Raw genomic sequence first — 72,089 nt, 5'->3', positions numbered from 1 at the left:
AAAATGAATAAATGGAATGAATGATCATTTTCTCCACAAAATATCTGTTAATGAGCTAATAATTAGAAAAATCTATACATAGTAACGTAGAAATTTTGATAAATCAATCTCCTCTAATAGATATTTTTGTTTCTTCCAACTCTAATGTCTCTTACCAATATGAGAGATATTCTGTGATGCTATTAATAGGTTTCAACTAATGTACTCATTTTTAATGCTTCATTTTCATTCTATTTCTGGTGCTTTCAAGGCCTCTAAGCAGTGTGTTTGTATACATTTGTGTTTTCATGCAGGTGTAACCTGCCTGATACTGTTTCCACAGTTGCCTTGAACTTAACAGAAGCACTAGTTCACTACCATTAATTTAGAACTCCAATAAAAAATTTCATGTTACTATGTATTTGAAGTCATTCTTTTTCATTGATAAAGTCCTTGAGAATATTTTTACATTGAAAGCACCCCAGAATTATAATGTTTTCTGCTTAACATAAAATGTGATTGCATTTTTCTCTGTATTTACTGTCTTTGTTTCTCCCCTGTATTGTTTGGTTATCTCCAAATATTTTCTGAATGGTTGGCCTCTGGGAAATGAATAAAACTCAAGTGATTTTTGGAATTGTCTGACATTGACATGAGTCTTTAAGATGACCCATTAATATGAATCAAATAAATCATGTAGTATTCATTAACAATGATAATTTCATGCTCATTGTAATAGATTCTGGCCACAAATTATTTCATAATTATTGAAAGGTGAGGTCTAATTCTCTTACCTATTATTCGATCCTTAGTGCTTTGCTTAAGCAATCATAAATGATTGGAGGGAATTCCAGAACTTCCAAGGCTAGGTCACATGGAAACATGAAGCTACTGTCTGGACCTCTAGAAAACTCCATTTTGGAGCTGTAAGAAACCATGTAAGTTCAACTAACCTGATGGGGATACTACATGGTGAATTCCTGAGATGACGTGATACGGAAAGGTGCCTAAGTGGAGTCCAAACTTCCAGTTAAACCTGCCAAAGTACCTGGTAGGTGAGTGATGTGGTTTTAGACCCTACAGGCATTCTTTAGCTAAAGAATTAGCCAGCCAATTTCTGCCTGAATCCCTTGCCAATAAATGTGGGTAATATAATAAAATGTTTTTGTTCTGTGACAATTGGTTACACAGCAGTAAATGACCTTAATACCCTTTCTATACTTGATAGAAGCTATCTTGTTATCAATATTTAAATCCTTATACTCTCTCAAATATTAGCACATTAATCTTTTTATTGATATCATCACTTAAAATTGAAATATTTTACTTATTTTTCTAGAGCTTACATCTACTGCTAAACACATTCTGTCACAGAATCAGGGCAAGTCATTTGGGAACTGAACCAAACTCCTATATTTATGCATTCTTGGAATTATCCTAAATAATCTGATTTCATTTTGCCTCACGGAAATTCATTCTTCAGACAAGCATGAAGGGAGGAATTTTTATGCTTTTTGGGGGGGTATGTGTCAATTGAAATTAAATAATTCAATTATTGTCTTTTTCAGATACTTAATGTTCACTTTATAACAATACCATAAGAGTTCTGATCTATTGCTTCGGAGCTCCAAAGCTGATTTTCACCTTCTAAGATTCATCTATACATATATATACACATATATATTCATATGTACACATACATGCAATACACACATACTTCCCAAGTATACTTGAACTCCAAATTGTATAATTAAAATTTTATGAAGAATATGAGCAATTCTTCCAAATTAACAAGTAACAAATGATATTTATATATTAACAGGGTAAAGTGAAACATAGAGATAGGACTAGTAAAAGGTTATGTATATAGTTGACACTGAAATGGGAATGGAAACAAAATTACTAGTGTGCTAATTTAAGATCACCATAGGGAAGAGGAAATACCAAAAATTGTATAATCTATCAAGAGTCACACTTAAAGATATACACTCACATGTCCTAATATCGACAAGTTTGAGCAGCTAGATCTTCCTAGTGATGTTTTCCTAAAAGGATTTTTATACAGTGTTTCACAGACCATCAAATGGAGAAAGAAATGAATACTGCTGAAGATGTGGAGCTATAATGGATAGAACAGGTTCTAAGGAAAGACATAAAATTAACTAGAATCCTAGCTATGACCAAATTGATATATAATATGCTATATAATTTATTACTTTCTTTATATGTCTTCTTTTTTTGGACATATAATTTTATACCAGACTTATTCAGTAATTACAAGGTTTAAATATTTGTAAAATTGTCTCCTTGATATTTATTGATAAAATTTGAATTGATTAGTAATTTCTACCGTGTGCCTGGCATGGGAAACAGGAAACCAGAAAGGCATGGTTCCTGTCCCCAAACTGCCTAATCCATGTTTATGTGTCATAAGAATTAATGTTAGTTCATTCCCAGTCTTGAGTCTTTATAATCATTTATTCAAATCAAACGAGTTATACAATTACATCCCATTTACTCTTCAAACAACAACGTAGGATTTTACTTATTTTATAAAAGTTATTGTAAGTCAGTCAATACCACTGCATTTTTTTACAGGATAGATAAAGGGTATTTTCATAGAGTAGATCTAGAGTCAAAATAATTTTTGAAAGTCCAGGATGTTCATGAGTGTATTTTGCTTCTATTCATATTTAAATTTCAAAGCAGGCGCTCATGACAAAGGGCACTTTTTGGTTTCTGAAGGTTTTTCTTGCCATATTTGATTTAGCATATGTGACTCAATTTTATGGCAGCCCAATGTGGAGTAGAAATCACTTTCAAAGTCATATGTAACTTATCCTAACTAATTCTGTCATTCATCATCATTTTAAGACTCTCTTGAGTAAACTACAATTTATAGCAAATTGTACAATATGATTTAGGGGATTTACGGTATTGTCTAGAGGAGGCTAAAACCCAGTCTATCAAGCTCTTTTCAATTAGGATTTTGTGTAGGATGTGAGTTACAGTAAAACTCATAAAATAGAATCTGCAGTTGACTTGAGATAAGAAGAATTACTGGCTCAGCAGTTTCCCTGATAGGCTGAGTCTTGCTTGCATACTTTCATCCAAAAATATAAAATTCACCTGAAATTCTGATATTCTAAGTTTATTTAATATTATAGTTTTTATCTAGAGTAAAAGTAGAAAAAATTCTGATACTAGAATTAATCATTTGATGAATGAGTTCATCAAAATGCCTCATATGGATTTTAAATTATTTATTTACTTTTTTGTACCATGTATCAGAGTTAATGTGGACTTGTTATTTTTATTCATTTTTTGTTTTAAATTATAGATACTAGATATGTAACACTGCTCCTTCTAGTTTAGCGAAGAAGTCAGATTCCCTTTTCTGATTAAGATAAAAGAATGCAGAGAAAATTATTGCCACCACTAAACTACTAGAAGAACTGGGTGAATAATGAAAAATATCATGTGTATTCAAACAATAAAGAGCTTTATAAGGATCAAGGCCTAGAAATGTTAAGGGCAGACAGAAGAGATACTCCAAAGTTAAAGCAGATACTTTTCCCTATGGGTCTTTGTGAATCTGTGCTTGTACAGGGGCTGAAATGTATACTTGGTTTCAATAGAGGACTTTTATTGAAGAAGAGAGAACTTATGGTAGTCTCATTAAATAGCAGTGACAAAACTGGACCTTTTATGTGCCTAAGTACTTGGCCAAACCCTCACCCTGTGCTCACCTCAAGGATTTGTCAACTTATGAAACTATGCAGAGTAGAAGTCTGAAAATTTAAGCACTAATATAAGTACTAAAGGGAGTATTTCAGTTTGGAAATAGAAAGTATCATTTTATAATGTTCAAATGATCAACCCAACAGGAAGATATGACACTCTAAATTCTCTGTATATTCAATAATATAGTTTCAAAATATTTAAATAAAATTGAACACAATTAAAAGGAGATATAGACAAATTCATAATCAAATAGGAATACACTAACAGACTTCTCCCAACAACTGAGAAAATGAGACAACAGCATCAGTGACCAACCTGATTATCAAATTGAACAGATTTATATATTATATATGTATACATACACACACAATATGGTCTATACATAATAATGAAATAATTCACATTCTTTTAAAAGTATATATGGAAAAACTATCAAAACATCAAAATTTACTGTGTACTGGGCCTTTAAAAAATTGCAGTAAAATATCAATAGTGTTTTCTTTGACTTCATTGAAATTAAGGTAGTAAACAAAACCAAATTCTGCAAATTAAAAAACAATATACTTCTGTAAGTATTATAAGCTAAACTAGATCCTCTCTAAATTTATATGTTGAGCTTACTTGGAAATAAAACCTTTAATGAGGTCATTAAAATAAAATGAGGTCATGTGGGTGGACCTGAAATCATGTGACTATCTGGAGATAGGTAAGGCCTCCAAAGAAAATGAGGGCAATAGGGTCAAGCCCTAATCCAATATGACTGGCATCTTTACAGGAAGAGAGAGAGAGACTTCAAGGGCAAGCATGTATAGAGCAACAACCATGTGGAGAGGGACCAAAAGGGCAGCCATTTGTAAGCCAAGGAAAGAGAAGCCTGGAACAGATTCTTCCATTGTGGCCCTCAAAGGAAACCAACCCTACCAGCAGTTTGACCTTGGACTTCTAATCTCCAGAAGTGTGAGGAAATAAATTTCCAGTCTTTAAGTCACCCAATCCGGCCAATCCCCCAACTTGCTCCTACCTCAAGGATTTGTGTAGTTCTGAAAGTGTGCAAGAATAGGAGTCTAAAAATTTTGGTCTTTAGCTATGGCAGTCCTAGCAAACTAAGAAAGCATTCCAAGAAGAAATACCAACAAAACAAAACTTTTTTTTCAAATTAATGATAAGAAAGTTACAACATAGTAAAGATGACAGGATGAAGCTAAAATAGGTATTAAAGGAAAATTCATTAAAAAAGTGCATTTATTAGGAAAAAATAAAGTTGGATATCAATAAATCAAAACCACAATGAAATACCACGTCACCTGTTCTAGGACACCTATTTTTGAAATAAGTGGAAGTTTAGAATCTTTGTGTATTGCTGTTGGGAATGTAAAATCATGCAGCTTCTGTGAAAAATGTTATAGTGGTTCCTCAAATAATTAAACATAGAATTACTATATGATCCAGCATTTTCACTTCTGGGAATACACCCAAAAGAGTTGAAAATAGGGATTTGAACAGATATTTGTATATCCATATTTATAGCAGCATTATTTACAATATCTTAAAGTTAAAGTAACCCAAGAGTCCATCAACACGTAAATGAATAAACAAAATGTTAGGTGTACATACGATGAATTATTTTTAAGGATTAAAAAAGAAGGAAATTTTGGCATATACTACAACATTGATAAACCTTGAAGATATCATGCTAAGTGAAATAAGCCAGTCACAAAAGGACAAATACTGTATGCTTACACATTCATGAGGTACATAGTGTCATCAAACTGATAGAGACAGAAAATAAAATGTTGATTTCCAGGGGCTGGAGGGAGAATGAATGCAGAGATAGTATTTAATGGGTACAGAATTTTAGTTGCAGAAGATGGAAAAGTTCTGAAGATGGTTGGTGATGGTTGCACAATTTCAATAATGTATATAAATGGTGAAAGTGCTAAGTTTTATGTTGTATATATTTAATCACAGTAAAATAAAACAGAGCAATGAGATAGTAAACATATAATACACACACACGTACACACACACACACACACACACACAATGACTTTTCTTTGCTCTCAAACTCCAAACTCCTTGTGACATTAAAGAGTCATACATTATGTGGTCCTTGCCTACCTCTGTAAGCTGACTTCACAATTCTTTCTCTTTTTGATCCTATCTTTGTTCTAGTACTTGGGAATTTTTTTCTGTCTCATGGTATCAAAATCCCTATTTTTTTTCCATCAAGCACTATTTTTGGGGGTCTTTTTTAGTTGCTTCATTTTCAATCTTTTAGTCTCAGCTGAAATATCATTTACACAGAGAGATCATACTGATAAATCCTCACTCAACTCACACACACACACACCATTTTCTCATCTCACATACAATAAAATATCAGTATCTGTAATTTATTGCCTAGTATATTTCCTCTACAGTGTTTGTCTCAATACAAACTGGTTTTCATTTATTTTCTTCTCATTTATTCTTTTCTTCTCTAAACTGAATATATACATATACATATATACATATATATATCATTGAGCCCTGGAATACTGTTTATCTCATTTAATACAATTTCCTTACACTTAAAACTAGACTGTCACCTAAGCATATTTCAGAAAATATATGTTAAATAAATAATAGCATTATTTGCTATAGGTTTTTATTATGTATGAAATCCACATTTGTTTGTTTTAATAAAGTCTTTGTCTCATTTCTCTATTCTTGAAAATAAAAGATAATCCAATTAATGTGTTCTTTAAAATGGAAGCAATTTGGCAATTCTGATATCAGGATTGGGGTCACAGCTCATGTGCCTCAGGGATCACGTATATTTCTTAAACCTATGCTTATAGAGTAGAGCAAATAAAGACAACAGTACTTATGGGCCTGTGAAGAACTGAAGAGTACATAATTTATGTAAAATTATTTCTGTTTATTACAAGTACTCTGCTTACCTAATAAAACATGTCTCTAATATAGTCTCACTATGATTAAATGTTTGTATCCCTCAAAATTCGTCTGTTAAAATATTAACTCCCAAAGTGATTATATTTGGAGCTGGGCCTCTTGTGTATGATGTTAATGGCCGAGCCCTCATGAATGGGATTAATGCCCTTATAAAGGAGGCCTCAGAGAGTTGCTTTGTCCCTGTATCATGTAAAGACACAGAGAGAAGGCATCATCTACGAGCAAGTAGTTCTATGAGCAAGTGAGCCCTCATCAGGCACCAAATGCGCTAGCACCTTGATCTTGGACTTCCCATCCTCCAGAAGTGGGAGAAATAATTTTCTGTTGCTTATAAGCTACCCAGTCTATGATATTTTCTTACAAAAGCTAGAATGGACTAAGAAAATCATATTATGTATATCATGTATGGCATCTATCTATATATTATATAGATATAATATGTATATACTAGGTTAATAGAAAAATTAGCAGGTCTACTACATAGTCTGTTACATGGTAAATGCTTATTAAATTGTAAGTATCAATTAATACTGTGAATGGTAAAACTCACATTGGAAAAGTAAATACATTTCAAAATTTGTTTCAAGCAATCAATAAAGTTTATTTTAAACTCATAATAGCCACCACTGTTGGGGTCCACAGCCTAAACTCTGCAGAGCGATTGGTTACCAGGCGGCTCCCTCCCCTGGTCCGCAGACCCCCACTAGGAGCTCCGCCTTTGTGTGAACACTGAGTGCTTCCCCAGTCGCGAGAGAGTGGAACATGGACCTTGCGGACATTGGGGCGGGGCGGACCATTGCCCAAAGGAACTGCAGCGGCTGGGGCGCTGAGCGAAGGAGGGCGCCACCCCCTCCCCCTATCCACTGTCTTCGGGCAGAGAGAGATGGAAACCACCTTGGAAGAGGAAGAGGAGCAGCACCCCCAGCTGAGGTAGCAAAATCCTGAACAACACGGGAAGAGCTCCCCCTAGAGACAGAGGAGACAGCTTCCTTGGCGTGCACGGTGTACCTCTATCCAGACTAAAGCTGAAAGAAGGGATCTTAACGATTCATCCAGATGGGAAGGGCTCAGCAAAAGAACTCTGGGAGTATAAAGAATCAAGCTGAAACCTTGCCCTCAAAGAGGATTACTAGTTCTCCACCAACTGACACAAACTAGATTCAAAATAGCAACATGTCGCAGGAAGAATTTCAAACATGGATCATAAATAAGCTGAACATTATGCAAGAAAAAATGGATAACCAACACAAAGAAACCACAAAAAAGATCCGGACTTGGAAGAAAAATTCACCAAAGAAATTGAAATATTGAAGAAAAATCAAACTGAACTCCTGGAAATGAAGAATTTCTTCAGGGAGCTACAAAACACAGTGGAAAGTCTCAAGAGCAGGGTAGATCAAACAGAAGAAAGAATCTCAGAGATCAAAGATAACATTTTCCAATTAAATAAGTCAGTCACCGAGATAGAGCAAAGAAACAACAGAAAAGACCAGAGCCTACAAGAAATGTGGGATTATTGAAGAAGCCTAACGTGAGAGTTATTGGCATTCCTGAGGGTGAAGAAGACAATAAGCAAGGGTTGGATAAACTATTTGAAGATATAATTGAGTAAAATTTCCCAGGCCTTGCCAAATCTCTAGATATACAGGTTCAAGAAGCTCAAAGAAGCCCTGGGAGATTCATACCAAATAGGAAGACACCACGTCATGTAGTCATCAGACTGACCAAAATATCCACTAAAGAGGCCCTTCTTCGAGCTGTAAGGAGAAAGAAACAAGTAACATACAAAGGAAAGTCCATCTGAATCATGCCAGATTTCTCAACTGAAACCTTACAAGCAAGAAGAGATTGGGGCCCCATTCTCACTCTTCTGAAATAGAATAATGCCCAGCCTAGAATCCTGTACCCAGCTAAGCTCAGTTTTATATATGAAGGAGAAATTAAGACATTCTCAGATAAACAAAAACTCAGAGAATTCACCAAGACAAGACCAGCTCTCCAAGAAGTTCTCAAATCAGAGTTACACATGGTCCAGCACAAGAAGAACCCACGAATGCAAACCTAATCAAGAGATAAAGATAAAAACCCAGTTATCATAATGGCTCAAGAGAGAAAACAGATCAATGAAATTCAATCCAACATGAGGAACAGCAATCTGTCTCACTTATCAGTTCTCTCATTAAATGTGAATGGATTGAATTCCCCACTCAAGAGACATAGACTGGCCCAATGGATAAAAAAATATAAGCCAAGTATCTGCTGTCTTCAGGAAACTCATCTAACCTGCAAGGATGCTTTTAGACTGAAAATAAAAGGGTGGAAATCAATATGTCAAGCAAATGGAACCCAAAAGAAAGCTGGCATGGTGGTTTTAATCTCCCATAACTTAGTTTTTAAATCGACAAAAGTAATAAAAGACAAAGATGGTTACTATATACTGGTGAAGGGTTCAATTCAACAAGAAGACATAACTATACTTAATATATATGCACTCAACCTAGGTGCACCCAGATTCATAAAGCAAACCCTACTTGATCTGAACCAAATGATAGATAACAACACTTTAGTAGCCAGAGATTTTAATACGCTGCTGACAGTACAGGACAGATCCTCCAAACAAAAAATAAACAAAGAAATAAAGAACTTAAATAGAATGCTAGAAAAAATGGGCCTGACTGACATCTACAGGACATTCTACCCAAAAACCACTGAATATACTTTCTTCTCATCAGCTAATGGGACATTCTCCAGGATTGACCATATCCTAGCACATAAAGCATGTCTTAAAAAATTTAAAAATATAGAAATTATACCATGCATCTTCTCAGATCACAGTGGAATAAAAGTAACAATGAACCCTAACAGAAATCCTCATTTCTACTCAAAGTCATAGAAGCTAAATAACCTTCTCCTGAACAATCATTTTATAAATGAAGAAATCTAGTTGGAAATCAAAAGATTCTTTGAATTAAATGACAAAGGAGATACAACATATCAAAATCTGTGGGACACAGCTAAAGCAGTCCTGAGAGGAAAATTTATTTCCATAAATGCCTATACCAAAAAGACAGAAAACTTACAAATAGACAATCAAATGAATAGACTCAAAGAGCTGGAGAAGGAAGAACAGACCGACTCCAAATCCAGCAGAAGGAGAGAAATTATTAAGATTAAATCAGAACTAAATGAAAAGGACAACAATCAAGCCATAAGGGACATTAATAAACAAAAAGTTGGTTCTTTGAAAAAATAAACAAAATAGACACACCTCTGGCTAGACAAACCAAGAGCAGAAAAGAAAAAACTCTTATAACCTCCATCAGGAACGTGAAAGGAGAAATCACGACTGATGCCACAGAGATACATGATATCATCTATGAATTCTACAAAAATCTTTATGCACACAAATTAGAAAACCTGGAGGAAATGGACAAATTCTTAGAATCACACAACCTTCCCAGGCTCAACCAGGAAGAAATAGAATTCCTGAATAGAATGATATCTAGATCTGAAATCGAAACAGCAATAAAAAATCTTCCCAAAAAGAAAAGCCCTGGACCAGATGGGTTCACACCTGAATTTTAGTATACCTACAAGGAAGAATTAGTGCCCATCATACATAAACTATTCTCCAATATAGAGAAGGATGGGATTCTCCCCAACACTTTTTACCAAGCCAACATAATCCTGATACCAAAACCAGGAAAGGATGCAACTAAAACAGAGAAATACAGGCCAATTTCTCTTATGAATATAGATGCAAAAATTCTCAATAAAATTCTGTCAAATCGAATCCAAGTGCTTATCAAAAAAATAATCCATCACGACCAAGTGGGCTTCATCCTAGAGATTCAGGGATGGTTTAACATACGCAAATCTATAAATATAATTAACCACATAAATAGAAGCAAAAATAAAGATCATACGATCCTCTAAATAGATGCAGAAAAAGCATTTGACAAAATTCAACACTCTTTTATGATAAGAACACTTAACAAAGTAGGCATAGATGTGGCCTATCTAAAAACGATACAAGCTATATATGACAAACCCACAGCCAACATCATACTGAATGGGGAAAAACTGAAAGCATTCCCACTTCGAACTAGAACCAGACAAGGCTGCCTACTGTCCCCATTACTTTTCAACATAGTATTGGAAGTCCTTGCAAGAGCTATCAGGCAAGAGAGCAGAATCAAGGGAGTCCAAATAGGGACAGAAGAGATCAAACTCTCACTTTTTGCTGATGATATGATGTTATATCTAGAAAACCCCAAGGTTTCAACCAAGAGACACCTGGAATTGATCAATGAATTCAGTAAAGTCTCAGGATACAAAATCAATACACACAAATCAGAGGCATTCATATATGCCAATAACAGTCAAACGGAGAACCAAATTAAGGACTCAGTACCCTTCAAAATAGCAACAAAGAAAATAAAATACCTAGGAATATATTTAACTAAGGAGGTAAAGGACCTCTACAGGGAGAACTATGAAACATTGAGGAAGGAAATCGCAGAACATGTAAATAAGTGGAAAACCATACCATGCTCATGGATCGGTAGAATCAACATTGTTAAAATGTCTATATTGCCCAAAGTTATCTACAGATTCAATGCAATCCCTATTAAATTACCAACGTCTTTTTTCACAGATATAGGAAGAATAATTTTACGCTTTGTATGGAACCAGAGAAGACCCTGTTTAGCAAAAGCAATCTTAAGCAACAAAAACAAAATGGGAGGTATTAATTTGCCAGACTTCAAACTATACTACAAGGCTACGGTTCTTAAAACTGCCTGGTATTGGCACAAGTGCAGGGACACAGACCAGTGGAACAGAACAGAAAATCTAAATATAAAACCATCCTCATATAGCCATCTAATCTCTGACAAAGCAGACAAAAACATACTCTGGGGAAAAGATTCCTAATTTAATAAATGGTGCTGGGAAAACTGGATAGCCACATGTAGAAGACTAAAACAGGACCCACAGCTTTCACCTCTCACAAAAATCAAATTACGGTGGATAACAGACTTAAACCTTAGGTCAGAAACTATTAGAATTCTAGAAGAAAATGTAGGAAAGACTCTTACAGACATTGGCCTAGGCAAAGAATTTATGAAGAAGACCCCTAAGGCAATCACAGCAACAGCAAAAATAAATACATGGGACCTGATCAAATTAAAAAGCTTCTGCACAGCCAAAGAAACAGTCACAAGAGTAAACAGACAACCTACAGAATGGGAAAAAATTTTTGCATACTACACATCAGATAAAGGACTGATAACAAGAATCTATTTACAACTCAGGTAAATCAGTAAGAAAAAAAATCGAACAACCCTATCAAAAAGTGGGCAAAGGACATGAATAGAAATTTTTCAAAAGAAGATATAAAAATGGCTAGCAAGCATATGAAAAAGTGTTCAACATCTCTAATCATTAGGGAAATGCAAATCAAAACCACAATGAGATATCACTTAACTCCAGTGAGAATGGCCTTTATCAAAAAGTCCCAAAACAATACATGTTGGCGTGGATGTGGAGAGACAGGTACACTCACACACTGCTGGTGGGACTGTAAACTAGTGCAACCCCTGTGGAAAGCAATGTGGAGATACCTTAAACAGATTCAAGTAGACCTACCATTCGATCCAGCAATCCCATTATTGGGCATCTATCCAGAAGAACAAATGTCATTCTATAAAAAAGACACCTGTACCCGAATGTTTATAGCAGCACAATTCACAATTGCAAAGATGTGGAAACAACCCAAATGCCCATCAATTCATGAATGGATTAGCAAAATGTGGTATATGTATACCATGGAATATTACTCAGCTATTAGAAATAATGGTGATATGGCATCTCTTTTGTTCTCCTGGAGAGAGTTGGAACCCATTCTATTAAGTGAAGTATCCCAAGAATGGAAAAATAAGCACCACATGTACTCACCAGCAAACTGGTTTCCCTGAGTGCACATTTGGGAATAACACCAATTGGGTATCAGACAGAGGTCGGGGCTGGGTGGAAGGAATGGGTGTATACCTACTTGATGAGTGCGATGAGCACTGCCTGGGGAATGGTCACACTTGAAGTTCTGACTGGGGGGAATGGGTGGGGGGAGGGAATGGGTGCACACCTACATGATGAGTGTAATGTACACTATCTAGGGAATGGACACAATTGAAACTCAGACTCTTCGGGATGGGGAGGCATGGGCAATGTATATAGCCTGAACTTTTGTACCCCCATAATGAGCTGAAAAACAATAAAATAAAATAAAATATATTTAAAAAAACAGAAAAAAAATTAAAAAAATAAACTCATTATATATAAATAAAGTGCTAAAATAAGTATGTTTATACCTGTCATTCTAATGTCTTTGCCTAACTTTATATTAATTTTGTTAACATAATTACTTAAATAGTAAATATAAAAATAAAAATGATTACAGCAAATTACTTTCTTAATACACAAACAGCACATGGATATTACAGCATATTGTCATTCTTAAGAAATATTATTAAATAAAGGTTTTGTTATGAATGAGATTTTTATGAGTCAATTCTCCAAATTTAAACCATGTTAAAGTATATAACTGAGATGTCCTTTATCATTTTTCTTTAATACTTCTCACTTTTGTTCTAAAAATATTTCAAGAGAAATCAAACTTTGCCTGTTTATTCTGCCAAATTATTGAAGTTTATCAAGACTCCAACTGCATGCGATAGGTGAAATTACGTTAAATACTAAAAATGAAATTTTAACACTACTTCTTTTCTCTTATAGATATTCACTACAATAGTGTCACTTTAAGAAGACATCTTCTGGTTTTCCTTCTTACAAAAAAATAAAAACCCCTTCATAATTCTTTCTTATTGATCTATGTAAGATTTATAAAGCAGCTGCCTATCATGTCTGGCAGACCAGATAAAGGCTTAAATATCTCTTCTGCTGATACATTAAAGGCTCAAGCAGTGATGGGATTCATTGAGATTCTAATGAGTACTGTGATTTTCAAAAGAGAGTAACGCAAACTCATAACTAAAAAAGACTTGTGAACATTCCTGTCCTGAATTTTAAAAAATATAATATTTAACAAATGGAAAGCACAGCACAAGAACAGTTCCTATCTCACGTGCATCACTCACTAAACATGAGATATATTCAAAAATAAGAACACTAAATTAAGATTGAAGAGTCAATATTGCATTTAAAAATATATATATATATATTCACACACATCCATATATTATGTTTACGTTACATTATGAAAAGACTCAATTAGTATTTTATAATTTAAAAATTTAAGCTGTTGACCATCAACCAGAAGGTTCAAAATCAAACAAAGCAAATAAATATGATCTAGAGATCAGACAGGAATAGAAATTTTGGAGAAAGCATTTGGTTCCTATAGATGTGAGTGTAAGGATATTGTTATCCACTTTGTCTCAAGCCTATTGAAATGACATTCATGGGATCACTAAAAGCTTGGAGCATTCACCTTGCCATTGGAGAATGCCACAGAATGTCATGCTTAAGACAATGATGGGAATAGTCGTTTGGGGTTCAGTCTGCACACTCAGAGGGCTTGGGGACATACTTGATGGGCCATGAAGGATAGAAAGTCATTTCAGGGACATTTTAAAATGAGCCCAGGAGAACCACAGGGAAAAGTGAGAGGACTTCAAGATTGGGAGTCTGTGTGCAGGTGGTCATAGCAATGTGAGGGATGGGTGACAAGTGCATCAGTTATATCACAAAAATTGTAATGGGGATGGAGGACAGCATAAAAGTCTCTGAAGAGAATCTCAAAAAGTCCATGAACTTGCCAGTTTTGCACATCTACCTCTGTAGAGATCAGGAAGTTTCTTATATAACTACTAGCACGTACTGAGAAGGAACATTTCTGATCCCCTAATTAACTTTACGTCCACCTTTAACACCAGCTGTGCAGCAAAATAATACATGGTTGTCTACTCACTTCAAGTGGCAAGCCCTATTCTTGATTTAAGGATAAAAAGTTTCCAGTCAAAATTATTAATTCTTGTTTTAATCACCAATTCAAAATTAAGACTTCTTTCTTTATAGTTTCTCAGGCCACTGCCATCAGGGTAGCAGACAAAATTATCATCTCTTGCTTTTCTCCATCTTCTAGCTGCAGTTTGAGCCACCTTCTGTGCCAGGCTGCAGCTGAGGGTAAATCCTAGTCAATTTTACAGCTGCGTATCTTTAGCGGTTAATAGTCTCCAAAACCAGGGGATTGAATGTGCATACAACGAATTGGGGATTTAGCAGAACATAAGAATTCACTACACAAGCGATTCTGCATTAGAATCCCTCTAGGGCTTTTTAAACACAAATTGCTGGACCTCAGAGAATCTAATTCAGTAAGGCCATGGTAGGGCAGGTAAATTTGCAATCCCATGTAATGCAGATGCTGATAGCCTGGCTATTACATTAGCATCACTGCACTCATGGAGACATAGATAAGGTAAATGATTTACCCACATTTTCACAAGTAATAAATCCATGAGACAAGAATCAAATGAAGCTTCCTAACCCAATCCCACGCTTATGACTTTATAACTAATTGCTTGCCAATAATGTGTACTTATGTACATTCTTGATTACAAATAAAGTGGATTCTGGGAGAAAAAATCCTACACTATGCTACAGGTTTTTATAATTATATTTTTTTTGCAATTTCATCACAAATTAAGTTTTGATAAAGTATTCTTTTCACATGTAATATAAAATGTCATGGCAAAAACAGCTCTAAAATTATGGTACACCCACTAGCATTCTTTTTTTTTCATATACCTGTATTCATATGTATATATTTGTGTGTATTATACACATATTTGCATTAATATTAGACATATATCATTACTTTTTGTTAACTTATAAGATATCATTTTCTGAAAATTTCCTTACGAGACTGGTAAACACACCCACATCAGCCATATCAGTGTACCCTCAATAGTGTCTACCAAGACAAAAGCATTCTTTTATTCAGAATAATTCAGTTGAAAATTCAGGGCTACAAAATTAAAATTGTTAGGGGTTAGATCTAAAAGTGAAGCATACACCTTGACAAATCACATTACACATATTACCTTTACACTTTTTATGGCTGACGATTTTTATTTGATGAAGAGAATATATTATAGGATTCTACAATTAGAATTGAAATATTTGATAAAGTGAAAATATGTTATGGAATCCTAACCCCTCAAACCCTAAGCAATGATCATTAAATAACCCATGAAAAATGGTCTTGTCAGGTTTTGTAATTGTCTTTCAATGACTCTCTCAGCTTTTTGGGAAGTGCCTTTTATTAAATACAGTGAATATTAATAAAACATGAATTTGTTAAAATGTCATTAAAATTATTTGTGCGCTTTATCATCAATAACCACAACTACCTGGAAAAACGATACAGTTATTAGCAGAAAATAACAAGGCCCATTTGTTCACCTGAATACCAGACTGCCTACAGGTAATACCAAAAATCAGGAACTAAGCCCAGTTATGCTACCAGGAACAATGGACCCTACTATTAGAACAGTATTAGGCATGGGTGATGTTAGGGTGGAAAACTTACTAGGTGCTCACAGCATGGGTGGAGAAAAATTTCTCATGCAGAAATTAGGATATGGAAGTATAAAATTTATTTCATCTTTTTAGAAGGAGGGGGGAGAGAGACAAGGGGGATATGGGAAAAAGAGAGAGGGGAGTTGCACGATGACACACTCAAAAAGAGAAAGGAGGTACCTGCACACAAGCCAAGAGGCTGGTTGGTTCTTATGGGGACAAAGAGAAAAAAAAATAGTGATTGCTGTGAGAAACTACTGCATCTGCTCCTTTCCTTCTTCTCAGGGACAAGATGATAACAGAAGCGGTGACAGGATGTCAAAGTCGAGAGCTGGCTCTCCTTCCTTGCCTTGGAGAAGGGATTATCTCAGGAGACGTGACTCTGACCTGGAGATATGGCCGAGGCCTGAAAAACTCAGACTCTGCTATTCACTCAGGAACTCTGTAAAAACAGATCCTCAACAGTGATTTTAAAAGAGAAAGATTTACAGCTCTTTTCTGCCTGTTCAACTCTTTTCAGAAGTTGTACAAAACAGAACTCCTGTGGGGTGCCTGTTAGTGAGAGAACTCATAGGATGGATCTTTAACTGTTACTAGAAAATTGTGGGATTAGATATTTTCCCATTAATTTTTGCAGGGTTGCCCCGTTCAGGTGACCAATGCCAAACTCAGGCAGCAGCCCATATAACAACTGGATTGAAAATTCTTCCAGAAGCAGTACCTTAAATACTCCAACCTACACCCAGAGTACTCAAACCTACTGCCAAAAAAATAAATAAATAGCATCTTTTGAATGCCATCATATTTACTAGTATTATAATATCTCATCATTTACATCCAAACAAATACAAGTTCTTAACGCCATCTTACTTTTATTTTGGAATATTAGGTATTAGAATACAATAGTCAGGGCTTCAATGTCCTGAAGTAATTATAAGTCTAGGAATGTTATTCCAAGTCAGAACAACTTTTAAATATGAAGATGAGAAAGAGGAAAGCAACACCTGATATCCAGAGACTGAGAGCTAGGTGTTGGTGCTGTCAGAAGCTGCCCTGGCCTTCATAACTAGGTCTTGTTTTTGTCCTTTGAACATAACCACACAGAACATCAGCATTAGCCAAATTCCCTAATGAAAGCCTGTGCATATTCTTTATATACACACATTAGGAGATAAGCATGCTTTTTCAATTTAGAAATAGGAGACTTCTTAATAAATACTCTTGTTTGAACTGAATTGAGCATGCATTTAGCAAATAAAAATTAAATTAGATTCTTAATTTGACTTTATCAAAATCAAATAGATTATGATAAATGTAAAATATAACAAAAATAATAACAAGACAAATATTTGAGAAGAAAGAATGCATTATAAGCAAGATAAAATATCATAATATTTTCATTTATGTTTGAAGGTGTGGATGCTCATTTCTTGCTTTATAGGACTCAGACTAGTCCTTATTCATTTAATGTACATGGGCATATTTTCTGTACGTACGGAATTGAAGGTTCAATTGACATAGGGTACAAACTCGTTGACATGTATTGTTTTGTTAAATAAAAATAAATAATTTTTTATTTTAAATAAAGATCATCATGAGTCTTGCTAGGATTGCTTCAGTCATTCCTAGCAAATTTTTGTGATATGTAATTCTATGCCCAGAGTTAACCACAAAATAAAATTTTTGTGTATTTGTTGACAATTTTATTTCTAGGAAAAGTTATCAAGAAATTATGTTGATAATTTTATTAAGTAGCACCTCTACTGTAAATGTGCTGTCTGCCATGGAATGCTCTCTTTACCCGTGTGCAAATCTCAATTGTACTATACTTAATTCCATAAATACTACATAGCTTTCTGAGAAATTAAAAAAAATTATCCTATACAGAGTTTTTTTTGAAAATCTTTCTTCTAGTCATATTCTCTCTGTATAGGCTCCAAGTCATGTCAGTTGTGGGTAGCACAGTGGGTAACATTTATATTTCAAGTAACAGCCTATTCAAAGCAAACTATTAGTAGGATTTTTATATCATAGTCCTCAGAACTCTTCTGGCCCCTGTCTATTGCCAATTCCAAAATTATTCCCACATCTTAAGGTGTTTGTTACAGCTGTAACCCATTCCCAGTATGAAAATATGTGTTACTTTTAATTGCTACACTAATAATTTATTATTATAATAAACTTTGTGACTTAAACAATACAAATTTATTATTTACAATTCCAGAGGTCAGAAGTCCAAAATTCATCTCACTATACCAAAATGAAGATATCAAGTTCTTTTTGAGGACTCTGAGGGAGAATCCATTTCCTTGACTTTTCTAGCTTCTAGAGTTCTCTCCTGTTCCTTGGTGGGTGGCTCCTTTCTGAACCTCGAAGACAGTAATTGTGTATCAAGTATTTCCCATATCAAATCATCTTTACAAACTCCCTTCTGCTTTCTTCTTCCACTTTTAGATTCCTTCTGATTACATTGGGCAAACCCAGATCATCCAGTATAAACTCCCTATCTTCACCTAGATTAGTAGCCACCTTGATTCCATATAAAACTTAATTCTACTTTGTCATGTAACCTATAATATTCAAAAATTCCAGGGATTAGGGCATGGACATCTTTGGGGGGGGGGGATGGCATTATTTTGCCCACCATGACAGGAATTACTGATTATCCAGATTCTAACATGCTTTTCCTTATCGTTGACATTTCACAAGCCTGATGAAGTGTCCTACAAGATAGGTTTTTTAAAAAATGCCTGAGAATGTCTCTGGAAGGCTTTAACTACTCTGCTAGTCATCCACGCATCCTGCTGTCAAGACTCATGCTGGAACCACAGTAATTTCATTGTTCGTACTTGGTTGCTTAACTCATTGAAATTGAACCCAAATTTATATCCCATTGTGACAGACAGAATAATGGACAGAATAATGGCCCCCTCAACAATGTCCACATCCTAATCCGCAAGAAGCTGTTAATCTGTTACCTTATATGGAAAATGGGCTTTAGAGAGGTGAATAAATTAAAGATCTTGAGATAGGAATATTATCCTCGATTATCTAGGTGGTCTCAATACAATCACAAGGGTCCTTATAAGACAGAGGATGGAGTGTCAAAATCAGAGAGGGGATGGGGCAATGAAAGCAGGTGATAGAGAGACTTAGACAGATAAGATGATAGTCTCTCTACATGTGTGTGTGTGTTAAAATGCTGTGCTATTGTCTTTGACTATGGAGTGAAGAGTCACAAGCCAAGGAATGCTGATGATGTCTATGGCCTCTAGATGCACCAAGGCAAAGAAATGGATGCTCCCTGAGGGCCTCCTGCAGCCCGGACAACCCACTTCAGACTTCTGACCTCCAGAATTGTAACATAATATTTTTGTGCTATTTTAAGCCATTAAATGTAAGGCGATTTCTTATAGCAGAAACAGGAAGCTAATAAGCTAATCAGTGGATAGTAAACGGTTGTAGTAAAAATGAAGTCTGGAGTTAAAGGGCTACTGCCTGACATGGCCAGCTCTACACGGTTCTTTTCCAGGCTTTCTAAATGTTGAGTGTCCTTGAGACAGTGTCCCAAGAAATAAAAACCCTAATTTTAGTATGAATTCCAACGCACTTTCATCCACATTCTAGGATCAACTTAAAAAATGTATCCTGAATATTCAGACTTCCAATTGGCCAAAAACTTGTTTTAAAACACAGACATTCAGCCAAAGACACAGAATACTTGTTGGTTTTGAGTCCAAATGGCCTCAGAGCTTATTGTCTTTAGATTGTTCATTTGACAAGCCAGCTTCAGGGAATCGGGTGACCACTGTTACTGCCACATTTTCTAAAACAATCAGAGGCCTTTGCCCTGGCTAACATACAAATTTCTCTTTCCCTTGGGAGGAAACTATGTAATAAAAAATAAACAAAAAAAATCTATAAAACAAACAAAGAAACCTTTCATCTTTTACCTATGGTAGTCTATCACTTTAATTTTATGTAACACCTCCGTCCTCAGATCTGATCACTGACATGTTAATAACTTGACCATCCCTTTCCCAAAACATTATTTTTTTCAGTGCAGTTATTTTTGTTTTGCTCAGAGACTATTCAAGTCTGATACAGACATTTAAAATTACCATTCTTCATCGTCCTTTCTGAGCATTTTCTTAGCACTAACAGGGATTATATCATCCCCAGAGCATAACTGACTACATTCATAACCTTGCCTTTTGCTGGAAATCCATCCAGTGTTTGAAAACATTGTGAAGTTACCTTTTACAAGTAAGCTCTTCACTAACCTTTGGAATTTGGCAAGCAAGCAGCACTTTGGAATTACACGCTCATCTCAGCAAACCGTTTCCAACAGCATCATAATCATCTGTCAAAATAAGCTGACTACAATTCCAGGAGTTGTAAGTGGCCCATTATGCAGAAACTTCTTGGCCTGAAATCTTAGCAAACCCAGATGCAGTCCCTGCATTAAATGGGTACAAATCACAGTTTACAAACTGTGGGATGTGAAATGGATTGCTTATTTTTAATTTTTTTTAAAAAAATCCTGTTACTCAATTTAATCTTGGCTCTACAGCATACATTTTTCCAAGCTGATGGTGAATTCAAATAGTCGTTCTGGAGGCTATCTCAGTCTGGACTGAGTCTGGGTTAATAAATCAAAATATTGTATGAACACTTCCCCAAACGTCTTCTTCATTTCTCTAAAAGTTAGGTTTTCATATTAAGGTAAAATGGTTTCACATATTAATATATGAACATTCAATACATCCCTTATTTAACTTTTTATACTTAGTTGTTTGTTTCAGGTAAAGAAAGGGCATATATATAAATAGAACATTATATTCTTTGTACATTTTGGCACTTAAGATTTTAATTGAAGTTATCTATTTTAGATAAAATTAATTTTGTACACTAACAAAATCAGGCCTTACTATTATTATTTCACTTATATACTATATTGACAAAACCTTCTCCTTCGACTCTTTATGTCTTTGTATGTTTTCTGTTGCTTCTAACAGAACACTTGAAACTGAGTAATTTATAAAGAAAAGTAATTATTTCCTACACTTATGAAGGCTGAGAAGTCCAGGGTTGAGGGGCTGCTTGTGGGGAGGGCCTTCTTGGTGGTGGATACTCTGCAGAGTCCTGAGGCAGATCAAGGTATCACATCATGAGGGGATTGAGTGTGTTAGCTCAGGACTCTCTTCTTCTTAAAAGGCACTAGTCCTACTCCTGTGATAACCTATCGACCCATTAATTCATTAATCCATGAATGGATTAATCCATGCATGAGGGCAGAGCCCTCATGATTCCATTACCTTTTAAAGGCCCTGCCTCTCAACACTGCCACACAGAGGATTAAATTTCAACATTCATTTTAGAGGGGACAAACATTCAAACCATAACATCCTATAAAGATCAAATGAACTGAAACTTAACCACTATAGCATGTATTATGTACTTTGTGTTCATTTCTGTCTTTTTCACTTCTAGAAAATGTCTCCCAGGCTTCTTCCTCTCTGCCTTCATTTGTGATGAATATCCATGTGTTTTAGGCTGATGAGCTAAATCAAAATTCTCATTGACTTTAAAGTGTATGCAAAAGCCAGTAATTCTCACTCTGCCTTTTCTCTCACTCTTACTTCCTGTTGATTCTTCTTCCCAAAATAAGTGTTTGCTTCAGGCTCTACTTTGTTGGAACCAAAGCCAAGATGCAGGGTTTGGGTATCGATTTGCCAATGTGTTGCATTTTGCAAAGAAAATGTACCATCTTGTGACATGCAGTATTAACATCAGAATGTAGTTAGCTTATTAGATAGCTTATTACTATGAAAATTATAAATGTTTTCACCTCACTTCCCCATCTAAAAAAAAAGCCTCCCTAGTATTACTGAATGTTTCTAGGAGGAAGATATGCTAGGATGTGTTTGCTCTGCTACAAGCCCAGTGTCCTGGACACTGGGCTTTTCTATTACTGTCATGTCGCTGGGCCAGTGATTGACACTATCTACATGTCAGATGAGGCTGCTCTGGTCCACATTTACATGGAAAAACACCTTGTTTCAAAAATGTTTCTTCCTTTACCCAATATTTTAAAGTGTTCTCTGTGAGTTAATATTATATATAGGCAATAGAAACTCCAAATAATATGCTTTTATCAAGATGAAATTATATTTCTGTTCTGTGTTTACAAAAAAAATCTAGCCCAAGTTGTAAGGATAGCTTGGAAAAGTCACCTGAAAGCTGGAGCTCTTCTATATCAATATTCTACCATCCTCATCTTCAGCAGTAAGTCTTCCAACTCAGGTTCCAAGATGGTTGCTTGAGTGTCAGCCATCAAAGACCATTCTGACCAGCAGGAAAAGTAAGGGCCTGAAGAAAGATACAACAATTTTAATTTTCTACAGCAAATAGTCACTTGTCCTCCACTCTCTTTGCGATTCCAGTGGATTCTGATTTTTTCTGGGAGGTCTATTGTCCACATTTCGGGCCTTAGTCTGGGAAGAGAAAAGTGTGGTCAGGACATCCATGTTAGAATTTAAGTCTCATGTTTCTTCTCTCATTCTCTCTTTGACTAGAATTTCTCCCCCCGCCCCATAACTTGTCTGATGTAAGAAAGGAGCGGAGAAAGAGGGTAGCAGCAGGAAGGGGTATGGAAAAGAAGAAAAATATCTGGATCAGCAAGTATTCCTTAGGACAATTATTTTGTCTTGCACTGGAACCACAGCTTTGGGAAAAACCTGAGGAATTAATATAATTATGTTACGGCTCTATTGTGTGCCATGAACATATTTAGACTCAATGTGTGTGGAACATTCAGATAAGGATGTTCTGTGTTTTGGAGAAGAGTAAATAGGTGGCTTAGGTAATACATATTGACTTATTTGCTACCACGTATATATGTGAGATTATTCATATTTGTAACCTCACTGGGGTAGTGTTGAGTTAATATAACCAAAGTCAGGCCAAGCTTATAAGCTTTTTAAAATCTCTAGATTAAGAATCATCCAACGCTAAAGATAATCACATATGTAATGTCTTGGTACTTAATAAGGGGCGAATTTCTTATTTTTCATGTTAATGCCTGGGTGTCGCCTCCCAGAAATTTCTTTTCAGTGGCACAGGATCAAACTTAGGCATTTTCAATTTTGAGAAACCCTATAGAAAATTCTAAACTATGTAAGTTAGCAACAAAATGAGACTTAGGAGAACTTTCCTTCACCAGAGCTATCAACTGAACCTAAACTATAAGGAAAGCAGAGATATTCATAAGGTAAGCACTCTCATGGTGCTTAGAAAGAAGCACTAGGAGGTTCAGTTATTAAAAAATCTCCTTGATTAGGAAATCTAATGCTGGACTCGACCTTTGTGCACTCACTTTGCAATTATCTCTGCAATGCCCAACTCACTCATAAAAAATGTTCTATTTTTCCATAGATAGGTATTCATTAAAATGTAGGAGAATATCCTAAATTCTAGTAAATGGACTTTCTGTAATGACCTGGTTTTGGTATAATCAGTTATAATAAATTGTTTATAATATCAAGGTTGTTGAAGTTCTGCTGTTGCCTTTGTTTGGAAAAATAAAGCTTGTTCCAATATGTATGCACATATACAATAATGTACATGCAAACATCTTTTTAGTTTTCATGCTTAGATAAAGAATTTGAGAAAATTCCAAACAATAATCTTTAAAAATCCTGGTCTGAAGGAAGAGAACCTGTTTATGCACATATGCATTCATAGCAGAAAAGCAGAAAATGAATTCTATTTAGCTGAAGTTACTCGGTCTTTCCAAAGTACAAAACGTATTTCAAATGGGGCCATAAATTAACTTTGGCATCCCATTATATCAGGTTTAACAAGAAGCTCACCCTCCATGCCTCTCTGCCTTCCCACTGTGGAAAATTGATAAATAACCAGGAGGGTATATATATCAGAAACTGTAAAGTTTGGTCACCAAACATTAAAAAAAAAAAAATCATTGTTTTAACAAATTTCATAAGGCTTCTGTGTGGGAGTGTGGTGTTATCACACCTCTGCAGAGGTAACTAAAGATGATACACTACAGAGGGACTATGTCATGAGGAATGGGGTCAGCTAAGATTAAGTTTAAATTCATTCTCTAACCTTAACTAGCTGAGGGGCAATTGGCAAATTTTATTTTCTCCTTTATTTTGCTGAATCTCATATTTCTCATTTATAAAATGAGCATAATTAAACTAAATGTATTTGAGAGTCTTGTCATAGTACTTCCTACAAAATAGTTGTTAATTTTAGCTTTTATTGTTATATTAGTGTGTAATTTTAAATATAAAATTGTCATTTTTTAATTGACAAAGATTAGGAGATGAACTTCAAATATTATATCTTTATTTTTTTTTTTATTTATTTTTTTTTTTTGAGACAGAGTCTCACTCTGTTGCCCAGGCTAGAGTGAGTGCCGTGGCGTCAGCCTAGCTCACAGCAACCTCAAACTCCTGGGCTCAAGCGATCCTCCTGTCTCAGCCTCCCGAGTAGCTGGGACTACAGGCATGCGCCACCATGCCCAGCTAATTTTTTTCTATATATATTTTTAGCTGTCCATATAATTTCTTTCTATTTTTAGTAGAGATGGGGTCTCGCTCTTGCTCAGGCTGGTCTCGAACTCCTGAGCTCAAACGATCCGCCCACCTCGGCCTCCCAGAGTGCTAGGATTACAGGCGTGAGCCACCGCGCCCGGCCCAAATATTATATCTTTAAAGTAGCCATTAAGTAAACTCTTAAAATGCTCACAAATTCCAAAATAAAATCACCACCAAACATTAATTTTTAAATACAGACATATGGTCTTATAACTCTAAGAAATCTTAAAGATAAAGTATATCATTCAAATACTACATAAGAGAAGAAATGAAAATAGTGAGGAATACATAATTAATTCTGTCAAACACTATTAAAAAGATCTGTGCCTAGTATTGCACTATTTTAGAAATATGAAGCTGGATAGAGTGTGATGCTTTCCCTTAATCAGTTCATATAATTATTAAGAGAAAAATTCAGAAGTATAACCCATGCCCTTGAACTGGACCCAATATTCTTTTGATCTCATAATATTGTTTGAGGAAAATAATTACCTTAGTTCTCTGGTCCTTACTGAAAACAAATTGACTTTAACCTCTGGTACACTCTCATAGTTGGTAATACATTTTAATTCAGGAATTCCTGCTAACATCCCTCCCATTCTTTTCCCATTCTGAATAAAAGCAAATATGTATGTTTACTTTTATAAAAGGACTATATTGAAAGCACTTATTTATAACATAGTGAAAGTTTATGCTATTTTGATATGGAAAGAGAGTTTCAAGTAAAGTTATAAAGTTATGTTACTTTTTATTATTGCTTTTTAATAAGTAATATATGATTTCCTAGTCAACTGCTTTGATTTTTATACATATGTAACTTTCCTATCATAACAGAGTAAAATGTATGTTCTTCAGTATTGATGCAAAAGGAGTAAAATAACATAAAAACTATTTTAAAAAGCAATTAACTCAAATGTGACCTGTTTTATACTATTTTATATAGAATATAGGCAGCAGTTTATGTATGCCACTAAATGATATCAATTCAAAAAAATAAATGTTAGAAAATAAAATGAATCAATTTCATCCAACTTAAAATAATGATGTATAAATATTTCACAAAACTTACTTTTAAGAAGTAATAAAAATCTAATTATAGGCAAAAGATATATTCTAAATGAATGGGGAGATATAAAATGTCCCTTGAGGGAAGTAGTAAATATTTCAAATATATTGATTTTCTCAAAATGTTATATAAATACAATAAACTCACTATCAAAATACATTTTTAGCATGAATTGAGGAAATTATTATAAACTTTATTCAAAGAGTTAGTGGCTGCTGACACAAAGTAAGATGATATTGGGGGTAGGGGTCTTATATTTACATATATTAAAATTCTTTATAAAGCTAAAATAACCTAAAATTGTGGGGACTAATGCCGTAATAGATAAATAGAAATGCACACAAAAAATGGAGAATTGATCTTCATCTCCAATTCATTACATTATACTTGGGACATCTATTATTCATGAAATCCCACCAATATAACTCCTGTACTTTCCCCCAAATTGAATGGAAATGTATTATTTATGTATAGTTCAAAAAGGGGCTGTGTAGAAAAAGTTTGTGTATAACATGGTGTTATTTTTCCTGTTTAATTAAATAGGTATTTTAAATTTTTGTTGGGGTAATTGTGATGTACTCAAGTTTCAGATAGAATTCATAATTACATTAAAACTTATAATTAAATAAAAATAACATATAATTAAGCAAAAAACATTAAAGGGGGGGAAGTTCCTAGGGCAAAGAGCAATTGAAGGCAGCAAAAAACTCAGCATGATTTGCTTTTTGTCCGGGGTACCATGGATCTGGCCCGCCTTATGTAAGCCGCCAGCGCACTATCCTGTGACATGCTGGCAGGCAGGAAGTTCACAAATTGTGGCAGCCCCACTCAGTGGCTGACTCAGCTGGGAACACGCACCCACTGTGTTAATAGAAAAGCATCTCTTTGTGAGCTGCTCAGTTCAGAGTACTCTCAGGGTTGCAGTGGGTGGGGCGGAGCCACGGCTTCCAGCCATCCTGGTAAAATTACTTTCTCTGATGTCATAAATGGAGGTGTAGAGGAGGAAGAGTCTAGGTTTAAGCAAACCAGCGCTCCAGTCTCTGGTGGCACTCTTCTATGGGGTGTCCCTTTTGAACACCCAAACTCCTTCATTCGTTGGTTCACCTGCCATTTCTACTTAGCTGCCATGCCTGGGCTTGTGGAGGGTGGAAGTACATTCAATATGATTTGTGTCCTGCTGTTGACAGAAGGTACCTTGGTGGGGGAGGGAAAACTCTGCCTGGCCTTTCACTGGAGTCTGAGCCTCTCTGGGTTTGGTCCATGCCCCTGTCTTCTCCTATCTTCTTTCTCAGCTTTGTGGCTTTTCTTGAGGGGGGAGGGGTCCCCAGAAGTCTTTGTTGTCTTTCCCTGTGATCTGCACCTGAGCTACAATTGCTCTCCTCTCTCCTCAGTCCAATATTCTACTTTCCAGCCAGAACAGTCCAGCAAGCAATGTCTCTAGTCAGCCATTTTGGCTGATTCCCTCCATTAATGCAGTTAAAAATGGTGCCAAATAATGTTATGAGTTAAAGAGTGTTCCCGTGTAATTAGCCTTTAAAAGTATCTATGTTTTGTCACAAATGGCATGAAAGCAAATTATAGGTTTATTTTCGTGGTGGTGGCCTGGAGAACTGATCTTTTATAATATGAATCAATATCTTCTTAGTATTCAATTCCATTGTTGTATATACAATAATATATAACATGGAAGAGAAGCAAGCCTTCTGAGATCTAGGTTTTCACTGTTCCTAGGTCTATCATTTGTTAATTATTTTCCCTATTCCATTCAAGTTTTATTAGATAAATATTGACATTGATATGTAATAGTATACTTTATATTAATAATTTATTTGTCTCTTCTAACCTTTCTGTTGCTATCTGTTCTATTTTATTGAAGTAACCTCCTTTGCAGGCCGTTAAATGTTTAACAATCCCTTTTTCTTTTCTGTGCTTGTAAACTCTATATTCGTGCACTAGACAATCTCATCCACAACTTGGGCTTCAATTACTCCCCACATCAGAATATGCATTCTTCTTCTCAACATATGGAACATTTTCCAAGATAGCTCATATGTTAGGTCACAAAACAAGTATCAGCAGATTTTAAAAAATTAATATCATACCACGTATCTTCTCAGACCACAGTGGAACAAAACTAGAAATCCCTTCCAAGAGGAACTCTCAAAACTACAAACAAACAAACAAACAAACAAAAACAACCTACGCTTAAGGATTTTTGGGTCAATGATGAAATCAAGATGTAATAAAGGTTTTTTTGACTTGAATGACAAAGGTTATGCAAGCTACCAAAATCTCAGGGATACCAAAAAAGCAGTGGTAAGAATGAAGTTCATAGCACTAAATGTCTAAATCAAAAAGACAGATCATGAGTTAACAATCTAATGTCACCTCTCAAGGAACTAGAAAAAGAAGAGCAAAAAGAAAAGAAATAACCAAGATGAAAGCAGACTAAATGCAAGTGAAATAAACAAATAAAAAACCATAAAGGATCAATGAAACAAAAAGTTGGTTCTTTGAAAATATAACAAAATTGATAGATAATTAGCTATATTAACAAAAAAGTGTTCAACTGACCTCAATCAGAAATGAAAAATGAAACATTATAACTGTTAACACAGAAATACAAAATATCATCTGAGACTACTATGAAAACCCTCTATGTACACAAGCTAGAAAATCTAGAGGAAATGGGTACATTTTTGGAAATACAGAACCTCCCAAGCTTGAATCAACAAAAAATAGAAATCCTAAACCGACCAATAATGAGTAACAAATCGAAACAGTAATAAAAAGCCTCTCAAGAAAAATAGTCCATGATCACATGGATTCACTATTGAATTCTACCAGACCTACAAAGAAGAATTGGTACCTATCCTATTATTTATCTTTCATTAAAAAAAAAAAAAAAAAAAAACTCTTAGTTTTGTTGCTCTTCTCTATTGATTTTTACTCTATTTCATTTATTTCTGCTCTAATCTTTATTATACTTTTCTTTCAGCTAACTTTGTAGAATTGTAAAGATTACATGTAACTTTGCAAAATACTAGCAAATTGAATCAAACAGTATATTAAAATGATCAGTCACCATGATTAAGTGGGATTTGTCTCAGGGATTCAAGAGTAAACCATAAAGGAAGAAGTTAAATTATTACTTTTTGCAAATGATATGATCTTGTACATAGAAAATTATAGGCCCCCCAAAATGGTTAGAACTAATAAACAAATTCAGTAAATTTGCAGCACATAAATTTCAAACAAAATAGTTTATGATGTTTGACTTGGGAAATAGAAATTGAAGATTTAATTTTTGCTAATATAGTCCAAAAATTATTTACCATTATATGTTGTATAGAACAGAATTGTATAGAAAATAATCCATCAAATTTAATTAATTAAATTAATTATTATCAGTAACTAGAAGAAAAAAGTGGAACATTACCTCAGAAGTTTTCAGTTAAAGTTAAGGCTGTTGTTTCCCTATTGAACACAAAAAGTTGTATGCAAAGTTAACATCAGAAAAAAAAAATCACTCAATGCTCACAGTGAAAATTAAATAACAACAGAAATACCACTCTAGAATAATGTCGACACAAAAAGAAAAAAGATAAGAAGCTATACCAGTTCAAAAATAACTACAATTTCTTTTCTCCAGTAAGCATAAGTGGCTACTGCCTCTTTACCAATGACAAGTCTAGCCTTGCTTCATTTCTCTCACCTTATAGATAAGAATTATTTTGATACCCAATTGTTGAATTGCCCCTGATTTTTGGCAGCATTCAATCTAGAACAACTCTTTGCTTCTTTGAACCCTCTCCAAATCACTTAAAAAAGCTAAAACACTGCAGCAAGGCCCTTCTAATTCTCTCTTCCTGACACATTCACATTTCCTTTAATGTTTTCTCCTTCACAGAAGCAAGTTAATAAATCTAGCTTTTGTGACCAAGTTTTCTTCTAGGTAGTCTTTCAGCCTACACTGGCCTTTAACAGAACTTAGCACAAACAAACAAACAAACAAACAAAAAAGCCCTCCAGTTTGGTTGGAATATAACTTTTAACAAAGAGTGGTGTGTGACAATTTTGCAAAGGTTGAAAAAAACTAGACTGTGGCAAGGTCAAATAGGTATCATTAATGTTTATTTTCTTTAATTTTACATTTATCAAATATATAAGTTAATATATATATTTTAATAATTGATATCTATATTAAATATTTAGTTAATTTTTTACTGCATATATATGCACATGAATGTGTGCTTATGAATGTCAGTTCTAATTTTCTTTTTAGTGTATTGGGGTTTAGTATGTTGCCTCAATGCCACCTTATATGTTTATTTAGTTTTATTATTCTAATTGCAGTTCAATATGGTCATGTGTCTTTATAACAATAAAAGTTAATATTTTTTTTGTAATCCACTATAATTAATAGATGTAATGATGCCAGTGTTTCACAAGTCTGAAACAGGATATTTCTTGTCACCTGGTCCCCAGTTGAAAATTACACACTGCTGTCAACAGTGCAGCACTAGTATATAACAATGCTAAACTTCAAGATTGCCAGTCTGCAAGAAAAGAAACCAAAAAAAAAAAAAAAAAAAAAGGAAATAAAAGTAATAAAAAAACAAAGAGTCTATCATCCATAATATCTTATAAAGTTTTTTTTTTTTTTTTTTTTTTTTTTTTTTTTTTTGAGACAGAGTCTCACTCTGTTGCCCAGGCTAGAGTGAGTGCCGTGGCGTCAGCCTAGCTCACAGCAACCTCAAACTCCTGAGCTCAAGCGATCCTCCTGTCTCAGCCTCCCGAGTAGCTGGGACTACAGGCATGCGCCACCATGCCCAGCTAATTTTTTTTTCTATATATATTTTTAGCTGTCCATATAATTTCTTTCTATTTTTTTTTTTAGTAGAGGTGGGGTCTCGCTCTTGCTCAGGCTGGTCTCGAACTCCTGAGCTCAAACGATCCGCCCACCTCGGCCTCCCAGAGTGCTAGGATTACAGGCGTGAGCCACCGCGCCCGGCCATATCTTATAAAGTTATCCAGAAAAATTTAGAGTTTGTTAAGGAATACACAAAATACTGGCCTTATTTCTTCTATTTATCTTGGAAATGAGAGCAAAGGGAGTTGAAAATGTTACTATCATTAATACCACTAAGGGCAACACTCTGGAAACTGCTTTTTTGGAAGAATTAATGTTGGGTGTTTCTATCCATGGGAATACAGAGTTACAGCTTCTTGATGAATGGCTATAAAGCCTTCACACATAAAGGTCAGGTGATTTTCAGTGATCTAGCCAGTGAAAGGCTGATACTTCAATCCACCAGCAGTTCCAAGAGCATTGAGTAATACACAGCTTCATGGAGTTATTTAATCTATTGACTCAATAATGGGGTTGGAATATGAAAGGGTTAGACAAATAATGCTGAGACAGATTTATAGAGGGGAAGAAGCCAGAGAGTAGATTAATTGATCCTTTCTTTGAAGATATTTATGGTGACTACCTTCTACTGTTCTACTATTTTTAAAAAATGAGGAGACTTTCACCCACTGTTAAGCCATCAGTCTCCAAGAAACAAAATTTCTGGGCAAGCGACAATTCTTCACAATGAGTAAGAAACCAAAATGACATAATTATTACTTCACCAATTATGCTATTCTCTAAAGAAATAAATGCCTAATAATCAGATTTCCAATGAGCCCCTTACTCTTCAGAAAGATAATACCTGTGTGATAGGGCCAAAAATCTCTTGTCCTTGCTACCACAAAAAACTATAAGCTCCCTGATTCTTTCACATACAACGAACTCAGATATATCTCTGGTCCATGTTTTCAAAGTCTCTGAAACCACCTGGACCACCATAGACTACCCATGTCCACTGGGAACAGACACTCTCCCACACCAGGAAAACTCTTCAGAGAGGTAGAGACCTTCATCCTTCCAAACCTGGCTGTAGGACCAAACTCTACATCTGGACCAGAACTCTCTCAGATGGTCAATTGCCTATGCTGTGGATGCTTTTCTCTGGAAGCTAAAAGGCTCCTGAAACCAATTTTTTAAGTGTTGATCTAAAACACAATATGCTCTATATCTTCATCCTGACAATCATCATGATACAAACTTACTTTCTGGTCTTTTCTCTTTCTCTCTACTTTTATCACCATAGTTAGTTTTCATTTCACTGTTTTAACCCAACAGCTAATTCTTCCTTTCCAAATTCATAATCAAACATTGCAAAGTCAGTGGAATTCACTGTAGGTAGGAGAAATATCTCATTCACTGATTCAGTGGGAAGAGGGAATAGCATGGATAGGTTAACAAATCTAAAGGCATGTTCGGAGGATGAATGTAAAGCAGCCAGCCAAGAAGAAGTCTTGCAAAGGAATTAAGTATATCTGAATTTTTCTAATGTTAGCACTAAAAAAAAAAAAAAATCTAATTTAAGACAAAATTACAAACTTTGTTTAAGTCAGATTATTAAATCAAAACCTGTTATCAGTTTAATTTATCTGAATCGCTACCCATTCTATTTTTTATGTATAGTTTTTATTATCTGGAGGAAGTCACATATTAATACGTTAAAGGAAAGCTAATAGTCCTAGAAAGTCAAGAGAAAGCAAAATATAATTATCTTATCTGTTAAAGTAGGGGTCTATAAACTTCAGCCTGGAGGCAAAATCCAACTTGCTGCCATTTCTTTTGTTTTTTTGTGGTTTTGTTTTTGTTTCTAAATAAACTCTTATCAGAACACAGCTATTCCCATTAAGTTATATACTGTATTTGGTTGCTTTCATACCAAGATGACAGTCTTGACAAAACCTGACCTGCAAAGTATAAAATATTTGCTATCTGGTCCTTTACCAAATAAACGTTTTGGCCTTTGTATTAAGGAAATATTTTAATAGAATCCCAAATTCAAAGTATTTTTAAAAACATGTCAACATTTTAGTTACAAAGAAGACTTTCTACATATGTAGATTTCAGTGTACTGTAATAATTTCATCATGAAAAAGAGTTAAGGTGCGAAAGAAAACTAATGATGTATAATTTGGGCAATCATGTTCCTATTTAAAATGGCTATTGTTTAATTTTTATTATAAATAAATCTTTGTGTCAAATCAATATAAAATACATTCGTTTCAAATATCCCCCCTACCAGGAAAGATCAGTCCAGAGATACAAACAGGAGGAAAAGCTCTATCTGTACTCTTAGGGTTTATAGACTGCTAATAAAGTTTTCCCTGTTATTTTCAGATACTGCTGTGACTAGAGTGCCAATACTTGCTGTTAAAGGCCCTTATAATTGTGCCTTTCTACTTTTCTCCTATCTCTCCCAAAATAACTGGCCTTTCCTTCTTGTCATAGCTGGCTCTGCTGCTAAGATTTTTTCCACAAGAGATGATGTTTTTGGAACTGTGTCTGATAATTGTTGCATCTTTTACAACCACAGAAACTGGATTTTGCAGCCTAGGGTACTGTAGCCTCAGAGATCACTGCTGATCCACAGCATATATCCACCAACTGGACGGTCTCATTTCACTGAGGTTCCAATGTGTGAAATTTGCCCTGATTCTGATGCTAATTAGGGATCCCTATTTTCTGTATGTGTGTTGGAACATTCCATTGTTCTTAGAACAATTTTATGTTTCACTTGAATATTTTATAGGTATTTCAGAATTTGTCCCCACTGATACTTCCCACCATAGTAGCCAGATACAAGTTCACCAGAGTTGATCTTGGAGATGATTCTAATAAGAGATACACTGGTAAATTCAAATCTGCTTTCTCTTATGTTTTTTGAGCCAATATTATTGTATCAAATTGACTTACCATATTCACTTTTTTCTTAAAATTAGTTATTTCTCAAGGATTTCCTTTTTTAGGATTAGAACTCCAATAAACTGATGACAATTTTGCTAACTATCCACCAATTCTCATAGTTTTTATTATCAGTGACAAACGTAATTTATGTTCATGTAAAACTCCTGCCATACAGTCTCTTTAGGTAGAGAAGGCTACTGGCATTTAAATAGTAGGATTACACAATCTTAAAACATATATAAGGTTGCCAAACTGTGGGAGGAAATTAAATATTAGGAGCTTTACTAAACAATAAAGAGATTATGAGTCACAGCATATTATCTGAATACAGTGTAATAATTACACATAAAATTAGTTCAGTAGTTATTAATAGTTTCTTTTGTTTACAGTGGATGCAATTTAATCAATGAATACTTATTCAATATCTATTTTACAATATTTTGCAATGTTTTAAAGAAACAATAACTAGCTTTGTTTTCAAGCCATCTAATCTGTCCTATTATTGTAGTTAAATGGAACATGAAAGAAAAGCAAAATACTATGTGATGTCCAAAAGAGATGATATACATTTGAGGATGCTCAGAATAACTTAATGTAGAAAATTATGTTTGAACTGTGATGTGAAGAATAGGTAGAATTTTGAAAACCAGAATTGTGAGTGAAATAGGCTACGCAGATGCCCAGTCATGTAAACAAAGGTTTGGTGTTTGAGATTACATAATGAGTTTAGAATGGGTGAACAGCTTAGCTTAACTAAAATATGTAGAAATGAAGAAGTAAACATAGAATAAAAATGTATACTATAGGTTGAGTATACCTTATCTGAAATGCTTGAAACCAGAAGTGTTTTGGATTTGGCATTTTTCCTGATTTGGGAATATTTGCATATATATTTATATGTGTATATATACATAACATGAAACATCTTGGGGATGGAACTCAAGTCTAAACTCAAATCTCATTAAAACTTATTCATGTTTCATATTTGCCTTATATACATAGTTTGAAGGTAATTTTATACAGTATTTTAAGTAATTTTGGACATGAAACAAAGTTTTGACTGCAATTAATCACATGATGTCAAGTGTGGAATTTTCCACTTGTGGCATCATATCAGTGCTCAAAATATTTTGGATTTGGGAGCATTTTAAATTTTGGATTTCTGTATTAGGGATGTTCAACCTGTACAGGGTGACTTGAATGCCAAGAGAATGTTTTCCTCAATGTGTTATGAATTTTAGAGTTGCTGAAGCATTTTTTAGAGTATATGATCAGAATTTTTTAAATGATTGGAAATAGTTGAATACATTATTCATGTAGAGTTTAATGTTTTATTTATTCCATTAATATATCTGTCTTTAGTTTCTGTTGAGAATAGGATCATTGGAGAGGTTGCTGGTATGAAATTATTATAAAGGAACTCTAGATCAGGAAAGTGAGGAATAAAGTATTTCTGGGCTAACACTACTTCAATAATGTTATGTACTATGATGTATTTATGCTATAGAATAAAATAGCAGCACCCTTTGTTCTTCATAAATGGGTCCATACGTCTGCACTTCATAAACTGGTCCATATCTCCAAGTCATAACCAACCAAATGGCATACTTCCTGAAATCGTTCATCCAAGGGGAAAATAGCAGTAATAATGGAAGCAATTGGGTATAGGATTTAAGACTTCAAATATGCTTAAAGTGCAAATGAATTTATTCATTTTTAGTCTCTTGATAGCTTTAATAAACTCTTTTAAACATTATATTCAATAGTCAGTATGATGCTAATAGTTATGAAAGATATTTGATTTTAATATAAAATATAGTCAACGTAAGCATATGGAATCTTGCAACTGTTATTTTACATACAGCTCTAAATTTCATTATTTTTTAGCTTTTTCTTGCTGCTGTATTTTAGATTATAGACAGGCAATTGATGATTTTACAGCTTTTACTTCTTTCCAGAAAGCAGGATTTCCCGTATATTGCATTGTGAAACCACAATGTACTGGTTTCTTAATGAAAAATATTGCTTCCAAGGCTCCCTTCATTTTAATTCTAAAATACAATTAGTGCAGAAAATTCCTAAGCATGTAGTCAACAGAATCAAAAGCCACTTTTTGAAAAGGGCTGTGTTTATGTGTGAAAACAAAACATGTTTCATACTGAGTGAGTATCAGAGAGAAAACTATATATTTTGGGTAATGTAGCAGCTCTGGAACCAGATCTTCCATTATTTTTTTCTTTTTTTTCTTTTTGTTGTTGCTTTTCTTTGTTGAAGTCTCTGCTGTCTCCAATTCCCAACCCTTCAGTATCTTTCTTTCTCTTTCTGCCTAGATTCATAGGGTTTGGCCCTGGATCAGCATATCTCAGTGGTCAGCTAACGATTCTTTAGAGGTTTAGAGATTTCTTAAATGACTTGGGCCAGTTAAGTCTTCCATGGTTTGCCAATGAAATCTTTGTATGCATTGGAGCATACTGAAAAACTCAGGCAGTTGTCTCTCAAACCCCAATCTAATAAGGATACTAAAGCAATGTTTTGCAACCATTGTTTTGGAGGAATGCAAACATTTTATCCTTGTTAAGAAATATATTTTTTTAAAGTTGGAACAAAAGCTGACACAAAATATGCAGAAACAGCATGGAGAATTGTCTCCACAAATAGCAAATGGAATATAAAAGTATATATGAGAGCCATGTGGGATTTCTACAGAAACAAATTTGTCTCTTTTTTTCTTTAAGCAGATAATTGAAAGAAAAAAAAAAAGTATGCAGTACTCATACTAACCATAAAATAAAATAAAATATTGAACAGGATTATAACAACCCTGATAGACATTACAAAATTGACTATGAGGTTGATTTCGAGTCATCCTTGTCATTTAATATTTTCTGAAAATACTAGCAATAAAATAAAACAAACATAATATAGAATAAGGAAATATATTAACATGGACTACAGTCAAGAATCGACATATTCAGATGATTGTTATTAAGTGAGCTCGGGGAGACACTAATACATATGATTTGATGCAGTCCAGTGAATACCATTGGAAGGCAGAGTCATTCATACATACAGCATTCTCTGTTCATCCAAGGTGAGTTGCGTTTGGGCCTGGGTGTAGCTGGATGCACCATGGTTCTGGTGTCAAAAGTAAGAAGACCCTTAATTGTTCTTCACTCTCTATGACATAAACATTGGGCATATTTGCATTAGAAAAATAAAAATTTAAACTCAGGCACTAGACAGAGCTATTCAGACAAGGGTTGGAAAATGCCAGAGCATTATCTAGAGATGTTGGTTGTATTCTCTGACTTGCTAGAGGAAAAGTTACTGGTCAGCCCTCGAGGAAAAGAAAAGCCAACAGCATAGCCAGCTTGTCGTTAGGCAATTCAGCAAGAGCTCCCTGGGTCAGTTTTAGGCCAATCATGCTTATCTATTCACAGTAATATATTATCTCACCTAGAAAATAATAAGAACAGCGTTTCAAAAATTATTAGATAGGAAGAGCTCTACAAGGGGCAAAAATATTATTAGAGTATAAAGAGCGTAGCAATAATTGGTCTTGAGACAACCTAACCTGTTAAAAATAAATTGTGCATAGTCATAAGAGGTAGCAACAATTTATTGACTGCTAACCAAGCACACCATTTTAGTGTCTTTGTTTATGTTATCACAAGACAAACCCAAGCCTCAGAACTATGCTCCATGGAAATTCTTAACATAGATGATGAAGCAGTGATATAGAGATGTTAAATAACTTGTCCAAAAAGCACATTCTAGTTAGCAATAAAGACAGTATTCAAACTCTAGGTATTAAGTCTGGTGCAAAAGTAATTGCGGTTTTGGACCATGAATTTTAAATCATTATAACTAAGCTCAAACACATCTTTATTAATCAAATAGGAACCACTGCAATCGACACTTTTTTTGCCAACAAGAAATAAGCTTGTTTATTCCTATAGCATAAAAATCTGTGCTTCAGGATTCGATGAACTCTTGGAAAGCATTTTCTGCATCCTTCTGGTTGTGGAAGCATTTTCCCTGTAAAAAGTTGTTGAGATGCTTGAAGAAGTGATAGTCAGTTGGCAAGAGATCAGGTGAATATGGTGGATGAGGCAAAATTTTGAAGCCTAATTTGTTCAACTTCTGAAGCATTCATTGTGCGATGTGTGGTCGGACGTTGCTGTGGAGAAGAATTGGGCCCATTCTGTTGACCGATGCCAGCTCAGGTGTTGTAGTTTTTGGTGCATCTCACTGATTTGCCAAGCATACTTCTCAGATGTTCAGAAAGCTGCAGTAGATCAGATCTGCAGCAGACCAAACAGTGATCATGACCGTTTTTTGGTGCAAGTTTGGCTTTGGAGCTTCTTCTCAGTCTAATTACTAAGCTGGTCATAGCCAATTGCTGTATAAAATCTACTTTTCGTTGCACATCAGAATCCGATCGAGAAATGCTTCATTGTTGCTGTGTACAATGAGAGAAGATGACACTTCAAAACAATGATTTTTTGGTTTTCAGTCAGCTCATGAGGAACCCACTTGTCAAATTTTTTCACCATTCCAATTTGCTTCAAATGCCAAAAGACCATAGAATGGTTGACATTGAACTCTTCAACAACTTCTCACGTAATTGTAAGAGGATCAGCTTCAATGATTGCTCTAGTTGGTCCTTGTCAACTTCCGATGGCCAGCCGCTGCACTCCTCATCTTCAAGTTTCTTGTCTCCTTTGCAAAACTTCTTGAACCACCACTGCACTATACGTTCCTCAACAATTCCTGGGCTAAATGCATTATTGATGTTGCGAGCTGTCTCTGCTGCTTTACAACCCATTTTGAACTCGAATAAGTAAATTGTTTGAATTTTCTTTTTGTCTAATATCATTTCCATAGTCTAAAATAAATATAAAATAAACAGCAAGTAATAAATCATTAGAAAAAAACATAATGCACATTAAAATGATGTATAACATAACCACATTTATTTAAGAATGTATTCCAATATCAAACATCAAATTTCCCCCGTGCTAAAACCGCAATTACTTTTGCACCAACCTAATACTCAATAGAGTCTCTTTTCTTGAGAATTTTTTCTGAGCTTATAGATGTAGATGATTTTTACAGATATAAATTAAAAAAAAAAAACACACCTCAACATTTCATGCATTTTTCCAGAATTTTGTTCCCTAAGCAAAGGTGGGTTTTGTTGTGACGTATGGAAGATTCTCATAATCCTTTTTTAAACTACTGGTGATCTTAGATTAACTGGTCCAGAAAATTGTAACTCAATCCCTTATGAATAATAGTAAATGAGCATATCCCCCACTGATTACAAATACACTATAAGAAAAACTAAGGACCAAACAATACTCCTCAGAAAATTGCCATGGAATAAACTAAGTAATGTAAAATTCTAAATTCAAGGTTCAGGAAAGATTTGGCAAGCCATTAGAAAAATTAAATCAAAGTTTCTATAACACAGTCGAGAACAGAATTTTTGAAACTACTAGAATTCATAGTTTTATTGCCATAGCACAATTTATTATGCCATTCATGAAGATTATAAACAAAATATTAACTATTAGAAACACAGAAAGGAGATTCAATACACATATCCCAGAAGGAGAAAACAAACACAATAAAGATAGAGAACAAATATATTTAAAATGCTTAAGAAAAATATTTTGAAATTAGAAATAAGAAAAACGAGGATTAGTCTATAGATCAAAATGGTTAGAGAAGTTTGATTCATCATGTCAACATTAATACATACTTTTGGAAAGTTATGAGACTTAAAAGACCAAGAACCTTTTGAAAACAGAAAAACCAAATAAAACAAGACACAAATCACTTATAAAGAAAAAATAGTCTAGTTTCAGGTAAAATATTTTTTAAATGAGATTTTCACATTGTGTGATTTCATAATTCTTTTTCTACTCTGAAGAATTATTATTCTGTATACATAGGCCATAACCAATAAAAATTATGTTATTGATATATGCTGTGCCTGGAAATTTTTAAACGGTCTTGGTCCACCAACATACCACTCAGAAGGAACACTTAAACATAAATTTTCCTTCCCTTTGTGAAGACAAACCTAGATCCTGATAAGAAACCCTCACAAGATCAGCCTCAATGTCCTAGAAACATTCCATTTTGATATTCTCCTGGGGATGGGAAACAACACAGGGAGATTTGTACATCATCAGCCAAGAGAAAATTGCTCAAAATGGGAAGTGGCTTATATTGCTAATGGAGGGAGGGGGGAAAGAAAAGCCTCAAAGACAGGACTTAGGGAAACCTCTAAAGCGGGAAAGAGAAAGAAGAGTCAATAACAGAGGCGGAAGAAGACATTAGAAAGTAGAAAAGATGGTAATGAGAAAGAAAACCAAGAATAGAATGAGGGATAGTCAATACGGTTATGCTCTATAATGAGCATTAAGACAGTTGAAGTTCAAGTGTATATGTTTGATTGTTTTTATTTTCTTTTAAATGATTTATTATATGTTCCTAGGGATTGAATGCTGCCAAAGAGCGCAGTAGGGGAATCTGAGGGCATAAAAAGGGAGAAACCGGACAGAAGAAGAGAATTCCAAAGATTCTCATGTTGTTATTTCCATTTCTATTACAAAACGCCCCTGGGCTAGTATTGTTTCCAAACTATATTACTACTACTTAACATGACATAGTTTTTCAAGTAAAAAAAGTGCAAAGAGTTTTTGTTTTTATCTGATTATAAGAGTGCATTTCATTCTTCCATTCTGCTAAGCTATTTGAAGAACTCATCTTTTGCTTTTAAAAAAATTCCCAAAATAACGCACTAATAAAATTAGGTTGTGTCATGAATTGAGGTTGCTATAAAACACTTTTATTTTGACATTACTTCACACATGGCAGATGTTTTGACAACCACACGTATTCTTTCTGTGTGTTCCTCTCTGTCCTTCCCCTTGCTAACATCTACTGACAGGCAGTGATCAGTGTTAGCAAACAGGTCCTCTGGTGCTAAGCATCTATCCAGCAGGCTCCCGGCAATCTACAGGCAAAACAAAAATCTTTTCTTGCATAGGTGAATAATTAATTAAACACTGGTAAGTTTGTTCTGCTGTTCTTGTTATTAATAAAAGTGAAAGGAAAATAATTTAACCTGTAATGATATTTTTCCCGAACAAACAAGGGCCACATGTAAATGAACAGTAATGTTAAAGTGCAATCTTATCTGCTGGTCTATGAGAAAAGTGCTGACATTATTGTGGTAAAAAAAAATTGCCCTTTGAATTTTTATCATTGTCATGTAGGATTTATTAAACACTGATATAGTTTTTATTGAGCTAGGTCTTCTCCAAGCAAGTTTTATAAGCCCTGACATTTAAGAGCTATGATTTTAAACCAACCAATGTTGATAAAGTTGATTGTAAAATGCTGGTACTTGTAAAAGAGAAATTAAAAAATTGGATGAGAGAAAGGAAGTAATATTGAGTGCAGAGCAGGAAAAAAAGTAAATAAATAACCCCGACTGTTTAGCTCTAGGAGAGAAAAAGCTAAGGTAAAACAAGAACTTTGAGCCCTAAAATTATCTAACCCTGGAAGTATATCCTTATTTGCAAGGTTAAAAAAAATTTAAATAGTAGAAACAGATGATGAATCCAGGTCAGGATGAAGCAAGCTATGCAAGTCACAGCCATAATCTAGCATAAGGTTATCCTGGGAAGAAATAAAATTGTATAACTATTTGTATGTAGGGATGAGGTTGAGGAAACTCCTAAGACTTTCCTGAAAGTCTTCATCTTTGATCATCAGGGGTCACTGATAAGTATTTTAATTAAGGTTTCAATAGATTTTTGTTTGATGATTATCCAACCTATTCTCTCAGAAGATAATCTCTATGAATAGTGTAATGGCTCAGAAAAAATGAAAACCTAAAATCAACTTAGACTGTACTAAAAATCTACTTGAAAATACATCCAGCTCAGTTATCATGTGCTCTTTCACATACTGAGTTGTTTACACAAATTAGGAGAAAAGCAACTAGACACTAACAACTAAAATCTGATGAGTCAAGGAAGAAATATATGCAGTGCCACTTTCTTTTTTCTTTCTCACTCAATTCTTTCTGTTCCTACAACTACTTCATTCAAACTGAAGTACCTTCAGTGATTCTTAAAAACTCTTTTTATAAAAGCTTAAGTAGCCTTTTCCTTTGACTGAAGCATAATTCATGTTGATGCTTCAGTGTCAACTTTTCCTGCCACTTACAACATATCATATATGTATATATAATATGTGTATGTGTATAAACACATATACTTACATACATCTGTGTATACACACACATATATACATACACACTGCAGTTATGAAAATTCTGTCAACCATGGGAAAATGAGGTATGAAAGTCCTTATGTGATATCTTCTGTAAAAACAGAGCACTTCAAGATAGTTTATTTTTCTTTCAAAAAGTATAGTAGTCTTCTGAGCTCTCAAATTGCTGTCTGCCCATAATATGTAGTTATCAAAGATTAAAGGAGTTACAAGATAGTATTAGTTTTACTTGAAGAAAGTCTGCTAAATTCCTTAGGAAAACTTCTGGGTCAGAAAAGGAGTAGAGTTCTCCTCCGATGTTCTTCCATTCAATCCCATTGAGACAAACCATTTATTAAAGAAGCCCCTGGGCTGGAAGACTTACAAAACAGTCTCACAGCCGTTAGTACATTCTGTTTTCTAATTCCATCTATAAACTCCAAGAGGCTAATGTAGTTAAGCTTTCTTCACGAGGAAATTCTTCAAACATAGCCTATTAGTTGGGCAACAGGAAATGAAATTTTCTTTGTTTTTTTCACTTTAACTTTTCATAAGGAGGGACATACACATGGCTAGAACTGTTCACCTGGAATATGTTCATAGGTTTTCCTTCTGCTTTAATTAATTGAGTTAGATGCTTCTTCCCCTAAGCTAGACCATCTAAGTGTGAAACACAGTTGCATACTTTTAATTACTATTTTTTAATCTAAAGGACAGCATGAAAATAAAAACTAACTTACAATTAATATGTAGAGATAGAAGAGTCATTATAAAGACCAAAGACAATGAGACACATTGTCAAGCCTGGGCTTCTAATTGCTGAGTTAATGAAAACAAGTTATCAAAGGATGATCCAACATGTAATAGACAGTATGACCAGAAGAAAGGTAATCATATGTCGATTATGACTTTTATATCCAATTTTATTCTGAGCTCTTTTACCTCTATTGCCTGTAGAGATGGTGAGTGATAGTTAAGAGAAGAAGAGAGAAACTTTGATTTTCTTTGAGAAACTTAGAACTGAAGTAGGAATATAGTTTACTATTTTCTGAAATTTGGTAATAGAAAAAAAAGGACTAAAGAAATTTGGTGATGATTGGATTCAGATATTTAATTCATAATTATATATTTGTAAATTCCTTAATTTATAAGTTGGTAAACTTGCCATATTCTAGATACGCTTGAAGCTCTGACTCAGGGGGATGGGGGAGGGGCATGGGCAATATACATAACCTGAACTTTTGTACCCCCATAATAAGCTGAAATTAAAAAAAATAATAAAATAAAATAAAATTTTTATGCTTTCAACCACATTATCTGTACTTTTATGTTTATACCAAACAATGAGAAAGAGAAATAAAATGAAAGATGTTGTGGCAAGAGAAAGCCAAAAAAATCCCATTAAATATAATTTTAATGACAAATAGATCTTAAAGTAGAAATATATTTAGTGCAAGCAATAAAAAAATACTGAAATCTACTTAATTTAAATAGATGTTTTAAATATTCAACTGCTTAAAAATGGTTTGGGGATTGTTAAAATATATTTCCAGATTATTTTTAAGGAGATTGTCAGATACTTTTTAAACAAAAAATCAGGTTAAGATGACAAATCAAAAATCTATGAAGAAAAGTATATTTGTGGGAATGGCTATGACTGATATTTAGAGTGAACAGATTATAACTTATTATAAAATAAATACATTATTACATAATTAAAATTTTATTATATTTATTTTGCTGCAAATGTAATTTGTTTACTAAAACGTCAAATAATTATTTTAGGTATCAATTCTATACCATTTAACAGAAGATAAGGTTTTTTTGATAGGTTTATAGAAATATAGATAGATGTCTATATTTTCAAATTGTGGAGTAATAGGAAGTTCAAACATTGTTTTTAATGTTAGGAAAAATCTATGAATAGAATTTAATTAAGTATGTAGTAGTGGCAATGTGTCTATAACATTAACATAGGCAATAATTCATCAAGTTATTCTCTGTGATCTCATGAAAGTTTGTGACAGATAAAATCATTTTAAAACTAAGTATGTGATATATAATGTTACCTGTCATTTAGAGTACATGTTGAAAGCTTTTGGAGAAAAACTGAGCTACATTAAGCATCTTTTTACTCACATAGCTTTATGGTTAAGATTTGTAAGCATTGCTTTGTTAAATTAAATTAAATTTGGCCTAAAGCTTCCTCCCTATGTAGCAAACTATAACCTACCTTAATATGTAAAAAAACTGTAATATAACTTGAGAATATAATTTTGTAATGAGTAACTCAGTCTCAGTAAATCATAGTAGCCAAGCTTTCAGCAGATCACAGGCTGCAAACTACTCAGATATGTCCAAATAAGCCAAACACCAACCTGTAACCAATTAAGCTATTTTTGTATGTTGATTTCTTTTTTCTGTCTATAACTACTGGCTGTCCAGGTTGCTAGGTAGACCTCTCTGAATCCTTACTGAATTAGGATGCTGCCCAATTCATGAATCATTTCTTTACTCAAATAAATTGTTAAATTTAATTTATCTAAAGTTTTTCTCTTAACACTTTGAAGCCTTTATCTCTCATAATGTTTTAGTTTATAATTTTTTATTTTAGTAAAAACATATAACATGATATCTATCCTCTTAACAAATTTTTTATGTGCACAATATCTTATTTTTACCTGTGAGCACAATGTCATACAGTAGATCTCCAAAACTATTTTTTCTTGCATACCTGAAACTTTATGGACATAAACAGCAACTCTTTATTTCCACCTCCCTCATAACTTAGCCTCCACCATTCTACATTTAATACTTCTATGAGTTTGTCAACTTTAGATACCTTATTTATGTGGAATTATGGAGTACTTTTCCTTCTGTGATTGGGTTATTTCTCTTGGAATAATGTCTGTAAGACTTATTGATGCTTTCACATATAGCAATATTTCTTTCTTTTTTAGGACAAAATAATATTCTGATATATATATATATATATATATATACATTTTTCATCTAGTTATCAATTGATGGACATATGGGTTGTTTTCACAACTTAGTTATTGTTAATAATGAATAAAATAAAAGACAAACCTTCTCTACTTCTGAAGTATTAAATATTAGGGCTGAAGTAAGGTTATATTCTAGAGATACATTATAATAAATGGTGACCACTTCAGTGGCTGAAATAAAACACTGCAGTCACAGAGTTGGAAATTTTTCCAGTGTACATCCATTTGATATGGAAAATTATACTGGAGCAAAATTCTTAACTGGGGATGATTCTTAACTGAGGAGGGGGTGTGGCTTTCACCATGAAAGTGGAAATGGCTCCACACCAAGGCAATGTCTGGATTTTACTGCAAATGATAAAATAAAAGTAAAATAAATCTTTTGGCCAAGTCTGTTTCTCAGGACTGACCCCAACTCTTTGTCTCTATTTTTAATCACTGCCCCCAAATTTTCTCTACCAGTATCTTGTATAATCAGGAAAACTGAAAAAAAATAACAAAAATATGTTTACCAAAAATATATTCTAATATGCCCTACAATGTTTATAGATGTTGACTGCAATTAAAAACTATTTTAGGTACTTAAACACTGGTATAATAGACTGAAGTGGAATTTCTCAATGGACCAACTAATTAAATATGAGCGAATGGAAAAAAAGGGTGAGTGCTATGGACATCTTGTCCATTCTGATTGCTTTATGGCAAAAATATGTACATTATTTTATTTGCTACTTATCTTCTCATGATTTCTAGAATGTATTATTTTATTTTCAAATCCACCATTTCTAGAATATGTTATATCATTTTCAAATTTATGAAACTGATTTTTAATGTATACTAAAAAATCCATTGATAAGATAAATACCTGTTGACATAAAGTGATTATTATCCTGGATTTCCTACAAATTAGACCATGACACAAAAGATGATATGATCATATATTACTGCAGAATACAATCTCAGGAAATAGGGCTGAGGATATTCATAGCATGAGAATGAAAAGGACGAACATGTGAAGGTGCATTACCTTTTTCTTATGCATAAGTATAAACATACATTTGTATATGAGTATATGAGTATAAATTAATCTCCAAGAAGACCAATTATAATAAAACTATTTCTGATTTATTATTACCAATTATCCTGATAATTGGAATCAGGATTTCAGAAATATGTTATTCTATTATTTTTAAATATGTCAAGTAACACTAGGTTCAATTAATACCTGGGAGTTCCTTGAAGATATATATTTATATTTAAATTACAACCTCACATTAATTTTTCTTCTTTTGTTTCAAAAAGAAGAAAAAACATTCACAATATTTACATGATTTTTTTATAGTGTGGAAATTCAGCAGTGTGTTTCATACTAGGTTTGTACATATCCAAACACATGAATATGTACATATACACATGGAAATTAAAATAAGTTGACTTAGAAGATATAATAGAACTCCACTGTAAAACTACAATCAAGAATATCCCTAGAGAGAGGAAAATATAAATACTTACAGAAATGTAAAATAAAAACTAGAAAAAACATCTTTAAAATTATATACTATAATTTTCCCCAACTCTTAGCTTTTGTGGCTCTGTTTATAGTTTCCTCTCATTGCCCATTGAATTTGTATGTTCAAATATTTTATTTAATAAACTGTGTTTCTTTCATAATAGTAAATCTAACTTAAGGACAAGTCAATGGATAAGGTATATAATAAATTGAAATATAAAATAAATTAATCCACTTATAATAGTTACTATATGTATTAATTTATATATACTTATCACATATATATTTTATGAAATATAAAAAACAAATGATAGATAAAATGTACTTTATCAATCTATTGCTTTTGGAACCAAATAGCCCCAGATCACAAGACTTCATCATAAACAACATCATTCTCCCTCACATTACAGTTGATCTACTGGGCTCTCCATGTGTTTTCATTAGGGTTGAAGGATGGGCCACTGTATGGATATAATATTTTGTGGTGAAGGACTGAGCAGGTGGGCCAGAGGAAATGACACAATAACATTTGAAATTTTTATTCAAAAGTGGGGTGAGTCACTTCTCTTACATCCCGTAAGTTCCAAGTGGAAGAGTGTTCTACAGGGAAGGATGGGGGAATAAATACTTGTGAAAAAGTAATATATCACTACCAAAACTATAATAAAATTTTATGGATTTCTAGGAGTTTGGGAATCATAAAAAAAGAAAAAAAGAAAGCTCTTACACAAAACACTTTTAGGTTAAAAAAGTAGCCCCATAATATGCTGAAATAAAAAAATAATAGTAAAGTTAAATATTTGCAATAAAGAATTACAAAATGGCAAAAAAATAAATAAAATGTGATGAAGTTAAAAAACTTAGGGAGAATCACAAAATTAATTTGACTGAGATTTTTTCATTCCTGTTGCCAAATATTTTTCCATCCTACACTGTAAATAAGGGCCTGTTTTCAAAGTATAAATCAAATAGAAACAGTTATTGTTTCCTTGACTTTTAACCTAGGAGATAACAGTTGAACAGGTATGTGGAAACCACCGTTCCCACCTCCATAAACCAAAAATGATATATCACCTCAGCCCTTGTAACATAAACTGTAGTTTACCATCCACCAACTTTTCTTATTTTAATATGTCTTCTTCTAGGCTTACCTTTTCCCTCCTTCTCTAAAAATCTTTCAGATACTTCTGGAGGTTTTTTTGATTATACTTGGCCCCACTCTATCAGGAAATTTTTCCCAATTAAGCTATAATTTGGACATACAGATTCTGTTTCTTCTTGTTTGGGTACATTTTCCTTTAGTCTTAAAAGAAAGACATACTTTTAACGTTAATCCCTGAAATTTCCATTTTGTGAATGTGCATTTTTATTTAATTTTATTAAATTTGCATCAACTTTCCTATAACTTCAAGTATAATACTAGATTTTTTTTCTCCCCACCTACCAAAAGAACATACTTGGTGTTTCTATAATTTTTATCAGTGTTTTCCTTGTTGAATATTTTATTACTTCAAAGTTTTAATAATTCCATTATCTCTAATAATATATGACTGAAAATTGTGAATGGAAATTACTAATGCAAGAATATTTCCTCAAATCTCAGAATTTGACTAGTTTTCTGATCTTTACTTATCACTCCATTGTCCTAGTATCTATAAATACTCGAGTTAATCTGGAAAGTGACAATAACTGGTTTACTCCATTCACATACAGTAAAAGAAAGGGTAATCCTATTGATGCTAGCACCAGCTGAGCTTCATAGAAAGAGAACAACAATAACAAAAGAAAGCTTCTAAAATGAATGCACACTTTAATAAATGTTATTACAAATAATTGACTGTGTACTTGGGAAAAAAATCATTTTTTTAAGTTTTTTGCCGCTTTCTTTTGGCATTCATATTGTTTACTTCTGAATAAATCATATGAATAATTTGTATTCTGACATTTTTAATGACAATCCAAATTACATTTTTCAAGTAATATCAAACATTAATAAAAATGATGAATTTTCATAGGCATATGATTTTTTTATAGGCATAGACATTTATATTTATTTTTGTAGGAAGATTTTCTCTTATTTTTATATGTTATCCAGCTCAACTGCACCCTCTTTTAGAGGCTCTATATGCCTTACTGACTGTCTTACTTCTCCACCTCTATCATTCCCCGGTCGTTTGTCATTGTATCTACCATATATTTATTGATCAATTGTCTATTTTATGTCTGATTGTCAGACTATGGGATAATTACTGTTTCTTAGTAATTTTTGAAAATCTATAATCCATCACAATAGATCTAGTGACTGTGAAATAAATTTTTGTTGATTTAATAAATAGTTGTTATCTTTGGATTTAATAAATAGTTGTTATCTTTGGAGTGACTTAATATCTATAGTATTAAATAAATACTATACGGGGAAGTATTTATTTAAAAGCAACTTTTGAATCAATGCATTTTAATTCTAGCTATAATAATTATGAATTGTGAAACCTTAGGGAATTTTTAAATATGTTTCCTTATTTGCAGATTTAGAAAATTACGGTTTTTGTAGCATGCACTGTTGTACGTTTACTCTCTTCCCTGAGTCCAAATACTTAGGGAAATAAAATCTTTACTCATTTCCAGAAGGCATTAATTGTGTTTGGGCTACTCAGTGATGTAACTTCCATTTCCCTTGCCAGAGATTGGCTTTGAAAGAAATATGTTATCCCCTTCTGGCAAGTAAGATGCTGGTGGAAATTTGTGAGTGACGAACATGGATTTTTATGAAATATTTCAAAGCTTCTTATGCGGAGTGTAAGAATGGGTTGCCTAGAACTACTGCAGTCATCTTTTGATGACGTGGTAAGATAACTGCCACACTAGGAAAACTGAAACAGAAAGATGAAAACAATCGAAGAATTTTAATAACATCTTGGATCTCTAAATTTATACTACAGTGGGACTGTAAGCTATAATACATTCCTATGTATTAAACGTTACAAATTTTGTTTTTGTTACAGCCAAAAAATCCTTAGAAAACATAAATGCCTAATAACATTTAATAAAAGGGAAGGATGAAATGCCTAAATGTCTTGCATCAAGGTAGTGCTCAAAAATCTATTGATACGTGTTTTAGGATTATAGAGAGTCACTAAAAGTATACAAATTGACTTTGGTAGCTTAGGAAGACAATCACCTGGTGGTATAATTAATGTTTTCCAAAATATCTTTAAATATCTGCATCCAAAGCAGAAAATCATAGCATACTCCTAAAATCTCCATATCTGACCATTTGAAAATACAGGAAGAAGAGGAAACCCATGAAAACAGGTACATTATATGAAAGAGGTTAGGGGCATTTAAATTTATTTCACACTGAAAACAATATTATTTTTTAAATTCTTCCAAAAATACTTTAATATCCTTAACCCAAACTGATAGAAAATTGAATAGGAGGTTTTCCTCTTAGTGTGTTAGTTGAGTGAACAAACAAACCATTAAATGTCATTTCATTTGAGTAGCAAACTGACAGAATATTTTTGCAGTTGGAATGAACTCTAATGGAGTATCAGAATATTGGAATAATGGAATCATATTATGTCATGCTTTGCTTCTGATTTTTGTTTTTCAATCTCTACGCTTACATAATGAGGTATCTGAGCTTCTAAACATGCTTCTAAATACATTATTTTCAACCTTCTAACATATTAATGACAAATATTTTGTTTCTGGTTTGTATTGCTGTCTTTCTCTCAGTTAACATCAAGCTCTTTTTAGGAAAGACTCTTTTGCATCCAATTACTACCTTAAAAATTACCACACTAGACACTTAACTTTTCTGCTAGTTCCATTTTTCTGTACTTATCCTCACAAATGGGAAAAATGTAAAGACAAAGGAACTACCCAATGCTGGAGAGATTAATTTGAGGTTAATGGCCAATGTTCATATTCAAGATAGAGAACGCATATATACTATTCACCAGCCAACAGTAAATCTGCAAAAAAGAAAAAAAGGAAATACTCTGATCACTCAGAAATTAGACTAATTTGTATAGTTTATCTTTATGAGCCATAATTTCTGTGAGCTGATTAGGCTGACTTGGAGAACCAGGGGCAGGATGGACACCAAAAAAAACCATCGTATTGTGAAGATTGTGGAATGTGCATCAATTTCACCATTAATTACTTTTCATAATATTTGATTCACCTTACAATACACTTATCAATCAACTCCTTCAACAATGCCTAGTATTTTTAAAGTTTCTTCTTGCCAAAACATAATTTAACTAAAATCTTCTTCCAAAATAGCTAATAGATCAATAACAATTGAAAATAAATCAGGTAAATAAAAAGGACAGTAAGATGTTGAAAGAGGAATGGAGAGGTCAATTTTTCATAAAGTTCTCATAAAAATCTCACCTTCAAGAGCTGAAGGAATGAAAAGAAGTCTATTGATAACAAAAGCAATTTTGTACTCCTGCATATCTTTCAAAGACAAAAAGATGTTTCTTGTTTTATGACATTTGCTCTGCAATTATAAAGCAATTGAGATCATAAGTAATACATCCCCCACTTTCACTGTATTTGCATTTACCAAACATCATGCAATCATTGTAATGTAAAAATTTTTACATCTTGAATACAGTGCAGTGGAAAGAAATGAGGAAAGAGTAAATTGTTTTAATGTTTTTGGATATTTCACATGAGAGTCTTTACTATTAATAATACTGATTTGATAATTTCTATTTAGTCATAGCAAAAATTTAATTCTATGTGACATGCGTTTTTCCATTATATGATACTTCTCAAACTCTGCTCTTATTTATTATACTAAGAGGTAGATGCTTAAATTTTCACATATCACTGTCTCCATTCATTATGAAAATAAATCATCACATCATATCAATCCTCCGAAATGTCTTTTACATCTGTCCCTTCCTGCCTGTTCTTACTGATACTGTACTACTCTAGATCTTTGTATTTTATCAGAGGCAGATTGGAACATTGTTTTTCCAATGATCACCTTAATTATTGGTTTTTCCTCTCTCACTAAATGATTAATTTCACACATCCCTAAATTAGAATTTCCTGTTGTCTCACACTACAGCTTTAAAACATCAATTGATTCTATATTGTAGATACTTTCGAGGTTGAATTGTCTGCCTATCTTTTAAAGACTTTGATAGTTTTCAACATTATGTTGACTCAACTTTGTCCCTTCCTAATTTTCTGATTTGCACTCCTAAATTGCAAACAACTCTTTTTAGAGGAGGTACCTTCAGGAACACATAACTCGCCATAGATTTTCATATTCACTGGACTACATTTCATTTTCTGCTGGTTGAAATCTTTCCCTCATTACCCTCCTTCCAACCATCATGTCAGTTAAGGCTGAAATCAAAGTCAAGCTTTATTAAGAATCACTCATTGTAATCTTTATTCTGTAAAATCTTAGTATCTCCTGTAAGCATCGCTCGTATAAGCAGAAAATTTTTCAGAGTGATAGTTTATTGTATGTGTCTTGCTTCCCCAGTGGGAGTTAGTATGAGAGAGAACAGGGTACATATATTATCCTCAAACTCCATGAGGACAGGGAAATTATATGCATGTCCCTTATTCCCTTTGTAGAACCCATCCTAGTAAGAAAACATATTTTGGGTTGTTTTTATTTATTTGAAACAGTGGGATGTTTTTGACAAATGCATTTTAAAGAAGACTATGGCAGGAATAAAGCACGTCAACTCCATCATATTTAAGCCGTAACCACTCATTGCTTGTCTGTGCAGTATCTGATAGCATGAGTCACATCTCCTCCTCAAGGACTACAGACAGGGAGCAGTTCAGTTTCTAGCCTAGTGTGACTGCACTGAAACGTGGTCTTATTAGAGCTAATGTCAGTGAACCTGTCAAATTCAACATCAAGTCCTGTCATTGTCTACAGAGAAATGAGGTATTACTTTGATTGATCTGCATAGTTGCCAAACGCTTGACATCATTCAGCTTTGCTCTGGGCTTTGAATGAGTTCACTACTATCAATCAACATGTACATATGGGTAAAAACATACACATACACACACATATATATTTAAAATATGTATTTATATATAAAATTATTTATCTGTAAAGTTTTCCAACAGGACTATTACTAAATCCTTTGTGATTTGAACCAACAGTATTGTTTAAAATGTATGATCTGTGACATTGCATGAGATATTTACACTTTAAGTTCTTTCAAAATTTAGTATACCTGAGTATACTAACTAGCTCATCCTTTAAATAACAAAACTTTAAATATTTCCACTAGCTTACTATAAAACTTTGAAATTTACTTATAAATTACAAAAAACAAGTAGCAATTATAAAAGCATGAAAACATAAAAGATTTTACTGAATACTGTGTAATATTAATAATTCTACACACAAGGTGATTTTTGGAATATGTTGTTAATTCCTAATTCAAATTCATGAATGACTTTTGTGAAAAAACTTAAGATCTTGTCTTAAAGACAGCTAGTTCAATTCATTTTATTATCTTTTTTAACTCTAAGCAGAAGTAATAATTATTCAAATCATTTCATTAATTATTTTATTTTATATCATATTCCTTCAAATCTCAGATTTCATTCATTCTACAACCTGATATGCACTATGAATGAAGGAAACATAAATGCTTCCAACAGAACTGTGATATGAATTTTATAACATTTTGAATATTTTATACTTAGTAAAAGATCCATTTAAGTTTTAATTATCTATAATTCTTGAGATGATTAAGAAGAATTTGATGAGTGAAATTAATTGGTTAAAGTATTTCTAAATATCTTCATATTGATAGTTAAACTTTTCTGAATCACTTTTGGACTCAGTTGTTTATATTTGTATTTTTCATATTACATTATCCTCTATGCTTTCAAAAATTTTGGTGATGCAAAATTATTAAAAGAGGGCTTAATTATTGTCTTTATGGTTTTTTTTTATCAAGGTTGTGACAACCATTTGCAAGTTTTTGTGCATGCAAGTAGACTATAACAACTACATAATGCCTATCAACAGCCACACAAGGTAAGATGAATTCTGATTTCAGACGTGTTGAAATGTGAGAAAGATGTGTATCTGTTTGTTGACAAAGTAAAATATAATAGCATTTTTCTCCCAATTACAAAAAATGTTAATCAAATAATTCAAAGACACACTATTTTGTAAAACTACATCATTGAAAATTTGTTTTGGGATTCTCCCTGAATATGACTTACTACTTCCTTTCTTAGTCTTCACTGTAGAAACAGATCATTCTTACCAAACACCCCACAGGTTTTTGTATATATGCATTTTTTTAATTATTACTTGGGATTACCTTGGGTACATGTGACTAGATCTCACCAAAGGATTGTAAGCAAAGGGATGATATATCACTTTGGGTTAAGGCTATTAACATATGATGTGCCTCCTATTTCTTTCCCTTTCTCCCTCATGGAGACCTCGAAATCCACATATGAGAAGACAGTAATATAAGATGGAGAGAGCCTGGATTCTTGAGTTGCATGATGGTTGAAAAACCACCTTAGTGAACAGCTCATGTTTTCAAGCTACTGAAGTTGTGGATCTTTCTCTATTTATTCTGACCTTGGTAATGATCCTGTGCCAAATGTCTATGTAAATTGGGCCCTGTAGGTTATTTGTGAATGGCATCATTGAAACATGGAATCATTTTGAACTTTAAAAAACCGCCTTCTTCTAGTAGATGAACTTATTTATAAACTGAGAACACTTCAGTTGTTAAGGAAAATAAATTGCCACCAGTCACTTAGATGATATTTGGAACCAAGAATGGTTAATCTCCCTGTTGCTGCTGCATACACAATACTTCCTGATTCTGATTCTCAGCCAATAAATAAAAAACATAAAATAATAAATATTATTTTAAAAGTTTAAAATATGAAACATTGCACTTTGGAGAAGGTGATAAGCATTCACGAATATGACAAGCAATTTTTTGTTCGTTTGTTTATCCTAAGCCTCAAAAGGTTAATCAATGTTGAATTTAATGGAATATTAGAACATTTCATTTTGTTTCTTAAGAGACATGAGTAGCACTTTCTTATAATACTTTCACTATGGTTGGTGTGACAGGCAAAAATGTATCTAAAAAGTAGTACCACATAGTTTCATTAGTAGGGTGTCTCTAGGCTCTAGCCCTTCTGTTCCTGGCTCAGTCTGACTTCCATGTTTGAAGCCTGAGAGTATGAACAGATGAATGTCAATCTATGCCAAGAGTTGAAGTGGCTGCTGCTCTGCTCCTAATTATTCCCTCATATTCAATCAAAAATAGACACCCACATAATATACACACAAACATACACACACATACACACACAGTAGATGCATAAATTTTAAATTTGTCTTCCATAGGTTATTTAGTATTCACCTGCACAATTTGAGTTTTTAAACCACTTTTAAATGACAGGAATATCGCTAATACTTTGAAACTTCTCATCATTCACTCTAAGGACAATTGTCCATAAGAATAAAGCATTTACAATTTTAAATTTATGTCAAGACACTTACAGTACATAGACCATTTATTATTGATTTAGTTCACTTTGTGGGAAATTTTATGATTAATCTAAAGTGATAATAAGTTTACAATAGATTCATAGTGTGATTTATGAAATATTCCTTTTTATATTAACTTTGCTGTGTTATATCAAAAAATGTTTCATCAAGCAGCAATTTTAAAAAATGTAAATGGTTTTACTAGACAGATAGTATAGTACTCATTTTAAGAAGGCTACAACAAAGGACCATTTCTATTTTTTATTAAGTAAAATAATTTTGCACTTAAAAATCTATAAAATTCCCAGTCTGTGTTGTTAGCCATTTATTTTATAGTGAAAGATTAATTCTCCTTTGTCTCACAGTTAGTAAAATATAATAGTCGGAATAAATTGCAATTGCAAATCCACACTTTCATTAAATAAAAAGGCTGCTTTTTCATGGTGTGTAAGACTAAGAATAAGGTATAGCAAAAAGTTTTACTGAAGATTTTGTATTTTTTAAAAATATAATTCTCATAGGATTTTCCAAACATCAACTTAAAAAAGACATTTTAATACCTAAACCAGGTTATAAATTCTTCACTGAAGGAGATTTTGAGAGGCTTTGAGGTACAGTGAAATGGACTATCAATTGAACTGACACTTCCATTAAATAAAGAGATTGAAAATAATATATATTCTTAATATTCCCTTTGAGGGACTTAAGTTTTTTCACAATAGCCTAGGAATTTGAAACAATTTTTAGAGACATTATATAATTTGTGAAAATATTTTTAAATCCTGTGAACTTTAAGAAATTGTTTTGATATAATCTCTCACTCTTTGAGAGCAAAATGCTGTAGCTATTTACACATTGCTAAAGTAAACTAAAAATATTAGCAGTACCTAGTTGATTAATCAATCTATTTATTCGTTTATTGTGTAACTACTTGCTATTGTCTGAATCATTCATAATATGCAGGTACAAAATTATATTGTATGCATGTCTGATCCTTCTTCCCTTATACCATTTAAATATTTAAGGAATGTTATACTGAAAAACAAATTTTTAAATGATGACAAACTCCTCTAGGTTACTGGCAAGAAACTGAAATTTAACAGAATGTGCCAAATGATTTTAGTTCAACTATCCAAGATTTGGTTATTGCCCATAAATATTTGTCAGTTCCACAGAACTACATTTTATATGCCTTTCTAATCACCTACTTTACACCTGGACTTCGTGCTTTCAAATAAAACTCAATCCTTGTATAATATCTTCTTTTGTGCTCAACTATGTTAATTTTTTCTAAATTCTTTATTTCTCTTTTCACCATTTGACCAGTGACATTTTAAGCTCAGTCATATTCCAAGCTTAGGTTTCTAACTCCAGTTTGTCTAAGTCTCTCTGATACTTATTTCTTTGATTTCCTGTAGATCCTGAGTGCTTCATGTAACCAGTAAGATTTTATATAACATTTTCCATACTATAAAATCAACATGTGTTAATTATAAAAAGCTTAGAATATATGTCAGACAATATATAAATTAACTGCAATCTTTGTACTACTTATTCAAGTATCACTAAACATTCTGGCATGTGTTTCTCTACCTCTTGTTCTCTTCATCTATAAATCTAACTTATCCCTAAATGATCAAATATCTAACATACATTTGCATAATTCATACAACTTAATCTAAATGTAAAATTTATATTGTCTTTAATTTTATAAGTATTTATATAATATTTAATAAACTGTAATTGTGGGCACTGAGGTTATTTCCAAATGTTGATTTTATTTAAAAAAATGGAAGGACAATTTTGCATTTTCACGATTTCTTCCTGGTTAATTCTTGGAAGTATTCTATATTGAAAAATATGAAGATTTCTGAAAAATTTTCTAAACTGCAATGTAACATATGTTCAATACTGAAAACATAAAAGCAAAATAGACACAGGAAAGCCCAATGAGGGGAAAAATTACCTGGTCACACTTCTGCAGCATAACCGCTTTTTAACTCTCCTGTTATGTCTTTTAGTCCTTTTTGCCATCCTATTTGCATTCTCATTAGACAAATGTTGTCACACTATATGTGTGTTTATGTGCCATTTTGTAACTTAATTTTTCACATTGCAGCAGTTTATTAATACATTTACATGTGGATCAATACTTCTTACAATTCTGTTTCTTAACTGCATTATATTATATCAATAGAGCCCATATGTCTAACTATCAACCATTTAGGTTATTTCTAACTTAACACTGTGATTAATTAAAACTTTGCAAACATTTATGATTAAATCATAAAGGTATAATAAATGTCCTTATGGTTATCTAATTGTTCTAACACAATCAGCATTATGTACTGGTTGTAGATTTTCTGGGTCAATGTTTATCATATATTAAAATATCTTAATTAGTACCACCAAAGTACACTAAAAAAGAACTTACAATAATTTATCTTCCTCCCAGCAGAAGATTTCCTTGCTTTAGCAGCAACGCTGGTTAGCATAAAATTTTTAAGTGTCTGTCACACTCAAAGGTGAAATAATACATAATAATTACTTTAATTTGCAATATTTAACTCTTCGACTACTACTTAGGTTGAACTTTTACTTTTTATGTTTTTTGCATTTGTTGGTTGATTCTTGCCAATGCACCAGACAAAAATAGACAGCTTTACCTAAATGGAAAATTTGAGGAGAATTTAATAAAGGGGATCCTCACAAAAGCATGGGCCATGTGTAAGGGGAACCAGAAAGGATAGTTCAGAACCTAACCACTGGTAAAAGCAGGGGAGCCATTGCCAAACCTGGCCTAAAGTGACAGGGAAAGAGACTTGTCACCAGAACCCAGAGACACAGCTGTGTGGAGAGGACAGCTATTGGGAATGTGTGGCTTTAAGTCCAGCTATTCCTGGATGACATGAGGGGAAGGAGACAGAAGATTAATGACCAACACTCTCCCTTTCCTATCTCCTTTTAGGGAATGCGTTGGCTACACTCAGTCTAAAGCCTGTGGGTAAGCAAACCCAGAGAATAGAGCTGGACTGAGTGTGGATTCCTAAAGTTAAACAGAAATCATCTGGCACAAAGATCTTGGTTCATTTCATATTGATGTTGGTGTCTTTTTCTAAGCTGTTAGTATGATTATGCTATACATCAAATGTAATTACCTTTTAGAATATACAATATAGATATATTTTCCAAATATTATTTATTTTTTTAATTTTGTTGTTTTCTCACAAACCAATACCATACTGTTTTGGTTACTGTAGCCTCGTGATGTATTTAGAAGTCAGATAGTGTGATACCTCCAGCTTTATCTTTTTGTGCAGGATGGCTTTGGCTATTTGGCTCTATTTGATTTCATATGAATTTTAGGATTGCTTTTTCTAATTCTATAAAGAATGACATTGATAGTTTGATAGAGATTGCATTGAATCTGTAGATTGGTTTGCATAATCTGGTCATTTTAGTAATATTCAATCCATGATTTTCTCATATATTTGTGTCATGTTCAATTTCCATCAATGGTGTTTTATAGCTTTCTTTGTAGAGATCTTTCACATTCTTGGTTAAATTTCTTCCCAGATTTGTTTTTTTTTTTTTTTCCTACTGTAAATGGGATTGCTGATTTCTTTCTTGGTTAGATCATTTCTGGAGTATAGAAACACTACTTGATTTTTGTGCATTGATTTTGGAACCTTTTACATTTATTAAATCTGGGCCTTTTTTGGAGTAATTTTAAATTTTTCTAGACAGAAAATCATATCATAGCATAGAAAGTATTTGAATGCCTTATATTTCTTTATATTGCCAGATTGCTCTGGGTAGGTAGCCCAGGAATCCACTAATATGTTGAATAGAAGTGGTGAAAGTGGGCACCCTTGTCTTGTTGCAGTTCTTAGAGGAAGGACTTTCAATATTTCTCCATTCAGTATGATATTATATATGGGTTTGTCACATATGGCCTTTATTATTCTGATGTATGTTTCTTCCATGCCTAGTTTGTTATGTGTTTTTATCATTAAGGAACATTGAGTTTTATCAAATGATTTTTCTGTTTTTATTTAGATGATCATATGGTTTTTATCCTTCAATCAGTTGATGTGATGTATCATGTTTATTGATTTGCATATGTTAAATAATCCTTGCATTCCTGGTATGCATACCACTTGATCATATTGTATTATCTGTTTGATGTGCTTTTGAATTTACTTTCCTAATATTTTGTTGAACAATTTTGCATGTACATTCATCAGAAATATTGGCCTATAGTTTTCTTTCTTTCTTTCTTTTCTTTCTTTTCTTTCTGTTTTTCATTTTGCCTTTTTCTGGTTTTATTAATATTATCAGGGTGATGCTGTCTTCATAGAATGAGTTAGGGAGAATTGCCTCCTTTTCAAGTTTTTTTAATAGTTTCATGAGTGCTGGTATTAGCTCCTCTTTTGGGGTTTGGTAGAATTTGGCTGTGATCTATCTGGTCCTGGGCTTTTCTTTGTTGGAAGGCGTTTTATTATTGAATCAATCTTGCTATTCAATATTGCTCAGTTCAGGTTTTCTCTTTCTTTCTGATTCAGTCTAGGTACCTTGTATTTTTCCAGGAATTTGTCCATTTCCTCTAGGTTTTCCAGTTTTTCAATGTATAGTTATTCATAATAGTCTCTGAAGATCTTCTGTATTTGTATAGTATCAGTTGTAATATCTCCTTTTTCATATCTGATCTAGTTTATTTCAGACTTCTGTCTTCTTTTATGGTTAGTCTAGCTAGTGATTTATCAATTGTTTATTTTTTCAAAAAACCAACTTTTCATTTCATTGATCTTCTGTATTTTATTTTGGTATCTACTTTTTTTGGTTTAGCTCTGATCTTTAATATGACTTTTCTTCTGCTAATTTAGGATTTGGTTTGTTCATGCTTTTTTAGTTCCTTGTGGCACATTGTTAGATTGTTAATTTGTAGTCTTTCTACCATTTCTTACTTTTTAATTTATGTTTAATTATTATGGGTACATATAGTTGTATATGTTGGGGGAGTACATATAATGTTTTGATACAGGCATACAATGTGTAGTAATCTAACCAGGAAAATTGGGGGTATCTGTCACCCCAGAAATTTGTCATATTTTTGGTGTTGGGAACATTTCAATTCCACTCTTTTAGCTATTTTAAGATATAAGTTTACTTATTATTGATTATGCTCACCTTGCTGTGTTATCAAATACTAGAATTTTTTTCATTCTATCTCACTATATTTTTGCACACATTAACTATCCCCACTTTATTCTCCCTTCCCCATGACCCTTCTCAGCCTCTACTAACCATAATTCCATGCTGTGTTTTCCTTACCTCAATTGTTTTCATTTTTGGTTCCCACATATGAATGGCAACATGTTAAGATTGTCTTTCTTTGCTTGTTTTATTTAACTTAATTTCCTCCAGTTCCATTCATGTTGTTGCGAATGACAGGATTTCATTCTTTCTTATGGCTAAATAATATCCCATTGTGTATATCCATCCATTGATGAATACCTAGATTTATTAATTTATTACCATAGACTTTGCTGTTAGCACATCTTTTATTGTGTCCCACAGGTTTTTTATGTTGCATTTCCATGTTCATTTGTTTCATAAATAAAATTTAATTTCCGTCTTAATTTCTTCATTGAGTGGTCATTCAGAAGAATGTTGTTTAATTCCCATGTATTTGGATAGCTTCAAAAATTACTCTCAGTGTTGATTTCTAGGTTATTTTTCTATTGTTGTTAGAGAATATACTTGATATGATTTTGATTCTTTAAAATTGGTTGAGACTTGTTTTGTGGTCGCATATGCTCTATTCTGGAGAATGTTTCCTATGATGATGAAAAGAATGCATATTCTCCCTTTGTTAGAAAGAATGTTCTGTAAATGTCTAATAGGTCTATTTGGTATAAATTCCATTTAAATCAAATGTTTCTTTGTTAATACTATGTCTAGATGATCTGTCTAATGCTGAGAGTGAGGTGTTGAAGTCTACCACTATTATTTAATTGCATTCTATCTCCCTCTTTAGATCTAGCAATATTTGCTTCATGAATCTGGGTGTTTCAGTGTCTGTATATATTTATAATTATTACATCCTATTTCCTAATTGATTCCTTTATAATTATATAATGACTTTCTTTGTCGTTTTTTTTTTTTTTTTTAAGTTCTTGATTAAAGTCTGTTTTATCTGAGTGTAGCTACTCCTACACATTTTTTATTTCCATTTGCATGCTATGTCTTTTTCCATCTCTTTACTTTTAGGCTATATTTGTCCTTATTGGTAAAATCAATTTCTTGTAAACATCATATGGTTACATAAAGTTTTTTTTTCTTTTAATTTATTCAGACATTCTATATATTTTAAGTGGAAAATTTAGTTCATTTACATTCAAGGTTATTATTGATATGTGAGGTTTTCTTCCTGTCATATTGTTAATTGTGTTCTGGTTGTTTCATATATTTTTTGTTCCTTTCTTTTACTCTTGGTCTTTGTTGTTGTGGTGTCATGTATTTCTGTAGTGGTACCTTTTGAGTCCTTTTTCCGTTTTCCTTTCTGTGATTGCTCTGCCAGTGAATTTTATACTTTCATTTGTTTTTAGCATAATAAATGTCAAACTTTGATTTCAGGTTTAGGAATCCCTGGAATATTTTTTGTAGGGCCAGTATAGTGGTAACAAATTTCCTCAGCATTTGCTTGTCTGGGAAAGTGTTTATCTGTAGGCATTTACTATTTCAAATCATGTACTGTTTTCTAGATACTGAATACAATCTGGGACTCAAGATAAAAATATCTGCCTTTGTGGAGCTTATATTTTAGGCTACAGGTAAAAAATAATATAATGGAATTACTTATTACTTCAAAAGAGAATAAGACATCAAGCACAGTGTACTTAATGTCTACCAGAATAACTTTACTTTAAAATAAGTTAAGAATTCTCTATTGTAATTAGCAATTTTTCCATTTCTCATAATTTCAACATATAGATATTATTTGACCAATCAATTCTAATGATTTACCAAAGTAAAATTAAAACTTACATTCACAAAAATGTGTACATATATGTTTACATTAGATTATTTATAATTGCCACAAATGAAATTCTCTTCAACTGGTGATAGAATAAGCACACTATGGTCCACTCATGCAATAAAATGCTACTCAAGAATGAGAAGAAATGAACAAATGCAAGACAAAGGACAAAGGCAAGAACATGGATTAAGTTCCATTGCATAATGCTAAGTGAAAGAAGTTACCCTCAAAAGTACAGAAACAATGTGGTTTTTTAATGACAATTTGTAAAACCAAAATAATGAGAAAGAAAGAGGAATAGTGGTTTCTAAATGTGTGGGACGATGTAGGGGTATACTAACAAAGACAAAATGAGATTTTGGGGGTGATATGAATATTTTATAAACTGATTTTCATAGTGGTTGCATGACTCTGTAATTGTCACACATATAGATGAAAGACACCACTGTAAAAGCCACATGAAACACAGTCAAAAGTTCATGATACATGGCAAATTTAGTCCACAATGGATAGCATAAAGTGGAGGACAGTAGCAATATTGGAAAGAATAATGTCTAATAATTTTCCAAAATTGACAAATTGATGAAAAAATTGAACCTGGATACTTAAGAAGCTCATCAAATTCCATGTAGGAAAAAAAGCAAAGAAAAAAAACAACAAATCCTTAAGTATATTTAGGTAAAGAGATGCATGCTTTCAAAAAGGCAATGACAAGGCAGAGATATGACTCTCAGAAGTTATGAAAACTGAAGGACAATAGGATATTTAAAGTGCTAATTTCTTTCAATGCCAATCCAGAATTCTAAAATGAATAAAAATATTTTTCAAAATGAAAGAAAAATAATGCCAGTTTTGGACATAACAAATGATGAAATCATTTATTATCAGCATTTTGCATTATAAGAAGTATATAATAAGTACTAAGAAATGATCCCATATGGAATATGAAACTATAAGAAGGCATAAAAATTTGGGGAAGAAGTAAAGGTATGCGTAAGTGCAAAGCAAGACAGATTATTTAAACAATAAAAATGGTATTGTATTATATGCCTATTACTCAAAGATTGACAGAGTTGTAAATAGTCAAACTGCTATAGGGTAACTAAAATATTGGACTTGGGAGGTTTTTACATTATTTATTAGGTGGCAAATAAGTAATTTATGGCCAATTGCAATGAATCAAAAAAATATTTTTTCAGATAATCATAAAATTAATAAAGTGAATTGTATAAATAAAAAGCTATATAAAGGAAAACAGGAATAAAAATTCTCAAGCAATTTAAAAGATATAAAAAAGAGAAAATTATTTTTTTGTTTTCTCTCTCTCATCTCATTTTCTCTGTAAAATTTTGTATTGTTATTCTGAAGTAAAAATTAAACAACTGCTTTTATCAATAAAATCAAATGTTGAAATTAATAACTGCTTTATAAATAAAATAAATGTTAAAATAAATATTTTTACAAATAAAACATGTGTTTTAAAATTCTAAAAGACAGAAAAATTGTATACTATGTATTAATAACAATAATAAAAAAAATAAAATTTTGCCTGTTTTATGCATAATGCTTCTTGTTTATGAGCCTATAATTTTTGATGATTCACTATTTAAAACAGTCAGAAAAATCAGCACAATAGTTTCTGTTCTTCTTTAGGCAGTAGAGATATTGCTGAAACTTTGTATATCACAATGATACATTTGCTTATATTTCTGAAAATCTATGAATAGTTGTATTTCATTTATTCATTTTTAAATGTGATATTATTTGTAATCTGCTGTAATGAACTGAATCTATTGGAAATAATTAAACACAAAACAGATATATGGGCCAAAATAACCCACTGATATATATGACAATTCCATTTTGTTCAGTGTTCCAAAAGTATATATGACATAAAACACTTAATATTTATCACAACTGTTGAACTATTTAATATATTCTGCTTCTGTTTAACTATATGTGAATAAAATAATTTATGTCTTTAATTATCTACATTTGCAACTGATGAGAAAGACAAATCACCAAGTAATAATTGAAATCAATGTAGTTAGAAATGAAACCAAAACTCTGTATCTTTTGCTATTTAATTCACTGAGTTCTCTATCTATTTTTTAATACAGTGGCTCTTGATGTATTGTGTTTCTTGGACACTTAGTCATAACAAAAACATATGAGAAAAATTAAATATTGATGTTCACAGTAGGATAGATGCAATATTTCATAGGCTTTTACTGAATAAGCAATATTTTTGCTTGCCAGAGTATTCTCTGTTGATGAAAGATTATTTTTCTTCACATTGGAAAGGAAATCTGAAAAGTCATTTTAAAGTATATTTAGCTGTTATGGAACTACTTACTTCTTTTTTTTCAGAAGCAAATAGACATGGAATGCAATAGAACTGTTGACAGAATTGGCTGTTTCTTGTGACTAATCTGATGATCTCAGTGTGTTAAAAACAAGTCGTGTTATATATTACAAACATGGCTGTATTCTAATAGAAATGTTTGATATATTTTATTATTGAAAAATTTTGGGTAAAAGCCAAGATGGCTGACTAGGAAAATACCTTGTCGGACTGTCCTAGTTGAAGGGAGCAGAGAACAATTGCAGCTCAGGTGTGGATCACAGGGAAAGACAACACAGGCACCCAGGAATCCCACCAAGAAAAGCTGTGAACCTGAGAAAGTGGAAGAGAGAAGAGAGGACAGCAACATGGACCAAATCCAGAAAGGGCTGGAGCCCAGTGAAAGGGTAGAGGAGCTCTCTTTCCCCATGTGGGTGACTCAGTTGAGCAGCAAGACACAAAACTCTCACCTTCTGGGAGAGTGTCACAGGAAACCAGGCAAAAATTATTCTATAACATTGAGAAGGAAGAAATCCTCCCAAACTCATTCTATGAAACCAATATCACCTTGATATCAAAGCCAGGAAAGGACACAACAACAACAAACAGTACAGACAATATCCCTTATGAATATAGATGCAAAAATTCTCAGTATAATCCTGGTAAACTGAAATCAGCTGCACTTAAAAAACAATAATCCACCATGACCAAGTAGGCTTCATAAAAGAGATGCCAGAATGCTTCAACATACACAAATCAATAAAAATAATTCACCACATAAATAAAAGCAAAAACAACAACCACATGATCCTCTCAATAGATTCACAAAAATCATTTGGCAAAATCCAGCACCCTTTTATGATAAGAATGCTTAACAAAATAGCCATAGATGTGACTTACCTTAAAATGATAAAAGCCATATATGTCAAACCCACAGCCAAAATCATGATGAACTGAGAAAATTTGAAAGCATTTCTGCTTACAAGTGAAACCAAACAAGATTGCCCACTATCACCACTTCTGTTCAGTATACTGCTGGGAGTCCTAGCCAGAGCAGTCAGGCAAGTAAAGGAAATCAAGGGTATCCAAATGAGGAAAGAAGAGGTCAAACTATCAATTTTTGCTGAAAATTTGATCTGATAGCTAGAAAATGCCAAAGATTCTTCCAAGAGAATCCTGGAATTTATAACCAAATTCATCAATGTTTCAGGTTTCAACATCAATGCACACAAATCAGTAGCATTCCTATATGCCAAAAACAGTCAAGTTGAGAATCAAATCAGACTCAATACCTTCTACAAGAGCAACAAAAAAATAAAATACCTAGGAATATATTTAACTAAGGAGGTAAAAGACTTCTACAGGGAGAACTATGAAACACTGAGGAAGGAAATTGAAAGGATGTAAACAGATGGAAAAACATATCATGCTCATTGGCATATTGATTGGCAGAGTCAATGTTGTTAAAATGTCTGTACTTCCCAAAGTGATACATACACAGACTCAATGCAATCCTCACTAAAATACCAATGACATTTTTTGCAGATTTAGGAAAAATAGTTTTTTGCTTCCTATGGATCTAGAAAGGATGCCAAATAACCAAAGCAACCTTAAGCAATAAGAACAAATTGGGAGGCATCACTTTACCAAACATAGAGCTATACTACAAGACTATAGTAACCAAAACAGCATGGTACTGGCACTAGAATAGAGTCATAGAACAATGGATCAGAACAGAGATACCAGCTATAAAGTCATCCTCAAATTGCCATCTGATATTTGACAAGGCAGGCAAAAACATACAATGGGGAAAAGAATCCCTATTCAATAAATGGTGCTGGAAAAATTGGATAGCCAAACACAGAAGAATGAAAGAGGATCCACACCTCACAAAAATTAATTCATGATGGATAACAGTCTTAAACTTGAGACATGAAAATATGAGAATTCTAGAATAAATTATTGGAAAAACTATTACAGATAGCAGCCTAGGGAAAGAATTTATGAAGAAGACCTCAAAAGCAATCACAGCAACAACAAAAATGGACAAATGATACTTGATTACATTGAATGTCTTCTGCACAGCCACGTAAACTGTCAATAGAGTGAATAAACAGCCTGCAGAATGAGAGAAAATAGTTGCATGCTATACATTCAATAAAGGGCTGATAACCAATATCGACAAAGAACTTAAACAAATCATCAAGAAAAAAATCAAACGACCTCATAAAAAAGTGAGCAAAAGACATTAACAGAAGCTTTTTAAAAGAAGGTAGACTAATGGCCAATAAACATATGAAAAATGCTTAAAATCTCCATTCATCAGGGAAATGAAAATCAAAACCAGAATGAAATATCACCTAACTCCAGTGAGAATGGCTTTTATGAAAAAGTCCCCAAAAAACAGATGCTGGTATGAATCTGGATAGAAAGGAATGCTTATACACAGTTGGTGAGACTGCAAACTAGCACAACCTCTATGGAAAGTGGTATGGAGACACCTCAAAAAACTAAAAGTAGACCTACCATTTCATCCAGCAATCCCATTGTTGAGTACTTACCCAGAGGAAAGAAAATCATTTTGTCAAAAACACACATGCACTTGAATGTTTATAACAGCACAATTCACAACTGCAAAGATGTGGAAACAACCCAAGTGCCCATCAATATGAGTGGATTAATAAAATGTGGTTTATGTATACTCTGGAGTACTACTCAGTCATAAAAAATGGTGAACTAACATCTTTTGTAACAACTTCAATGGAACTGGATACCATTCTTCTAAGCATAGAGTTTCAAGAATGGGAAAACATTTACCACATATACTCACTATTAAATTGGAACCCATATGCACATATAGTAGTAAAACTCAATGGAAACCAAGAAGGTGGCAGGGGGGAGAAGGGGATGGGTAAATTCACATATAATGGATACCATGCACGCTATCTTGGTGATGAGCACACATACAACTTTGACCCAAACTACACAAAAGCAAATCATGTAACCAAAATATTTACACCCCCATAATATTCTGAAATTAAAAAAAAAATTAAAAATGTTGATCTCTTTAGTAATAGAGTCATCTTTCCACTATAATGCAAAATTCAAAATACATTAATAGAAATGCTCATATTTTATCAAAATCTGGCAATTAACAGCAAATCAACAGATAGATAAAATCCTATTTTGCTCCCTAACTATGGATATAACTTTGCATTTTATCTGCTTTGGCAGGGAAATATATACCAATTCTCTATATGCCTTTAATTTAAAAAAAAATTGTCAATGTCTAAGTATATATGCTCTCAGATATAATACTAATGCCTTAGAAACAATTCAATGACATAATCCAGCTATCTTATATATCTTCTACTACATTGATAATAATTATTACTGAGGTAAATATATGTAGATATTATTTATCATTTATTTTTCTCATTCATTGACATGCTACATCTCAAGAGATTCTCCTATAGGGCAAAAAAATAAATAAATAAACATTCATATTTTATGAATGGAAGGGACAGATTGCTATGTTATGATTGGCAGAACAATGTGTAGAATACGCTATCTGTCCTTGATCTCTGGGTGCTTCCTGACTACCTAAGTGTGATGAGATGCATGTGTATTTTAAAGAGATAAAATATGAATATTTACTATATGTATGAAATAATTATACAAAAAGCAAGAGGACTAGGTTTTAGAAACACAAAGAAAACTTCCAAAAGTATCAATGAAAGATACCATGAAATTGTTTCATATGAGATAGTCACTGAAAGAGAACTGTAATTGTACTGAAAAGGGAAATAGGGAGATAGGTTACTAAAATGAGATAAATAATAAATAAATTAAGTGTGTACAATGTGGCAGGTATTACTGCAAGCACTTTTTATTCATTGCCATTGTTGATATTTCTAAAATTATTAGGGGCATACACTACTTTTGTCTTATTTATAAAATAACACAGCCGAAGCCTGGGATTAAATGGCTTGCCCTAAATTATTAAGCTACTATGTCGTAGATCCAGGATTTTAACTCAGGGTAATACCTGATATTGTTCTCTAAACCACACTGCTACATTGCAAAGATACTATTCTAGTGGATAAAAAATCATAATAGTAATAAATATGTTAAAGGTGTAGTTTTGCTTCTTAACATTCACATGAAGAAACAAAGGAAAATAGGGCTAGAAGAGCATGTTGAGGTAGGATTCTAAAAAGCCATGTAAGATAAGAAATTTAAGTTAGAATCTATAGTTAATGAGAGAGGTCTTTTTATAAATAAATAAATGAATAGTAACTATACTGATAATTATTAATATATCACTCATATTCATTTATCCACTTTTTATTCATTCCCTTGTTTACTAAGTTTAAAAAATTGTTTACAGAATGTTTATTATATACCAGACACCATACTACACATAAGGATCCTGCTATTAATATAAATTAGACATTTGCAGCTACAAATCATTCATAGGAAGATTTCAAAAAGAGATATGGTAGTAACACTTTTTGTGTATGTTATACTATGATTCTTATAGATTTTTGTAATACCTACAATTATTTATATCTCAATTATAAGGAGTATAAATATGAATACATATATAAATACATATATGAATGTACACATATATATATATTTGATTTTCTCATATATGTTAGAATATCAGAAATACATATAATTTACACACAATTTTATGTAAATATGATTGCACATTTTATTGTAGATTTAAATTTCTTTTTATATAGCTACCTTCATCTCTCTTTCTTATCCATATCAGACTCCTAACCCTAAAATGCTATAAGTCACCCCAGGTTAATAACTTAGGTCTTATAGTCCACATTTTTAACGCATATAGACTTTTCCACACAGGTGGATATACATGTTTGTATTAGGATGCTATTGTTGCCATAAAAAAATACTTCAGACTACATGACTATGAACAACATAAATTTATTTCTCAAAACTCTGAGGCCGCAAGTCCAAGATTAAGGTGTCAACAGATTTATTTTCTCCTCAGTACTTTGGCTTGGAGGTGGCTGCCTTCTTGCTGTGTCCTTCTCTGGCTTTTTCTCTGTGCATATGAATCCCTGGGGTCTCCTCCTCTTTCTTATAAATGTATCACTCATAATGGATGAGGGCCCTACCTTTATGACTTCATTTAACCTTAATTATCTCTTTTAAAACAGTATCTCCAAACACAGTCTTACTGGGAATTAAAACTTCAACATATGAACTTTGGGAAAACATAGTTCAACCCATAATAATGTAAAAACATGCACACATTCAAATAGGGCTTGTTAACTTATTTTTTAAATAAGCTGTTAAATGCAAGTTATTAAATCATACTTTTTTTCACTCCAAAATACTTTGTGAAAACCATTAAAAGTCAATTGATGTTGATTTAATTAATACTTTGGAATGACTATATAATATTCTATGGTTATTCATTCATCACCCTTGTAATGAGTGTATAAAATGTTGACTACTTTTATTATGTCATTGCAGTTTTTCTGCAAAGTAAATATCTTTGTACCCATCCTTTTATGTATTGTAACTTTTTGAGTTTCTCACGTGTGTGTGCGTGTGTGTTTGTGTGTTTGTGTGTGTGTGTGTGTGTATAATTTCTGAAAAGTGTGATTTCTGGATCAAAGGCTTTGTGTATTTGCGTTTTGGAAGAACTTGCCAAATTGATTTTAAAAAGGCAGTAAACTTGGCATTTCCACCAAAAATCCAATTGTAATCCTTTTATCATAGATTCCACAGTAAAAGGGCTATGGTTCTTTGTTTTTAAAATCACTCCTATGGGTTTGTTACTTCGCTAAAAGTTTAACATTTTACCTCAATGTTAGTGAATTTTATTACTTTTTTATAGAGTTGGATTTTTAACTCTGGATATTGAAGCATAGACTCTTTGCTCATATTTTGTATGTTTTTTTCCCTTTATAATTTATAATAATTTATGTAATTGACAATAATTTATAATAATTATTTGAAGATTATGCATAACTATAACTATCATCAGCTTTTCAATTATTTGCCAGGAATCTATCTCAATTGGTCATCTAAGAATGTCAGCTAGTAATTTTCTCAGTGGATGTTTTCTGATTCAGGAGGCTATTTTAGGATCAGAGCTTGGCACAGGCTGAGGTCTAGTGATGGGAAAAGAGAAAGCAGCAAACCTCTTAGTAGTTGCATGGGGATGGAATAATTGAGAGATTCAGAAACCTCAAATAACATGACTTTTTTTTTTTTTTAACCTCAAAAGACATTTGCTAAATTGCACTGCATAGAAAGCTAGAGTTAGGCTGTAAAGTATTATCATGCTGGCACTTAGAGAACAAAAACCTCATAGAGCCAGAAGGCTTAACAAATGAATAAACAGACCAGAAAAGAAAGTCCTGGAGATAGTGGTAGATTAACTCTGAAGTTCTACACTACCTCTCACCTGGGAACACTTAGTGATTATGAGTCCATATAGAGAATGCAAATTTGGCATAACCCTGCTAAAAGTGACGGATAAACCAGGAGAACACATGTGGAACTGGAGCGAGAAAATTGGAGTCTTATAAACCTCATAACATGAAGAAGCTCACTATTAAGACATTGAGCAAATATTAGAACGGCATGAAATGAAAAGTCAAAGACCTAAGCCAAAACACTCTGAAATACAAAACCAGAACCCTTGGAGTATTAGAGCAGTGGAGAAAAAGTGCTGAGATAATAATACTGCAATGAACATGGGAGTGCAGATCTTGATTTCGATTCTTTTGGATATATACCCAGAAGTAGGATTGCTGGATCACACGATAGTGCTATTTTTTTTTTTTTTTTTTAAGGAACCTTCAGACTATTCTCATAGCGGTTGCACTGTTTTACCTTCCCACTGACAATGCACAAAGGTTCCAGGTTTTCCATGACCTTGTCAATACTTGATATTTATTCATTTATTTATGTGAGAGTAGCCATCCTAATTAACAGATGTGACTTTAATACAGCTTGAGTATCACTAATCCAAAATGATTAAGACCAGAAGTGTTTTGGATTTGGGATTTTTTCAGATGTTTGGAATATTTGCACATATATAATGAGCTATCTTGGGGATAGGACATAAATCTAAACACACAATTCATTTACGTTTCATATACCTTTTATATACACAGCTTGGAGGTAATTTTATATGTTTTTTAACAATTTTACACATAAAACAAGGTTTGTGTATATTGAACCATTAGACAAAGGTGTTACCATGTCACCCACCCATGTGAACAATCCGTGTTGTCTGCATCACCGTCATTCGACTCTCATATATATGTTACTTATAAGCAATACTTTTCTTACATTTATTCACACATAAGTACTTAACAGTAAAAAAATATTAATACAGTGAAAAATAATGCATGCAAAGTAATTAAACAGTGCCATAGCATCATCAGAATACCAGTATCAGCTGTTAAACAAGAGCGATAACAAACAGCAGGCTTTCAGTCTCCAACTATAAAGCTGTATTTTGATTAAAATGTTACTGAATAATATATTTCATGTGAAAATATGCTTCCTTTAAGTG

This window comes from Eulemur rufifrons, chromosome 7, assembly GCF_041146395.1.
Source record: "Eulemur rufifrons isolate Redbay chromosome 7, OSU_ERuf_1, whole genome shotgun sequence".
Taxonomy (NCBI): Eukaryota; Metazoa; Chordata; class Mammalia; order Primates; family Lemuridae; genus Eulemur; species Eulemur rufifrons.
This window is presented reverse-complemented; position numbering follows the sequence as displayed.